This window comes from Elephas maximus, chromosome 12 (genome assembly GCF_024166365.1).
Source record: "Elephas maximus indicus isolate mEleMax1 chromosome 12, mEleMax1 primary haplotype, whole genome shotgun sequence".
Taxonomy (NCBI): Eukaryota; Metazoa; Chordata; class Mammalia; order Proboscidea; family Elephantidae; genus Elephas; species Elephas maximus.
In genome coordinates, this window is record NC_064830.1 from 91,153,882 (window position 1) to 91,222,039 (window position 68,158).

General features: G+C 41.9%; 2 protein-coding genes and 1 long non-coding RNA gene across 6 annotated transcripts; 2 read left to right on the forward strand and 1 right to left on the reverse strand.

Moving 5' to 3' along the window:
• Window positions 1-20,511: 20,511 nt before the first annotated feature.
• Window positions 20,512-32,143, reverse strand: LOC126087259 (uncharacterized). Of its 2 annotated transcripts, XR_007519696.1 has the most exons (7): window positions 31,994-32,143; window positions 31,437-31,474; window positions 27,989-28,121; window positions 26,237-26,403; window positions 23,979-24,061; window positions 23,097-23,293; window positions 20,512-21,414 (listed from the first exon to the last, which is right to left on the reverse strand). It is a non-coding gene; the product is annotated as an uncharacterized LOC126087259 (long non-coding RNA). The 2 variants fall into 2 exon arrangements; XR_007519695.1 differs by lacking the exons at window positions 20,512-21,414; window positions 23,097-23,293; window positions 23,979-24,061; window positions 26,237-26,403 and having other exon boundaries at window positions 26,426-28,121.
• Window positions 32,144-32,251: 108 nt separating this feature from the next.
• ZNF655 (zinc finger protein 655) lies at window positions 32,252-45,478 on the forward strand. Of its 3 annotated transcripts, none has more exons than XM_049904537.1 (5): window positions 32,252-32,524; window positions 33,299-33,461; window positions 34,680-34,765; window positions 35,144-35,270; window positions 36,294-45,478. In XM_049904537.1, exons 2-5 carry the CDS (start codon window positions 33,326-33,328, stop codon window positions 36,488-36,490), a joined length of 546 nt encoding a protein of 181 aa, XP_049760494.1. In that variant the 5' UTR covers window positions 32,252-32,524; window positions 33,299-33,325; the 3' UTR covers window positions 36,491-45,478. The 3 variants fall into 3 exon arrangements, with proteins under 3 accessions (XP_049760494.1, XP_049760496.1, XP_049760493.1); XM_049904539.1 differs by having other exon boundaries at window positions 32,253-32,524; window positions 33,324-33,461; XM_049904536.1 differs by having other exon boundaries at window positions 32,254-32,524; window positions 33,319-33,461.
• A 5,342-nt stretch (window positions 45,479-50,820) lies between these two features.
• Window positions 50,821-61,943, forward strand: LOC126087244 (zinc finger protein ZFP2-like). Its single transcript, XM_049904530.1, is given in 3 exon segments — window positions 50,821-51,641; window positions 60,568-61,092; window positions 61,095-61,943. Coding segments are annotated over 2 exon segments (753 nt in total). The 5' UTR covers window positions 50,821-51,641; window positions 60,568-60,782; the 3' UTR covers window positions 61,538-61,943.
• Window positions 61,944-68,158: the final 6,215 nt, after the last annotated feature.

Sequence of the window (68,158 nt, forward strand, 5' to 3'; positions counted from 1 at the left end):
TGTCTATTCGTGTGATGGCTCTTATTTCTCTAGGATACATTCCTAGGAGTGAGATTGCTAGTCTTACGGTATTTCTATTTCTAGCTTTTTAAGGAAGAGCCATATCATTTTCCAAAATGGTTGTACCATTTTGCATTCCCACCAGCATTGCACAAGAGTTCCAATCTCCCCACAGCCTCTCCAGCATTTTTTGTTTTTTTGGTTTGTGCTGTTATTGTCAGGGTGAGATCGTATCTCATTGTGGTTTTGATTTGTGTTTCTCTAGTGGCCAGTGATCTTGAGCATTTCCTTATACATCTGTTAGCAGCCTGAATGCTTTCTTTGGTGAAGTGTCTATTCATATGCTTTGCCCATTTTTTAAATTGGGTTATTTGTCTTTTTGTTGTTGAAGTGTTGGATTTTCTCATAGATTTTAGAGATTAGATCTTTGTTGGATATGCCATAGCCAAAAAATTTTCCCCAGTCTGTAGGTTCTCTTTTTACTCTTTTCGTAAAGTCCTTTTGAAGAGCTTAAGTCTTTAATTTTTAGAAGATCCCAGTTATCTAGCTATCTTCTGGTGTTTGTGTATTGTTACTTATCATTTGTATCCTATTTGTGCTGTATATTAGAGCCTGTAGTGTTGATCCTATTTTTTCTTCCATGATCTTTATAGTTTTCGGTTTTATATTTAGATTTTTGATTCATTTTAAATTAGTTTTTGTGTATGGTGTGAGCTATGGGTCATGGTTTTTGTTTTTTTTTTTTACAGATGGACATCCAGTTTTGCAAGCTTCATTTCTTAAAAAGATTGTTTTTTCTCCAATTTATAGAATTTGGTCCTTTGTCAAAGATCAGGTGACCATAGGTGGATGGATTTACATCTGATTTTTCAATTCTGTTCTGTTGGTCAATATGTCTGTTGTTGTACCAGTACCAGGCTTTTTTGACTACCATAGGTGTATAGTAATTTCTGAGGTCAGGTAATTGGTTCTTCTTCTTCAATAATGCTGTACTTATCAAGGCCTTTTTTCTTTCCATATAAAGTTAATGATTAGTTTTCCATCTTGTTAAAAGAATAATGTTGGTATTTAATCAGGATTACATTGTATTTGTAGATTGCTTTGGGTGAAGTTGACATTTTCACAGTGTTGAGCCTACCTATCCACGAGCATGGTATGTTTTTCCATTTATGTAGGTCTCTTTTGGTTTCTTGTAGTAGTGTTTTCTAGTTTTCTTTGTATAGGTCTTTTACATCCCTGGTTATATTTATTCCTAAGTATTTTTTTTTTAGGGGTATTATAAATGGTGGCACCCTGGTGGTGTAGTGGTTAAGAGTTATGGCTACTAACCAAAAAGTCAGCAGCTCTAATCCACCAGCTGCTCCTTGCAAAACCTGTGAGGCAGTTCTACTTTGTCCTATAGGGTTGCTATGAGTCAGAATCAACTTGATGGCAATGGGTTTAGTTTTGGTTTATTATAAATGGTATTGCTTTTCTGATTTCCTTTTGGTAGTTCTCTTTATTGGTGTATAGGGAATCCAACTGATTTTTGTATGTTAATCTTGTATCCTGCTACTCTGTTGAATCTGTTACTTCCAGTAGCTGTCTTGTGGAGTCTTTTGGGTTCTATATGTATAGTATCACATCATCTTTGAATAGGGATAGTTTTACTTTTTCCTTACCAATTTGGTAGTCCCTTATTTCTTTTTCCTGTCTTATTGCCTTAGCTAGGACTTCCAGCACAATGTTAAATAGGAGTGGCGATACAGGGCATCCTTGTCTTGTTTCTGTTCTCAGGGGGAATGTTTTCGGCCTCTCTCCACTGAGGATGATTTTGGCTGTTAGTTTTGTATAGATGATCTTTATTATGTCCAGGAATTTCCCTTCTATTACTATATTATTGAAAAATTTTATCAGTAATGGATGTTGGACTTTATTAAAAACCTTTTCTGTGACAATTGAGAGGTTTATGTTATTCTTTTGTTTTATTTATGTGGTTGATTACATTGATTGATTTTCTAATGTTGAACCATTCTTGCATGCCTGGTATGAATCTCACTTGACCGTGCTGTATTATTACTTTTTTTATATGATGCTGAATTCTATTGGCTAGAATTTTGTTGAGAATTTTTGCACCTATATTCATGAGAGTTATTGGTCTGTAATTTTCTTTTTTTGTGGTGCCTTTTTTTCCCCTGGTTTTGATATCATGGTTATACTGGCTTCATAGATTGAATTCTCTTTTGTATGTTCTGAAACAATTTCAGTAGTACTGATGTGAGCTCTTCTCTGAATGTTTGGTAGAATTCTCCAGTGAAGCCATCCGGGCCAGAAATTTTTATTACCTTTTCAGTCTCTTCTGTTACAGGTATGTTCAGATTTTCTACCTCGGTTTGTTAGTTTAGGTAGGTAGTTTCTAGAAATTTGTCCATTTCCGCTAGGTTTTCAAATTTGTTGGAGTACAGTTTTTCATAGTACTCTTTTATGAGCCTTTCTATTTCATTTGGGTCTCTGGTAATGTCCCCCATTTCATTTCTTATTTGGGTTATTTGCTTCCTCTCCTGGTTTTCTTTTGTCAGTTTGCTCAATGGTTTGTCAATTTTGTTGATCCTTTCAGAAAACCAACTTTTGGTTTTGTTGATTCTTTCTATTGTTTTTCTATTCTTTATTTCATTTATTTCTGCTCTGATCTTTATTATTTCCTTTCTTCTGGTGGCTGTGGGCTTATTTTGCTGTTCCTTTCCATTTATTCAAGTAGCAGGAGTAATGTTTGATTTTGTCCCTTTCTTCTTTTTTGATGTGAGCGTCTATTGATATAAAATGACCTCTGAGCACTGTCTTTGCTGTGTTCCAAAGGTTTATGATGTGTTTTCATTCTCATTGTTTCTACAATTTTTTTTTATTCCATCTTTGATTTCTTCTATTATGCAGTGGTTTTTAAGCAAAGTGTTGTTCAGTTTCCATGGTTTTTAATTTTTTTCCTTGCTTTTCCTGTTATTAATTTCTACTTTTACGATGCTGTGATCAGAGAAATTGCTTTGTATTATCTCAATGTTTTGGATTTTGTTGAGGGTTGCTTTGTGGCCTAAGAGGTGGTCTAATCTAATCCCTGTTTTAAGTCTTTTAGTTTTGTTTTATCCTTGAGAGTTCATTACCTGGGTTGGTATCTGGCTGCTGCTGTCCTGTGTCCTAGATTCAGGTTGTGGTCTGCTGTTGTTGGTTCTTTAAGTGAAGGATTCCTTTTAATAACTCTTCTAAGTTTGATTTGGTTTTTATATATTCCCTTTAATTTCTGTTACCTGGAAATTTCCTAAATTTGCCATCATACTTCAGTGAGAGTTTTGCAGGATACTTGGTTGGCAATTTTTCTCTCTCAAGGTTTTATATATGTAATCCCATTGTCTTCTTGCCTGCATGATTTCTGCTGGGTAATCAGAGCTTAGTCTTATTGTTTCCCCTTGTGTATGACTTTTCGTTTCTCTCAAGCTGTTCTCAGAATTCTTTTTCTTTGGTTTTGGCAAGTGTGATTACGATATGTCTTGGTGACTTTCTTTTGGGGCCTATCCCTACATGGGGTTTGTTGAGCTTCTTTGTTAGCTTTTCATCTTCCATGATATTAGGCAAGTTTTATGTCTGCAAATCTTCAATTATTCTGTGTTTTCCACCCCCCCCCCCCCCCCCCAGTTCTGGAACTCTGATCACACACAAATTTTTGCTCTTGATTGTATCCTATATATTTTTCAGATTTTCATTCTTTTCTCTGATTTCTCCTCAAAGCTGTATCCAAGGACTTGTCTTCAGTTCTGCTGATCCAATTTTGTTTAAATTTACTCCTAAAACCTTCTATTGAGTTGTCCATTTTTGGTTTATCTTTTGCCTTTCTAATTGCTGTTTTTGTATAATTAAAAAAAATTTTTTTTGACATTTTGTTCTTGTATTATTTTTCTGAATTCTTTCATTGCTTTGTGTTTTCTCTGAATTTGTATTTTCTATGATTTTGGTTATTTTTTCCTCAGTTTTGTCCCTGTTTTCCTTCATGTCTTTCCTAATGTCTTGGATAGCCCTGTTTATTAGACTTGAGTTCCCTATCGAGTAGTTCCAGTGCCTTTTCTTCTACTGAAAGGTCACCTGGTGTTTTATTTTGATTGCTGACTGGAGTCATCCTGTCCTTTTTTTTGTTTTTGTTATACGTTTTGATAGTCTGCTGTCTGAGACATTCAGCAACTACTTTCCTCATTTATTGATTATAGGTTTGTTTTGTCCTGCTTTTTGTTTTATTTGGTTATGTCTGGGCGTGCAGTTTGGGTGTCTTTTATTTCATGCTTATCTGTGGGCATGATAGTTCTCAACACCTTCCAGGTGAGCAGAGCCAGTTGCTAAGCTATGGGGCAGTAGGGCACATCTAGCAGTTGGGGGAGGTGCAAGAATGGGTCATTTCTGGCACGAACTGGGCAGGGCAGGTCTGGTCTGGCAGGCACGATAGGGAGGTCTGCTTCAGTCCTGCTTGGGAGCTTGGTGCCTGGCAGGACCGGGCCTGGGAGTGGGGAAGAGTGGGTTCTGGCATTCACACCTGTGGTGCTGGAGGCCCTACAGGCAGTGGGGCAGGGTTGCTTGGTGGCATGGGGTGGTTCCTGGGGGTCTGGAGATCTGCACCAGTGGGGCACTCAGCAGGATGGGGCTAGGGACTGGCACAGGGTGGTGCCCGGGTGTCCAGCGGTCCTGCCAGTGCCACTCCAGTGAGTGGCACTCAACAAGGCAGGGGCAGGGGGTGGTGTGGGGTGGGTTTCAGGGGTCCAGAGGTCCACAAAGTGCCGCTCAGCAGCATGGAGCTTGGCACACAGTGCAGAGAGGCAGGAGGGAAGCTAGAAGCTGTGATGTGCAAAGCTAAGTGGCAGAGAGGAAGAAGAGAGAGAAACAGAAGCAAAAATGGAATTAAAGAAAGGTGGTGCAGTGGGAATCATTGGGTGGGGACAGGGCAGACCCAGGGAGGCTGTGTGCTGGTGGCTCTCTAGCCAAGCTGTGTGGCCTGTTGAGAAGGGACAGGGGTGGCACACGGGGATAGGTGAATGGGAGAAAGGAAAGGGAGAGAGAAGAAACAAAAAACCAAACCAGAAAAATACATGGCCCTGAGGGAACCAGCCATTGGGGGGCAGGGTGGACCCAGGGTGGCATTGAGTTGGTGTCTCTCTGGTCAAGGGACTATGGCCCATTGGAAAGTGGTTGAGGCAGCATACAGGGCAGAAGGGTGGTGGGTGGGAAAGCCTGTATCTCTGGCTATTGGGTGCTCTGTTTCCTGTTGGGAACTCCGTGAACCTACCTTTCCATACTCCCTGTCCGGGGTCATTGGTGCCTGTGCTCCAGGATGGTGAATCCATGCTGCGTTAGCTGCAGAGGACCTCCACTCCATAGCTCTCCTCATTTTCTGTTCTCTGTCAGTTTCTTCTTCCATTCGGAGTTTGATCTGGTTCTTTATCCTTTCATTTGATGCTTAGGATTCCAGGACTCCACGTTTGTGTATCTATTTTAGTTAGTTTTTTGGGTCTTTGCTGCAGAGGGACAGCATGGTGCTTCTGCCATGTTCTTTTCTTTTATATTTTGATGAGTAGGTTTGTTAACTTTCTTTGTGGTTACCATGAAATTTACCTTTATCTTCCTAAAGCAGGAATTTATTTCTTGATATCGCCTTGACTTCTTCTCCATATGGAAATTCTAAACCTATACCCTTTATTCCCCCTTTATGTATTAAAGTGGTCATCAGTTACAGGTTGGCATCTCTAGTTCCTTGTTGCCTGTCTTTTAGCTTTGTTTTCAAGGGTCCTTTATCAGGGTTGATATCTGATATTGTCATGTGTTTTAATCTCAGGTTGTTGTCTGGCATGTTGTTAGTTTTGTGTCTGAAGGGCTCCCTGTAAAATTTCTTGTAAAGTTGGTCTGGTTTTTACAAATTCCCTTAATTTCTGTTTGTTTGAAAATGTCCTAATTTCATTACCATATTTGAGGGACAATCTTCCTGGATGTGTAATTCTTGGTTGGCAGTGTTTTTCTTTCAAGGTTTTATATGTATTATCCCATTGCCATCTTGCCTGCACAGTTTCTGCCGAGTAATCAGAACTTATGTTTATTGATGCCCCTTTGTAGGTGATCTTTCTTTTTCTCGAGCTGCCTTCAGGATTCTGTCTTTGGTTTTGTAAAGTTTGATTATGATATGTCTCAGTGTTCTTCTACTGGGATCTATCCTGTATGGGGTTCATTGTGCTTCTTGCATGGTTATCTTCTCATCTTTCATGATATTAGGGAAGTTTCCTCTCAGGATATCTTCAACAATTCTTTGTGCTTTTTGTTGACTGACTCCTCCCCTTCTGGGATTCTGATCATGTGTAAGTTATTCCTCTTGATGGTGTCTCACATAACTCTTAGGCTTTCTTCTTTTTTTAAGTGCTCCCCAAATAGATTAGTGTCAAGGGATTGGTCTTCTGATCCTGTCTTCCATTGTTTCAGTTCTACTCCTATGACTTTCCACTGAGTTGTCAATTTCTGCAATTTCATTGTTAAACTTCTGGATTCCTAGTTGCTGTTTCTGTATCCTTTCCAACTGCCTATCATTTTGTTGTTGTAGTTTTCCTGAATTCTTCTAGTGTTTTGTCTGTGCTCTCCTTTGTTTTGCCTGTGTTCTCCATAGTTTTTTCTGTTTTCCTTGATTCCTTTGAGGACCCTATACATAGCCTTTAGAATTTCTTATCAGGAAGCTCTATTACTTTTTCTTCCTCAGAGAGGATTTCTGTTATTATGGTCACCTGCTGGGGCCATCTTCTCCTGCTTCTTTAGGTGGTTTGCTGTTGTCTGTTGTCTCTGGCACATTAAGGGGTTATTGTATTTATTTTTATTTCTATAATTGTTTGCTTTGTCCTGTTGTTTTGTTTTGGTGATTCCTGGCAGGTGTGCCTGGAGTGGTGCTCTTGTAGCTAGACTGGCCATGCTTCAGCCCTCCCTGTCTTTGGGAAAGTGGAGTGGTGGGTAGGTATGGGAACTCAGGCCTTTGTTTACCAATCTTGTAAGGCAGCTGAGAGTGCATTGGTTGGGCTTTGGCCTCCATCTGTCTTTGGTGGCCCAGGAGTGGGGAATGAGGCCCTTTGTGCAGGCGGAGTGGCCGATGTGGTGGGTGTGGTGGGCAAATGGGGCCGTGCTTGTCACCTCTCTCTGGTTGGAGGGAGAGGTGTGGGCATTAGAGGAGGGTGGTGGGGGAGGGGACGCTCACACAGTCACTCTGCCACCTCCTCTTGGGCAGGGGGGGAGAGGAATGGCAGGTGGATGTTTGCTCAAGCTTGCTGCAAGTCTGTTGGTGGGAAGAGTGAGGAAGGTGCAGTGGGTGGGTATAAGCTCACTCACTCTTCTTCCACCCTGTGCTAGGCAGGGGGAGGGAGGAAAGGGCCACGTGGGCGATGCACACGTAATCGTAGCTCCTGCCCCTCGCTGGGTGGGTTTAGGGATGGAGTTGAGCCTGCTGGATGCACAGAGGTGCTTCCCTGCATCAAGTGAGGGGTGGAAGGGGCTGCTGGTGGATGCACACACAGTCACATATCCTCTACCCCTCACTGGGTGGGTTAAGGGATGGAGTCACGCCTGGCGAATGCATGCACAGTGGTGATGCCTTGTGTCAGGTGGGGGGAGGGAGGAAAGGGCTGCTGGGGGATGTGCACATTGTTGCATTTCCTCTGCCCCTCGCTGGGCCAGGTTAAGGGAGAGAGTTGCACCCGATAGATGTGAACACAGTGGAGGGAGGAGGGGGCTATGGCGGATGCACTCAGTCACGGCTCTTCCACCCCTCACTAGGCAGGTTAAGGAACAGAGTTGTGCCTGGTGGATGCATGCACAGAGGCGCCACCTCACACCAGATGGGGGGAAGGAGGTGGGGGTACTGGGTGAACTATCTCACTGTCCCACTGCTGCTGCCCTCCACTGGGCCTGTGGGTGGGGGGGGGTAAGTGGCAGGTGGGCACACACATGGGGGCTTGCCTAATGTCGGTCATCAGGTGGGCAAGGGGGAGAGTGGACAGGGTTGCGTGGGGTGGGGGGAAGAGGATAGGCTTGTGTTATGGTCAACTCGTCAGGCAAAGGGGTCAGGGTGTGGGACCCTCTGCCACCTCTGATCAGGATGGAATGTGTCCCTCTGGCCAGGACACCTTGTGTCCATTGCAGCCAGCAAGCAGGAGCTGTCCTCTCTTGAGTGTGAGGAGCAGTGCCGCCCAGGGATCAGTTGGGTGGGAGAGCTCCCACTGATACCCTATGAGTCCACCGTCTCCTGCGTGCACTGAACTGAGGTCAAGGACTGCCGCTCCTGAAAATCTCTGATTCTGGATCTGGCACCCTCCCTGTCTCTGCTTCTTTCCGTGTCCATAGAGGTTCTCTGTTCTTTTTGGGAAATTTGTCCAGTTGCCTTGCTGTTTTCTGCACCCAAGGTTGCTGCTGGCTTTATCCTAAGTTAGCCTTAGCAGGCCGGGACAGCTGGCTGAGCTCCTCCATTTGCTGCTTTCGTTATTCCTTCCAACTGGTGTTCAGTTCAGTCCTTAATTTGTTTTTTGATGCTCAGGGTTCCTGGATTATTATCTGCTTCTGTTTCCCTTGTGTTTTTGGTATTTGGTGCAGGGGGTCTTTACAGTGCATGTGACTAAGCCACCATCTTGGCTCCTCCTCCTCAGAAGTTTAACATTTTGGAGAGTGAGATATCAGATTTTAGATCTACACAAAGAGCACCATAAATGGTAAAGATGAAGGTAATAAAATATATTTTCGTATATGTATTGCATTAAAAGATAATTGAAGTCTAAACCAAAAACAGTAACAATGTATTGTGGGTTTATAGCATGTACAAATAAAATGTAATACGACAAAGGATGGGAAGGAGGATAAGTAAAAGGCTCTTACACTATATGTAAAGTGATATAATATTTTGAAATAGACTTGATAAGTTAAAGATACATATTGTAAAGCCTAGAACAACCATTGTAAAAAAAATATTTAACAGAGGTATAACTTAAAAGCCTTTAAGAAAAGGGTTATTTCAGTGCTGGGGCACGGAAAATACAAGGTGAGCCTGGAGCATCTTGTAGTGCCAGAGTAAGGAAGTACACTAAAATCAAAATGATGGGGAGTTGTCAAAGGAACACAGGAGTCAGTCTGAAATCTCATAAGGGTTTTTTCCTTTTTGTTTAAGGCACTTCTCAAGTGAACAATTTGTTTATTTCAAGTTTCCCCAAAGTGACCACTGCAATTTCAAAATATCCCTGGTGAAACTGTGCTAGAGAAATAAACATACTAGTTTTGTTATTGTGAGAAAACATGAAAACAGGTGTTTGCCCCAGGAAAAGCAGGGTTTTAGATTGTGAAGGCCCCACAAGAATTTCAACGGTTTGCCTGAACAAAATTGTATCCTGAAACAGCCAAATGCCAATCATCAACTGGGCCAGACAACTCTTGGTCCGGGCAGACAAATTTAAACAAAGCAACCTTCAGGGACACGAAGATAAGCTTCTTTTACTTTGACTGTTCCCCTTGTCTTGGTTACTAATTTGGATTCTCTTTCCAGCAGTTTCTCCTCACTATGAGACTGTAACCTCAGAAGTTGGCTGGTTAGTTTTGAAAGTTCCTGTAGCCCACACTGCTCCCAGACTTTATCACCAGGCCCTAATGCTCATCCTCTATTGAAGTGTGCAAACTCCTTCAGATTCAGCCGCCATTCTCAAATTGGCTTATTAAAATTTTGCAGAGCACCTGTTACTTTGCCATTCTCAGGTCTGTCAGACGTCTGATGCTTTCCTCCACTTCCTCTTGCACAATGGCTTAAGATCACATTATGGATTGTGTCCCTCCAAAATATGTGTTGGAATCCTAACCCCTATACCTGTGGAAGTAATCCTGTTTTGGAATACAGGTTCTCTTTGTTATGTTAATGAGTCCATACCAGTTTAGAGCGTGTCCTAAACCTAATCAGCTCTGGGTTATAAAATTAGACACGGAAAAAGAAACATGCAAGCACAAACCGGAAGACAGATGCCAAGTGAAGATCACCGATCACCAAGAAACACTGGGGATACAGAAGCTAAGAGACAAGGATCTTCCCCCAGAGCTGAGTTTTCTTCTATAGCGGGTGCTCTGAATTTGGATGGCTAGCCCTGCTGGGTGGAGCCCTAGTGGCATAGTGGTTAAGTGACTGGCTGATAATCAAAAAGTTAGCAATCTGAATCCACCAGCTGCTCCTTGGAGACCCTATGGGGCAGTTCTACTCAGTCCTAAGGGTCACTATGAGTTGGAATCAACTTGATGGTAACTTTTTTGTTTGTTTGTTTAGCCCTGGTGGTATAGTGGTTAAGCACTTGGATGTTAACCAAAAGTTCAGTGGTTCGAACCCACCAGCCACTCCATGGGCGAAAGGTGGGGCAGTCTGCTTCCGTAAAGATTTACAGCCTTAGAAACCCTGTGGTGCAGTTCTACTTTGTCCTATAGGGTCACTATGAGTCAGAATCAACTCAAAGGCAATGGGTTTTAAAGTGTGAAAGAAAACACATTTCTGTTCTTTAAAGCAACCCATTTGTGTATTTGTTACAGCAGCACTAGGAAACCAAGACACCATATTAGTTTCATAACTGTTGGTAGTTTGTCCTCACCATATTTTAGGGTTTGTGGGGATACCCTATCACCTAGTTTTGCTGTAGATATTGCCTCATGAGTTTCAGTTTTGCTATCCTAGGTGTTCTGTGTTTTTACAGGGAGGATTTGGGGAGAATAAAAAAATTATGCCACTATCATCAATATCTCTCGTGTCCTGTTTTTGGAGTGCAAGGGAAACCTTTGCATAGAAATACCAGGTAGACTACCCTTTTACACTTCATTGCCTAAATAAACCAGGGACAAGGAGGATGATGTTAAACCATGATTAGCATTAAGGCTCACCTAATGGAATCAGAACAAGGGAAGAGCACATATAGGCACGTAGAGGGTGAATAAGTGAACATAAACAGGGCTCTACTACAGAGGAAGAAGCAAGGCTGCAGCAGCAGAGAAAGGAACAGATCTGAGTATAAAACTAACAGTGTTAAAAGCATTATTTAAAAAAATTCTTGACAGTAACCCACAGGAAGAACTGTATTTTTACATCATAACCTGGTATACACATATGCACATACAGTCATCATGAAAACAAACTTCATGAAATACTTACTGTTACTATGTAGGAAAATAAAAACCTATTTAATTCCAAGACTTTATTAATATTTAAATACAACATATAAAAAAAATCCCTAAGAAAATACAAAGACAACATTTCATAAAGATTTTATCAATGTGATGGGTATGCTTGCCGGTTCATAAGTTCATTCCAGTCTGGAACACATGAAGATAATGCGACACGCATGTCTGGTGCACTATTGAGCCAATTTCTTTTCTTTGTTTTCAATCGTGTCAAGATTGAAAATCCTAGTTCACACAGATAAGTAGCTGTGAATGGTAATAATAGCAATATACTTTTTCTACTTAGTAATGGAAATTCTTTTTAATCTTAATCCAAAATGCCAACAAACAATGTCTTGTAATAGTTTTTCAGTGTGAACGACGAACTGAGCTGCGATAATTCGTTCTCTTCCTCAGGTACCAAGTTTAACTCAATTATTGATTCTAGGTTCTGAAAAGCAAATGGATCTTTAATCCAAAAATTTTTCTTTAATGATTCAAATTTCTCTTCTGGAAAGTAATGATTAAAGGTTTGAGACAAAGAAGTGAGATGCAGCAATATCTCTAACTATTTCTTTTAAGCAGTCTTTATTAATAATGTTTTCTTCAATGTGTTGCAACAATGTTGGGAACATATAATAGCTAGGGCGATCATTTTTAAGTCTTGTTTGCCACAATAATAATGTTTTCTGGAATCCTAGAATATGTTCGAGATATTGAAATATATCATTATTTTTCCCCGTAGTTTCAAACTTAATTAAGAATGCCAAAAATATCACTTAAATGTGTCAATTTTGTTACCCAAATATCATCTTCAAAAATATTTGCCAAATGAGATTGCTTTTCAATGAGAAAAATGTAAATCTCATTCTTGAGTTCATACACTCTGCTTAATACTTTTCCTCGAGACAACGAACGGACTTTTGTATGAAACAATAAATGGGTATTGTTAACTCCAACCTCTCAACAAAATATTTCAAGAAGTCGACTAGTCAATGAACTTCCTTTAATAAAATTAACAATTTTCACTGCACTTTTCAATACATTCATTAGACCTGGTGGGATCTCTCTGGATACCAAAGCTTCTCGATGATGAAAACAGTGATTCCAAAGTGCATTGTTATGTGTTGTTTCTAGTAATTTTTCTATAACTCTGCTATGTTTTCCAGTCATATTTGCTGTTCCATCACTTCAAATTTCTTTACAATTTTTCCAGTTTAATTTATACTGACCAATAACACACTTTTCTAATTCAGAAAATAAATCTAATCCAGTTACATGCGAATTTAAGCTTAAACAACACAACAAATCCTCTATAAAATCGTCTTGCCTTACATATCTGATGTAAACCAAAAGTGTTGGATAACCTGCAATATCAGTGCTCTCATCAAGTTGGACTGCAAAATCTATACCAGACAGCAACCGTGTAATAAGTATTGCTTCTAAATGTTTTGCAACAGTACAGATTCGACGAGATATTGTATTATCACTAAGAGGTATGGTTCTTATCAGCGGATTTATCATTAAAAATTGTACTACCATATCCATACATGCTGAAGAATAATTTTTTCTGCAGCTGTGTGGGCCATTTTCTCTTTTGCCACTTGATATGCAACTAAATATGATGATAATAAGGCTCTCTCATTCATAGTTGTAGAACGACTAAGAAATTGTGATGATAACTTTGCATTATTTTTTTCCCTTTGAAAACGGTCTTCCTCATCTTCATCTTCCTCCTCCACCTTCACTATCACTATGCCTTCCATCTCCTGGGTAGATTGAGGGGACAGGCCTGTAGTATCCCTTGATTCAGCAGTCATTATTCAGATTCAAGAAACTGGCTGATTTGATTCGAATAATGTCTGTTTTGCAGGCTGTCCTTTCTGTCCTAGAATATGTTTTATGAGGACAGTCTCTTATTCCTGCAGGGTGGAACAATTTAATAGCAATATTAGAAAGTAATGTTGTATTGCTGTGCTGCTAATACCTCATACAGTGCTCATGAAAACAATTCGTTAAAGCCAGTGGTGCGACATGGTAAATGAGGAATAACTGCCATTAATATTAGCTATGTGCCAGGCACATGTGGTGCATTACATAAACTGTTCATTTAGTATTCACAGAAACCTAAGGAGGTACACATGATTATTATTCCTATTTTACAGATGAAAAATAGAAGCTCAGAAGTATTAAGTACCTTGTTTAACAACATAGAGTTACTTAGTAGAAACCCATTGCCATCAAGTCAATTCTGATTCATAGCGACCCTATAGGGCAGAGCAGAACTGCCCCATAGGGTTTCCAATGAGCACCACGTGGATTTGAACAGCCAATCTTTTGGTTAGTGGCCAAACTCTAACCACTACGCCACCTGCGTTTCCAATGTAGTAGAGTTAGTACTTAAGCCCCAAAGCGAAGCCCAGGGTACTAATTATGTTGCTACACTGCCACTCAAACCAAAAAACCAACCTGTTGCCATCAAGTTGATTGCGACTCAAAGCAACCCTACAGGACAGAGTAGAACTGCCCCATAGGGTTACTCTGAAAAGTCATCTGGTCACTCTTAAAAAGTGGTCACCAAAGTAGGATGCACAAGATGACTCACAAGGGTACAGGGAAAAAATCAGAACTTGTATTTATACCTTAAAAATAAGAAATTAAGCTGTACTATAATTATCGCATAAACACTGGTACATCTCATGTTACATAGGCTACATAAGTTATCCGGGAGAAAGAAAAAGATTTCTACAACACATGGGCATTGACAATGGCACCGTCACTCATTTGTTTGCTCTTAGCATATATTTTACAGTTTATGTGAGCCTACTGGATTTATAGTATTATCTGGTTTTACTAAACTAACCCTCACAAATTAGATGTCTTAACTGATTCTTGCAAAGAAATTATGGCAAACTGTCAACGATGGATTGGATTTTAACAAGGACAGGGAGAAGGATGCTCCAAAGAGTTATTCCATTGACTTTTTCCACTACTGGAAGTTATCAATTCCTACGAATTTTTTTTCATCCTCATTCATTAATCTCTGAAAAGCATTATAGAGGCTATCTCTTGCATTCACTTTCCTTACATTTCCATTTTTTACACAGAATTTAGGCCCTCATTACCTCTAGCACAGATTACTGCAATGATTTTGTTTGCTTTGCCTAGCTCCAACCTCTTCATGTTTCAAATCAAACTACACCGAGGTCCGATCATACTACTGTTTCCTGTAAAAAATTAAGCATAACCCCCACCCCCATTCAAGGGTTTCCATAACATTACACCTTTTTGTCTTACCTCCTACTTCTTCACAGATCCTATACTTGAGCCAAGCTGGCTTCCTCACAGTTCCTCAACACATTCTGATTTCCCATCTTCGTCCCTTTGCCTGGAACAACCTTTTCCACCAACTCTCTCTCTAAATTCTACCCGTTCTTGACACCCATTAAACCTTTCCTGATACCTCTAACTTTTTGTTTTGTCCTCATCTTAAAAAATTTATTTTCTCTTTCTCAGCATTTGTGGTAGGTTATTATCCTCATCTTCCAACTGTTATAGTATCTGCTCATTTCCTTTCATTTTTAGTGATACATTTTCTGAAAATTCCATTCTGTGTCAGGTATTTTAAGATCAAAGGAAAGGAATCTTAGTTTTTGACATCTGGGTTAAAGTTTTAAAGGTGGGTGGGGGAAATAAAACATTCCTAGAAGCCTTCCCTCATAGTGACATATGAATCAAAATTAAGGTTCTCCAAGGAGGAAGTAAAACTGAAAGAGACAGGGCTGAGGTCAGGAGCACAGCCACTCCTCCCTGACTCATAAAGAGCCTCCTGGAGTGTTTTCGGACTCCTTCTGGGGAAGTGGCTGTAGAAAGACAACAATTCCAGCACCCAATCCTCTCTTGCCTTTAAACTCATTAGTTATCTCCAACACTGGTTAAGTATGTAATATTTTGATAGCTCTTACCCTGAAATTGGAAACCCTGGTGGTGTACTGGTTAAGAGCTACAGCTGCTAACCAAAACGTCAGCAGTTTAAATCCACCAGGTGCTCCTTGGAAACCATATGGGGCAGTTCTACTCTGTCCTATAGGGTCGCTATGAGTCGGAATCAACTCGATGGCAACGGGTTTGGTTTTGCTTTACCCTGAAGTTTGGAGCTCTGGTGGCGCAGTGGTCAAGCATTTGGCTGCTAACCAAAAGGTCAGCAGTTTGAATCTGCCAGCCACTCCTCGGAAAACCCTATGAGACAGTTCTACTCTGTCTATACTATACAGTCACTATGAGTTGGAATTGACTTGATGACAATGGGTTTGGTTTTTTCTTTTTAACCCTGAAATTTAATTTTTAACGCTTTCAGTTTTATCTCAACTAAACTGCTACTCAAAAGTAAAGATTGTCTTTTGCTTTCACCTCTTAACATATTTTCTTGCAACCAATCCAAAAACAAAAACCAAACCCATTGCTGTCCAGTTGATTCTGACTCGTAACGACCCTATGGGGCAGAGTAGAACTGCCCCATAGGGTTTCCAAGGAGCACGTGGTGGATTGAAACCGCCAACTTTTTGGTTAGCAGCCAAACTCCTATCCACTACGCCACCAGGTTTCCTTGCAACCAATAGACATTAAAAACTTTTTTTGTTTGAATAAGCATAATATCACTATTTTCTACCCATTTGTAGAAAGTTCAACAAATTCATTATAGACTTGGCATTTCAATACTTGAATGGGCATGTCATTTATAAAGAGATTTTACTATATTCAAGCTGTCAGATTTTTGTGTGATAAAGCAGTGAAAGCAGCACAGGTTTAAAATACAGAAATAAATTATGTGCCTGTGGTAAGTTACTTAATGTCTCCCATTATACAACCCTGTGTAACCAATCTATTTCTCCAGCAAACACTAAGCATTTATTGATTTGCTTACAATGCATTCTCTACCGTTCATGTATTAAATGCATAGACTCTGCCTAGCACTGGCCTGTATCATGTCTTCTTTGGTGCTCTGCCTTGTAACGGCCTCTCTCAGTGATGAAAATATCTTTCTGTGTCCTGGTGACACTGTGCAGGAAATGGAGGCTGGACATTCGGTTTTGCTGTAACAGAATTATTCAGTTAAGTTCACTCTTCCAATGAATTACAAAGTTGGAAGGGCCCTCTGAGGTTATCCAGTTAATTTACTTAGGAAAAATGTAAAACTTGGTGGCTCTGCATGTTTTGTCCATGATCATCCTGCTAATCAATGGCAGTTGTTGTTGTTAGGCACCTTCGAGTCGGTTCCGATTCATAGTGACCCTATGACAAAAGAACGAAACTCTGCCCGTCCTGCCAATTGTTGCTATGCTTGAGCGCACTGTTGCAGCCACTGTGTCCCCACTCAAATTTTGAGTGCCTTCCAACCTGATGGGCTCATCTTCCGGCACTATATCAGACAATGTTCCACTGCTACTCATAAGGTTTTCACTGGCTAATTCTTTTTAGAAGTAGATTGCCAGGTCCTTCTTCCTAGTCTGTCTTAGTCTGGAAGCTCAGCTGAAACCTGTCCGCCATGGGTGACCCTGCTGGTGGCACAGCTTCCAGCATCACAGCAACACACAAGCCCTCCACAGTTCGACAAATTGACGGACATGTGGGGGAATCAATGGCAGAGTACTGGTGACCTGTTTCCTAATGGCCCAACTCACTTTCCATTGCACCACCTACAAACTCCCTTCATTACTCATTCCTCCAAGTCAGGCACTGTAACCTCTCACAACTGAAAAATCCATGAATTTCTGAAATTAAATCGCTCACTTAAAAACCCTTCACAAATTCAAGAAGCTGAAAGGAAAAGGGTAGCGTAATCTTTTCCTACTGCATCCAAGTAATTTTTATTCTCTACGCTTCAAACACTCTTCATTCACCACTGTTTCGGGCAGGAGGGAGGATTTGAGATGATGTGAGGAGTTGATATGCAAACATTTGAGACATACCAAACGTGTCCGCTTTAAAAAAAATGATAAATAAAAAGACCGTTGAGCTTGGTATCCTCTAGGCTCTTTGCATTTTATACCTCCGGGTCCTGAGGAAGCCAAAAATAAGCTCTCATCAGAAAGAAAGCAAATAGCGACAACTAGGTGGCACAGAAATTAGACTAGCGTTGTTTGGTCCGCGACCCCTTGGACTCAAAACCGAGGATGGACGGGGGGCGGGGCAAGGAGGGGCACGCAGACAGCCCCTCTTGGGTCTCACAGACATCTCATCACAGTAACTCTGGTCTTTTATTGTGAGTTAGAATTTTGTTCTACCTTTTTCTCCAGCTCTGTCTGGCATCCTCTATGGTGATCCCTGTAAAAGTCAAATGCATCAATTCTTCAGTCTTCCTGACTTAGGAGATAATAGTGAGGCCATTATTCCCTACCCTTGAGCATAAAGAATGTCACCCAGCTGGAGCTGGAGTCACAAGTTCTCACAATGACACATCTACTAGGCCCTGAGGTATAAAGACAATAGCTAGGACAATCTTGGAAAATACCTTTTAGGGAAACTTTCACATAAACAAACCTCTTGAAATGCGTTTCCTCTCACCCTAGATCCTGGCATGTGTCACTAGGTAGACAGCACTTACTACAGTCGAGGCTGAAACAAAGTAGGAACGTGGACTCTCCATCATCCTGCTTGCGGGCGGTCGTGGAGAGGGGGATCGCGGAGCACAGTCGGACACCTCCACCTGTTCCCGCTCGCCCTCCCTGACCGGACCCGAGTCTCACCGTGAACCCCGGAGATATCTGGGCGCGCTGGGATAGAAAAGGGAGGTGAGCCTGAGCGTCGAAGGGCACCGGAGTCTCACCTACGACCTCCGACTGCCAGAACCGCGTCCCAAAAGCCGGAAGTGCGTCACACCCCGCCTTCTGGAACTGCGCTACGCCTGGGGGTCCTCTCTAGGAGCGCTGGAGGTCTTTGCTTCTCTGTTTCCGAATCCCTGAGTTTAACCTGTGGATTTAAGGAGTCTCTGGTTGCGCGCTGATTAATTAAAGCGTTTTGCTGCTAACGGAAAGGTTTGCGGTTTACGGTTCCAACCCACTAGCAGATCAGCCGGAAAAGGATGTTGCAGTCGGCTTCCGTAAAGATTTCAGCCTCAACAGTAATAAAAATAATCAAAACACAAAGACATTGAAACCTAAAGTTTATTAGCAGTCATTCTGTATGCATGCAGGGAGATCATTTTGTTTTTGAAAACAGTGGCTCAAAGTAGGCTAGTTAAAATTGTTAAAAAAAAAAAAAAAACCTTTGAATTTGCACAAAAAGATATTTGCTTGTTTCGTGATTTAATAAACAATTTGCAAATTGGAGGAGGGTGCGTGCATTTCCCTGCAATAAAAACGCTCCCAAGGATTGGAGATTTCACAGATTTATTTCCTTAATAAATACAAGTTCCCATACTGACGAAGTACTTAACTGAGTTAACATTAAACTGTAACTCCTGAAAATTTGGCACTTTACTCATTTGTAGCTATGAGACCTCTTGAAATTAAAATTAAGGAAGCAGTATTTTTCATTAAATCACGAGTTATGGGTTTGTTACTGGCTACCCTTTTCTAGCTGGAAGAGACAAATTTACAATGCTGCAGAGCAGTTTCTGGTGGAAAAAAGAAAGTCAATACATTTGCAAAGTGGATCAGGCTTTCTTCTCCCCAGTTAATTTTTGGGCTTGGGGTAAGAAAAAACCCTTAAAATCAAAGTAAGATGTCTGTTATTAACTTTTTTCTTTCACACCTGATGGAGACCTGCTGAGATACTTAAAAGTTTCTCCTATTTTTCTCATCGATGTGTTTAAAAAATATTCTGACAATGTTAATTTTATGGAGTTTATTTGGTTTCGAAAACATCTATGGATGGAAGCACTTCTCCCAGCAAAAAACACTTCCCTGAACGGGAGCAAGCTAAGTTTTTATAGCAAGCAAAGGGCAGACAGAAAGGAGAAAAAAAGAACAGAACACAGCATTTTTTCTGTCACTTCGAAGTTATTTTATGAAGGTATGCAAGTCAATTGAAATTTAAGCTTCTCAGAAGAAACAGAGGGTCTTGTGAATGTCAATTCAGAGAGTTTGAGTGCATGTTGTTGTTAGATGCTGTCTAGTTGGTTCCAGCTCATAGCGATCCTACTATGTGCAACAAAACCAAACAGTTCCCAGCCCTGCACCATACTCCCAGTTGTTACTATGTTTGAGTCCATTGTTGTGGCCACTGTGTCAATCCATCCCATTGAGGGTCTTCCTCTTTTTTGCTGACCCTCTGCCAAGCATATCCTCCTCCAGGGACTGATCCCTCCTGATAACATGTCCAAAGCACGTGAGACGAAGTCTCTTGATCCTCCCTTCTGAGGAGCATTCTGGTTGTATTTCCTCCAAGACAGATTTGTTCGTTCTTCACCAACGCCATAATTCAAATGCATCAATTTTTTTGAAATTTTACTTACTTTTTTTTAAATCGTGCTTTAGATGGTTTACAGAGCAAATCAGTTTCTCATTAAACAATAATACATATATTGTTTTGTGACATTGGTTATCAACTACACGATGTGTCAACCCTTCCCTTCTCGACCTTGGGTTCCCCATTACCAGCTTTCCTGTCCCTTCCTGCCTTCTTGTCCTTGCCCATTTAGTCTCATTTTGTTTTATGAGCCTGTCTAATCTTTGGCTGAAGGGTGAACCTCAATAGTGACTTCAGTACTGAGTTAAGAGTGTCCAGGGGCTATACTCTCAGGGTTTCTCCAGCCTCTTTCAGACCAGTAACTCTGGTCTTTTATTGTGAGTTAAATTTTGTTCTACCTTTTTCTCCAGCTCTGTCTGGCACCCTCTATGGTGATCCCTGTAAAAGTCAAATGCATCAATTCTTCAGTCTTCCTGACTTAGGAGATAATAGTGAGGCCATTATTCCCCACCCTTGAGCATAAAGAATGTCACCCAGCTGGAGCTGGAGTCACAAGTTCTCACAAGGACACATCTACTAGGCCCTGAGGTATAAAGACAATAGCTAGGACAATCTTGGAAAATATCTTTTAGGGAAACTTTCACATAAACAAATCATAGACAGAGCACAAAATATCCACATATTTTCCACTCTTATCTTTTTCTATTAGCATTTAGTGAATAGTAAGATTTGTTGGACCAATGAAGACCCTCCTGATTGTTGTTACTGAAACCTGTACCAATGATTGTTAAGAAAGATGATTCAAAATGTAAAATCATGGTGACTTAACAATCTGTGAAGGAGAGGGTTTCAATGGTTTTGCCCATTTGTAATGTTTAACATATACTCATGGTTCTGTAATGTTCCTTGGACTCAGGCAGACGTGGCTCTAGCAGCATGCTTGTCTGTTTCACACTTTTGCCTCTTTGAACACATGCCGAATAAAACGTTTCTTTTTGCTTTGCTAAACTTTGTGATGTTTTTACCCTAGAACACTCCTTATTTATTTGAATGCATAGCGTTAAAACAAAAATCTTATTAAGCCAGTAATAGAAATTGATTGAAGTTTATTTAATATGTGATTTGCAAACTGGGGTAACATTTCAACTGTTGTTAGGTGCTGTCAAGTCAATTCCCACACATAGTGACCCTAGGTACAACAGAATGAAACACTGTCTGGTCCTGCGCCATCCTCACAATCCTTACTATACTTGAGCCCATCGTTGCATCCACTGTGTCAATCCATCTCTTTTGATCATCTACTTTACCAAGCATGATGTCTTTCTCCAGGGTCTGGTCCCTCCTGATAATATGTCCAAAATACATGAGGTGAAGTCTCGCCATCCTCCCTTCTAAAGAACATTCTGGCTATACTTCTTCCATGACAGATTTGTTCATTCTTCTGGAAGTCCATGTTATATTCAATATTCTTCTCCAACATCATAATTCAAATGCATCAATTCTTTTTCATTGTCCATCTTTTGCATGCATGTGAGGCGATTGAAAACACCATGGCTTGAGTCAGGTGCACCTTAGGCCTCAAAATGACATCTTTGCTTTTTAATACTTTAAAGAAGTCTTTTGCAGCAGATTTGCCCAATGCAATGCTCATTCAGTTTCTTGATTGCCACCTCCATGGGTGTTGACTGTAGATCCAGGTAAAATGGAATCCATGACAACTTCAATATTTCAACTAGAAAGTCGAAAATTTTCCAAAGATGAGAGAACCTTGAAACACTATTACACCGTATCTTATTGGCATTGCTATGAAAAAAAGGGTCAGAACAGAACTGATAAATTTGTGGCCAAGAAGGATTTTTATACAGCATTGTCTTGAAGAATAATTAAAATAATTACCAATTTACCATATACACAGCTCCCAGACTAACCTTTGGAATCTGTTTCTTGAAACTCACTGAATTCTTCAAGAGAGCACAATGCCCAAGGGAAAGCAGTTTTACTAGTGTATCTAGACCAATGTTGACTCAAAGGTGACTTTTAGAAAGCAGTTTCTTCGAGGCTCAAGGTTCAAAAGGACACCTAACGGTAAATGGTCTGGGTGGTTACCCCAACTCCATGGACCCAGAAATCTGGATTCAGGAGAATTAAAATGGTTTCTCAATAGATTTAAGCTGTGTGTCGGCAGAAAAATTGTGAAATTGGAATAAAACAATTCATAGAATCAAATGAGAATGAAAACACATCATACCAAAACCTTTGGAACACTGAAAAGGCAGTGCTCTGAGGTCAATTTATAGCAATAGACACACACATGAAAAAGAAGTGACAAAATCAAAACGTTAGCCCCACAACTCAAATGGATAGAGAACAGCAAAAGAAGCCCAAAGCCACCAGCAGGAAGGAAATAATAAAGATCAGAGCAGAAATAAATGAAATAGAGTATAGAAAAACAATAGAAAGAATCAACAAAACCAAAAGTTGGTTCTTTGAAAGGATCAACAAAATCTACAAACCACTGGCCAAACTGACAAAAGAAAAACAGGAAAGGAAGCAAATAACCCAAATAAGAAATGAAATGGGGGACATTACAACAGACCTAACTGAAATAAAAAGGATCATAACAGGGTACAATGAAAAACAAATTTTTAACAAATTTGAAAACCTAGAGGAAATGGACAAATTTCTAGAAACACACTACCTACCTAAACTAACACAAACAGGTAGAAAATCTGATGAGACCCAGAACAAAAGATTGAAAAAAAAAAAACAAAAACTTCCAACAACAAAAAATATCCTGACCCAGAGGGCTTCACTGAAAAAGTCTACCAAAAGTTCAGAGAAGAGCTCACACCTGTACTATTCAAATTATTTCAGAACATAGAAAAGGAAGGGATATTTCCGAATTCATTCAATGAAGCCAGTATAAACAACCTGTCGACAGTGGGACACAGGAGTCCAGCCCAGTATGCGGGAGGAGAATTTGGAGGGAGATAAGAGAACCCGTGGCATTTCACTTTGTTCAAAACAAACAAAAGCGGGTTTCCCCAATACACCCTGTTCAGGTACCAACCAACCTAAATCATCCCAGATGTGGTAAACATCCTCTCATGGCCACAACTGAGAGGCATTGCAGTCTCTTATCAAGATGTGGGTGTCTGTGACAGTCTGAGTCCAAGAAAAGGTGATGTTGTGCCCTTTCCCCCCCGCCCCCGTTATACCCCAATTAGTTGTTGTTGTTGTTAGGTGCTGTCGAGTCGGTTCTGACTCATAGCGACTCTATGCACAACAGAACGAAACACTGCCTGGTCCTGAGCCATCCTCACCATTGCTGCTGTGCTTGAGCTCATTGTTGCAGCCACTGTGTCAATCCACCTCACTGCGGGTCTTCCTGTTTTCCACTGACCCTGTACTCTGCCAAGCATGATGTTCTTATCCAGGGACTGATCCCTCTTTACAACCCCAATTAGTTAAAGATGCTTTAATACCTCGTTAAATGTCTCTCACAGCAGCCCAATTGGTTCTGGTCAGAGGCTCCATGCTCTAAGGCATGCCTTCGGTGCTTGAGAAGGGGAGTTGTCCACAGACCCAGCAGCTGCTTTTGTTGTGGACTACAGCGAAGCTGTGAGCCCACTCTAGGAAGACTCTGGCAGCCCCGAAGGGAAGAAAGCAGAGTAGGCCATACCTACGGTCGGAAAGACAGGTGTTTAATAGGTGCCAAGAGGGGTAACCCTTTATTAGGATCATATTAATGGCATCCCCTTGGGTGGTGAGAACAGCAGCCGCTTTAGGCATTTTTCCTGGCTGAGTGTACCATACATGCTGCCCTGGGGAGGTCAGGAGGAGTTGTGAGTAAAGTCACCCATTTTGCTGTGTGCCAGGAAAGGAGACCCACTTTCCTCCCTCGTGATTTGGCCGTTGTTCTTTTCCATGTAAAGTATGACTGTCGGGGTTCTCCATGCAGGATGGTGGGTGGTTAATTCCTCTGCCTCCAGGCATGAAGTAACCAATCCACCCCAGTGGGGTAAATAACCCACAACAGATGCCAATAGATTGTTCCACCTCCCAGTGCCAGATACTGAGGTGTCCAGAGGACCATGCTTTTTTTTTTTTTCGGTAATAATCTTGGTGGATATGCTTCTAGAGCCTGTGATGTCACTGGTATCATTGTTGGAGGGTCACTCGGGGATACTAGTCTGGTATATGGGGCTAAAGCCCCATTGGGACATGAATTTATTAACCTCAAAGCCTCAGGTAACACCTTGGTCTACCCTGCCAGGCTAGCCTTAGCCCATAAGGGTTCGTATTTGTTGTTTTAGGACACCACTCTTCCCTTCCACAAGGCCTGTGGCCTGGTAATGCCATTGTACCTCGTTCTCAGCCCCTGCACTTTTGGGGGATTCACGGTCCATCCTCTCCACTGTAGATGGATGATTATGGCATCTAGACGCTCCTGTAACAGAGAAATATCTTCAGCCGTTAGCATGATGTCATCAGTGTAATGAAATCGACAGACAGTAGCAGGGAAGGAGTCAGATCCCTAGCAACCATACCATGACAAATAGTGGAAATATGTAGAATGCATTGGCCATGTCTAGCACAGCATGACACCTGCCCAGATCTCTACTAAAGGCTTCCAACAAGGAAGTTATGTTTGGCACGGCAGCATGTATAGAAGAAACTACCTTGTTAAGTTCTCTCTAGTCCATGGTCATACACCAGGACCTGGTTTCTTCACAGTCTGCACAGGGCTAACCGAAAGCACTGTGGGCTTCCTAGAGGATGCCTACCCTTTTTGATTCAAAAATGGTTTCACTGATATCTTTATGTCCTCCGGGCAAATTATATTGCCTGATGTCTACCAGTCTTTGTGGTGGGGGCAGGGTCACTGGTTCCCATGCCATGTTCCCCCTCAAGATTGCTTTTACCACCTTCATCTGCAGTCAGAATTCTCCCACAGATGTGGTCAAAGTCAGTGCCATGAGGACATCCACCCCTAGAATGTATTCCGGTGCTGGGCAGATATAAACTTGATACGGCTTAGGGGGAGTATGTCCTATTTGTAGGGTCCGGAGTACCTGATGTACACAGATGGACTGTCAGTTGCCAAGGGAGGCCCTCAGAACTGTTCAGGGTTCCCAAAGATAAAGGTGCACTACTCCCCTGTATCAGCCAGAGCCAGCACCTGCTGCTTGTTTGCTCTTGACCAATGTATTGTTACCTGTACATGGGGCCTCTATTCCCCCTGTAGGGCCCTGATCTGCAGGTGACCTCAGCCCCATCCCTAGTCCCTAGGGATTGATGGGGTCCACCCTGGGGCAAGGGCCACTTCCTCATGAGGGGCAGTGGGACTCAGAGGGCGGTATTGTTGCACTGGCTTTAGATTCTTCCAAAGGCTGACCAAAACCACATTCGGTTGTTTATCTTTTTCACTGCCATTCTGGCAGCCACTAAGTCTGCCCACATCTGCTTTCAGGTACTTTCAAGGGGCCCTTGGACGGTCGTCTTATAAGGTTTTTAGCTTTTTATTTATTTATTTATCTCTCTCTCTTCTCCCAGCTCACAGCCCCTTCTCTCTAGCCATCTCAGTTTCACCCAAGTTGGCTATTGTTTGTCCCACCTAGTAGACCATCTGGCCCACTAACGGACTAACTCTATCAGGAAGGTGGGGCTGTCTGTAGGACCTCTGCTTTCATTCCTGCAGTAAAGAGTTCATTGTCTGGTCCCCAGAACTGCTCGGCATAAATGGTGTGGCACATACCTAGCTCCCGTATTAGTTACTGTAACTCCTCTACAGAAGACCGCTTATCAGTTATATGGAGAAGATCCCCTTCATTTGGCCACGTGTTTCTACAACACGAGATGATCCAATCTGTGAGGGTGTGTGTGCCCTCCTTTGAGCTGTGTGTAAATGCTGCTGGGGAGGGGGGGTGAGTGACTATACTACTCACTTTTTCTGCCTCAGTTCTATTTAAATAAAGAGACACCGTCTCCCCTGATATCCCACATAGTAACCAAGCCGCAATAGTTTCCTTCCCTTTCTGATGCAATTTCCCACACAATTCATTCAACTCAGTGGGGGTATATTCCCATATCGTCCTGCACCTGGTGGGTGGGATTTCTTGTCTATAGTCAACGCACTTGCAAGTAGCTTTCATTTTATGGGTAATGAGTGGCTATGCCCGGAGTGTCCACTCTGTAAATCCAGGCTCCTCCTTGACTATCACGTCCACACCTGAGTCACTACTAGATTTGCTCTCCCAAGGACTCCAAATTTTTGTGTCCCAGTCATCTTTCATCAACACTGCCCTGATTTTGGCCTTTGGCATTTTCCTTCCCCCGTCTTCACAAACCTGCAGTCAAGAGTTTCCAGCTGTGGACACGGCTGCTCAACAGGTCGGTTGTAACCACACATGACTGCCACACATCCCTTTGCAATTTTAAGTCTTCCTGCAAAGCTCTCACATGTGTTTCAGCAGCTAGCTGGGCACTGGTAAGCAGCCAAATGGCCCAGAGCAGTGGCAACCCTACGGCTGCTTCCTAGCTTCTTTTCCACACTTACAAAGGCGTATGTCTTCCCACAACCGAGCTATGCTGCTTGGCATTTTTGGGGTGTTCCTATACTCACATGGCAGTCCACATTCATCAAGCATACGGGCCAGAACTCCCCACGTGAAGGTCGCTGGACAACCGGGGATTTCCCTCGCAGAGGCCTCACTCCCACATGCAATTCCCTTGGTCTCCTGGCTGGCCTGGACTTGTAACTTGCCTCCAAAAATGCAGGGCAATGGGAGACTGAAGAAAGAGGCAGACGACTTCAGGCTGGCAGCAAATGAGTTTATTAGGAATACTTACATACAAGGTGAGTACTGGGTGGCAGCAGAACCAAGCAGATCTCTGCGCCCTGCAGTGAGAGGGCAGAGGTTTTACAGTAGTGGTGAACAATATTGGCTATATGCCAGGGACTTACGTAAGGCTGCCTCAACAAGAATTATGAAAGAATGGCTTGGAAAATGGTGGAATGCATGAGGGCATTCCTGTTTGGCCTCTCAAAGCCTTTTTCCCATTCACAAGTCCTTAAATAAGACCTATCAGTAAATAAAACAAGATCTGGATTATGCATAGGAACATCTTTTAAGATCAGCCCTAGGGATTAACAGTTGTTCAGTCAGATCTAGGCAACCATGGTCAGGAGTTCCGCCATCTGGCAAAGGTAAGAGAGTTGCAGGATTGACTAATCTGCTGCAACAAGGATGAATGTACAGACGGCATAAAAGAAGAATTTAATAAGAAGTGAGTTGGATAACAGAGATGCTGAGTAAGAACAGAATTTAATAAGGATTCTACTGAAGGTAGGATGTTGTTAGGTGCCACGGACTCAGTTCTGACTCATAGTAACCCTATGTACAACAGGATGAGACATTTCCTAGTCCTGCACCATCCTCACCATTGTTTGAGCCTTTTTTTTTATTGTTGCAGCCACTGTATCAATCCATCTTGTTGAGGGTCTTCCTCTTTTTCACTGACTCTCTACTTTACTGAGCATGTTGTCTTTTCCAGGGGTGGTCCCCCCTGATAACATGTCCAAAGTATGTGAGATGAAGTCTTGCCATCCTCACTTCCAAAGAGCACTCTGGCTGTACTTTTTCCAGGACAGATTTGCTCATTCTTCTGGCAGTCCATGGTATATTCAATATTCTTCAGCAACACCCTAATTCAAAGGCATCGATTCTTTTTCATTCTTCCTTATTCATTGTCCAGCTTTCGCATGCATATGAGGTGACTGAAAATACCATGGTTGGATCAGGCACACCTTAGTCCTCAAAGTGACATCTCTGTTTTTTAACACTTTAAAGAGGTCTTTTGCAATGTATGTCTAAATTATTTCCCCTAACAATGTCAGCAGTATCTCCAAACAGTTTGGCAGTAGCTGCAACTGCTCTCAAGCAAGGTGGATAGTCTTTGGCTCCGGGATGTAATTGGAGATTATAATATCTAATAGGTCTCTGCTGATTTCCATGTGACTGAGTAAGGACTGCAAAGACATTTCCCTTTCTTTCATGAATAATGAAAAAGTTTTGTCATAGCTAGGTAGGCTCAAAGCCAGGGGCTTGATTAGAGTCATCTTAAGTTCATGGAAACATTCGATTTATTTGGGAATCCATCACAGAGGCTCCAGGCTCTCTGTTTTAAGCAAAACATAGAACAGTTGAACAATCAAGAAATGTCTGGAATCCAGTTGTAGCAGTAGCCACAAAGGCCTAAAAATCTCTAAGCTTTTTTTTTTTTGTATTCGCGAGGGATAGCTATAAATGTTTTTGACGTCTTTGCGGATCTAAGTGGATCCCCTGTGAAGTCAGAATGTGGCCGAAATATTTACCTTGGGTTTTAACAAATTGAAGTTTATCTTTAGAGGCTTCGTGCCCTCTAGCAGCCGAGCAATTAAGCAGATACATAGACTCTTCTACACCGTCTGAGGAATTCCTGGAACAACGTGGCAAATCATCAGCACACTGAATGAGAAAAAATTATTTGGAAACATTAGTTCCTGTAAATCAGCTTTTAAGACTTGGGAGAAATAGCTGGGAGATTCAGTAAAGCTATGAGGCATGATGGTCCAGGTATATTGGAGTCAGTCCCAACTGAAGGCAAATATTGACCATCGGGGGGACTGAGATACTAAAGAAAGCACTACATAGTTCCACTACAGTAAAGACCTTAGTCTCAGTAGGTATTTGAGACAATAAAAGATGAGAATTTGGAACCACTGGAAATCAGGGAATTACCAGATTGTTGGCCCTAAGATCTTGAACAAATCCCCAACTCTTTCCATTATGTTTCTTAACTGGAAGAATTGGTGTATTGTGAGCTAGTGTAAGGTATTATTACCTGTTGCTGTCGAGTTGATTCAGACTCACAGTGACCCTGTGAGACAGACTGGAACTGCCCCTTAGTTTCCAAGGAGTGCCTGGTGGATTTGAACTGCCAACCTTTTGGTTAGCAGCTGTAGCTCTTAAGCACTATGCTACCAGGGTTTCCATAACAGTATAATTAGCCCTTTATTAATGATTCCTTAACTACAGAGATTAACCCTTGAATTGCCTCGTCTTAAAGGGTATTGAGAAATCCTGGGAAGCAGTTTCTTGGGTCAATTTGAACTTTAATTGGTTGTGCACTACGTATTCTTCCCACATCTGTGGAGAAAGAAGCCCACAGGATAACAGTGGGTGCTCTTTCTATAAAGCAGGTGTCCTTATCCATTGTCAAAGCCTCTAAGTGACATAAGAGGTTTATTTGGGGTTTCTCTTAAAATTGGAGGGTTATTTTCCTTTTTTTAATCAAAAATAATAGAACAGTCTCATTTATTTAATAAATTTTATCCCAAAAGATTGACAGGTGCAATATCAACTAAGAGGAATAAGTGGCTTTCAGATAAGTGTCCTAAGGACACTGACACTGGCATAGATCGGGGTGTATGTTGCACAATATTAGATACCCCTACAACATCAACAGTTTTATTACTTCGAGGGAGAGGGCTGCTTATGGCTGAAAGTGTGACACCAGTGTCTATTAAATACGTGCAGTTTTCCTCATTTTTAAGGTGGTTTCACCTTTGTCATTTAAGACTAAGGCAGGATGCAGCCAAATAGGTCCCTCAGAAGCCCATCAATAGATGGATTTTGATTCAGCCTTCGCTGAGTTTTGCATCTTATTTGTCAATTTACACCAGCCGTTTTTCCAGTGTCCAGGTTTCTTGCAATAATGGCACACTCCAGAAGTGGGTGGCCTAGGATTATTGCCTCTAAAAAGAGTTTGCAGCTGTTGGAGCTAACAAGCCATGTGGTTTTATTTCTTAGATTTATCTGTTTGGAGAGTGTGGGCCATCTTTTCAGTGATATTAGTGAGTTCAATTACAGGAATAGTCTTTTAGTACAGTCAATGACATGTTACTAAGATTGCCAATTCTGGTTTGAGACCACTGATAAACATAGAGTAGAAAGCTATTCTGGCATTTGCAAGCTCTAGACCAGAGTGCTCAGAGAAAGCCTTGGTAGGCCCTTCTTTAAGATTATACCAGGTTTTTGTTTGCATTCCTGAATCATTCCCTACTCAATTTTACAGGTGAAATCCTTTGGAATTGCAGCTAGTAGTTTGTTTGTTTTTAGTAATACCCTTTGATTTATCATAATAGGCTGCTGAATTGACATGATTTTGGGGATCGATTGATTTATCAGCTTCTTTCCAACTGGTGAGACTAATCCAATTTTGTGCCTCTTGTGATTCAACTAGCATATGGATTAACTGATACAGATCAACCAGACCAGGCTGGTAAGCCTGAATTAAAATGCAGAATTCCTCTTTAAATTTTTGAGGGTTCTCAATGGGTTTTGGAAACTCGTTAGCTATTGTTCTTAATTCAGCTTTAGACTAGAGAGAAAAAAATAATTACAGAAGATTTGTTCTCTCACCCTTCAACTAGTTTGACCTTAAAGGGTATCTGAGATACCAGAGGTTTAGGGTCAAGAGGTAGATCATCATTTGCAAACGGCATTTCAGACAGATTAGGATCCTTTCCAGGATAGGAGGGAAAGTAGGGTACAAAGATAGAGGAAGCGCAGATGGGTCAGAAAGAGTGGACTCATGGACTACCTAGTGTGCTTCCTCCCTAAAAGGCATATGAATCTTGGCTAATTTGGGTACCCTGTCTTGTAAAAAAGTCAATTTAGAATCACTGACACTTTTTTAGAAACTTCTAGATACCAATCAAAATAAGCATACTAAACCTTTTGTTTAGTTATATGATTCTCTAATTTAGATCTCGGATATACCAATTTTCCCAAATCCAAAAGTGGCTACTGGTCAGACAAACTGTCTTTGGTCAGGGCATGGCAGAGTTCTAAATGCAAACATGATTGAGGCCCCTAAGTCTTGGACATGCGGCAGGAGATCCACTGGGAAAATCTGCAGGTTTAGATCTGGCAGAACCCATGATCATGCAAAAAGACAGATACAAACATCTACAGACACAAACCAAAATCTGAATAAAATGGAGCTGGGGTGCAATATAAAGAGCTGGATCTCCATAACTGGGTGGACTCACCAAATGGCCTCAAAGGCTCCTCACAGAGATGGAGAAACTAAAGGGCTTGGTGGGATCCTTCACCCACGTCCAATTAGGGCTTTGAGGCCATAGGCTGTTGCTTGGGTCCCACTTCTAACACCAAGTTATTGTTAAAAATGAAGCAGAGTTTTTGTAAAGTAAGAGATATATTCAGATTCAAAGATTTTTAAATTGGGAAACTCCAAAATGGCACTCAAAGAGGGAGCTTAAGTGCGTGTCTTTTATCAGAACTTTCTACAAGGTGGGGAAACAGTACCAGGGTACATTTGATTGGTTGACACTGTAAGACTCATTTATCAAGAATTTCTATTGGCTGGGGCAGTCAATCTTAGCCACGGTTTCCTACTACATTCCAGAGCTGGTTTCCTCTGTTTCCCCCAATGCTCAGAATGTCGTAGACAAAGTTATCTTGGTCAAAAGTGTGGTCACAGGCTATATACACTAAAAACCAGAAGCAGAGGCCTAGATCAAAACGGAATCTGATTCAGACCTGTGTCAGCCATTTCAGTTATAACAAGTGACTCAGTTTTACAGTGCTCTTTCACACTAAGGGCTTCTGTCCTAGCACTACTGCCTGCCTCTCTTCGTGCACTGACCCTTACACATACTTGTTTTCTGCATGGTCTAGTCCTTCCACCAAGGATCTCTGGTGGTGCAATGGTTAACCGCTAGGCTGTTAACTGAAAGGTTGAAGGTTGGAACTCACCCAGCGGCTCCATCGGAGAGAGAGCTGAAGATCAGCTTCTGTAAAGATTAAAACCTAGAAAACCCAATTGGAAGTCCTAATCTGTCACATGGGGTCCCTATGAGCTGAAAATCCACCCCAGGCACCTAACAACATTCCTTCCACCAGAAACGCTGCTCTCTTCTAGTCTGTCTCTCCTTTCCATTCCATGTTCAATGCCTCTTCTCCCCACATCTTCCCCCCAAAACAGTGGATTCCGAACTCCTTTCTTGTGGTCCTCCAATCACCAAGGCGCCTGCGATCCTCGCCTTAAATCAGTCCGTGTATTTTATACACTGTGCAGGAACCTATGCGCTAGTTCCCAACTTGCAGTCTCACGGTAACCGGGCCATTAGGTCTGTAATTCTTCCTCACTCCGGCTACGACCCTGCGGGGGGCTCTTGAGGGTAGGCGGGCGTCACAAAGTGCAAGCAGAGGGGCGGTTTCCCAACATTCGGGCCGTTGTGTTTACTGCTTCGCGGGGGTAAACAGGGAGGGAGGTGGGATAGGAAGGACAAGGAAAAGCCACGCTAGCGAACCTCGGGAGCCTGGGTCTAGTCAGAGGCCGTACTGAGAGGCCCAGGGAAAGAACTCAAGGGCCAGCGCAACCTCCGGCGATCCCTGCGCTCCAAGCAGGCTCACCCTGCCCTTTACCCGGGTTCCTCGCCAAGACCAGCCCTCATCCTCGGCTTGGCACTCCGTTGCCGGAAATACCAACGAGCAGCGCCCGCCTCCGGGCGGCCTAGAGCGGCCCCGGAAAGGCCGGGGAGGTTCCGTGGGCGGAGGTGTCTGCTTCGAGGCGTCCGCAGGGTCCGCCCCTCCACCTCTCCGCCCCTCTGTCGGTTCGCACAGGCGACTCTGCCGGAAGCCGTTCTTTGGGCCGCTGGTGGGGCGGTCGCTTCTTTCCGCTCACCGGGAGGAGGAGGCACCTGGCCCCGGATGACGGCGGTTCTCGTCCCTGGGGGCGATCGGAAGCTGAAGTGGGAGAGCCAGTTTGTCTTCAGTCCCGGTTCTCTCCGGCGCCCCGCGGACTGAGGGCCCTATCGTCAGGACCCGGTGACTGTCCTAATGTGAGCTGGAACTGTGTGACCCGACACGCCCGTTTGGTCGTTTTTGCCTAAAAGGGAAGTGGGAGGAAGGCAGCGCCGGGCGAGGCCTTCTGAGGAGCAGTTTAGGGGACTCTGCGAGGCCCCTTTCTGAAGGTTGTGGGAGGGGGACGGAACCCTGTCACGGCCTTGAATTTAAAGGGCAGCGGTAAAACCCGTTTGAATCGCAGCTCTTCCTTCTGTTGCTCTCGGGATTGTGGAGAAAGGCCTCTTTGCCTAGTCTGAGTTAGCGGAGGGTCTCCCAAAAGTATTTTATTATAGTTAAGCCCATTTAGTAATTGAAAGTGGCCTGACAGTGTTACCAAGTAAATACTTAGGAGGGCCTAGTTTTAAAAACTAATTTGCATATTTCTCTGGGTACAAACCTGAGCCCTGGATGTTTTTAAATTGCAAATATTTTAAAATTTCTACAGAAATCTGTTAATTCGTTCTGTTTTGATTTTTGAAAACATCACAAATTGTCAATGACTTGTACCAAACCCTTTGCCGTCAAGTTGAGCGACCCTAATATTAGTGGAGTTCAAATAATCCTGAATACTTGACACTTTGATTTGATTATTAAATATTTGAAATGGAATGATGTTCATTTGTCTTTCCGTTGTTTATTTGGGGTCATTAATAATTATCAACTGTTTTTTATTATCTATAGTGTGTAAGATACTTTGCTAAGTCCTGAGGGTGTGAAATGATAGGATATTTTAATTTACTATAATAATTTTTCCTAATCTTGTCCTGCAGTGATGGTCATTGTCTTTCAGAACAGGGATGGAGGAAATGTCAGTCCAGGAAGCAGCAGGATCACCAAGGGTCCAGTTTCAGTCTTTGGACACGCAGTCTGAGGGTCTGTCCCTAGAGCCTCAGTTCGTGCAGGAGACCGACATGGAACAGGGACCCACTGGGGGTAAGGCAGAGAAAGTGTTTACATCCAGGAGAATGGACGCATAGAGGGGCCCCTGGGCATGGTATGAGAGAGGCAGAGAACATAAGAAGATGGCCCCTAGAGGGAGGTCTGGAAGGGAGGAACAGATGTGACTCAATTCAGCCCCACTGTTAAGGATCTGGGCTTCTCTATTAAGGACAGCCCATCTTTCTTTAATAAACAAAGTGGTAGTTACTCTGCTCTGGCTGCTTTCCCAGACACAACCTTCACTTCATCCCAGTTATAAAATTCAGAACAATTTCTAAGATATGATCGCCTTATTGCACCTCACAGTCCTTGCTTGGCTCTCAGTGTTAAATTTTTCTCACTTCCTCATGAATTTAGGGCCCATCCTTCCCCCTTTTCCCTTTATGTAGATTGATATTCCTTGACATCCTTGTGTGCTTTACCACTTGCCATTCTGTTGCATTTGCAGTGTTTGTGACTAATCTAATTTTGGCCGGGAAAGCAACATGAAATATTTTTGTTGAGCACAAAGCATGTATATGTGTATATATATATATATATATAATATATATATATTAGGTTATAGTCACATTTTTATTATTATGTCAGTTGGTTCTCTCTTGTTCTTCTTTTGCTTTGTAAGAACTGCGCCTTAGATTATTTGTGGCCAACTCCAGAGCCTAAAATAACCTGAGTGTCAGCAACAAGTTGAATGACACAGTGTGTGAAGTGCTATGGGACATTGTCAGAGTGTGAAAAAGATGGTAGGGATGAACGTTCCTTGTTCTTGGGGACCTTACATACTAGTTGCAGAGACAGTGCCCGTTCACAAGAGAAAGGCTTAATGAAATTTACAGGAAAGGGTCAGTGGTCTGCTAAAAGCCGTGGTCCTGGAGGAGTCACTGCAGATCTTCACGCTTTGCTTTGCCGATCTGCAAAACAGGTATGGTGCTTTCCCCTCTGTTTGAGCAGTGTCATGTCAGGATAAAGTGAAACAGGAAATTTCATAATCAAGTCTTGTATAACAGGTAGGTACAAATGTGTAAGTAGGGCATGCAAGTGCTGAGAAGGAACAGAGTAGAGATACCTGATACTGATAAGTGTTTGCTGGTTTAACTAGAATGTTGATGTGAAGAAGGGTCCCACTGACTCTCCTTGGGCTGGAGAGGCCTCTTCTGTAAGGGAGCCCTGGGAAGGGCTACTCTCACTCTTGGCTCCTTTTTCCTTCCTCAGCTCCACCTGTTTCCCAGGTGCCTGCTCTTCCCCACGTGGGAAGCCCAGGAGACCAGGCAGCTGCACTCCTGACAGCCAGGTACCAGGTGAGCTGAGGACCCTCTGCTTTTCCTCAGGGACTATTGCTGCAGATTGAGTGTGACCTCTCACTCATTCCATTTGTAAACCTTGCCTGGAAGTTTTTTCAATAGCAGTTCCCAGTTTGGGAACTTATCCTCTTTAGAGACCTGGACCTGACACAAACCGCCTTCCTGTATCCCCAACAACACAAGCAATCACGATTCTTCCCCATATTGGTTCTTTGTCCATGGTGCTGTGATGGGTGCTTATTCCCTAAGTCTTAATCTGTTCTCTATCTTCCTCAACATAAATACACACCGGACACCCTCTCTGTCATCTTCATTCTCTTGCCATGGTGCTATAGTGGGTTTATTCCCCAGAGCAGCCAGGATGTGTTATTTCAGGAGTTTGTGACATTCGAGGATGTGGCTGTGTACCTTACTCGAGAGGAATGGGGATGCCTGGACCCTGTTCAGAGAGACCTCTACAGAGAAGTGATGTTAGAGAATTATGGGAACGTGGTCTCACTGGGTAAGGACTCTTCCTGCTTATTCAATTTACCTATTAAGATTTTCTTATTTTCTTGTTTTTGGGTAGGTGTGAGGCGTCTGAGAAAGTAGAGTGTGGCTGAAATTTCAGGCCACCAGGGCTCCTTCACGTCTTTGAACCTCCTAATTATCTTCAGGCCTTTCTGGGAGTGGGATAATTAAGGTTCCTTTGGGGGTTTCAAGAAGAGACATTCTACTCCTTATCCCCAGTTAATGTTTCCTACTTTGGGGAGCATCTGTTCCCTGTTAAAAAAAAAAAAAAGGGCAACTTGCTTGTGCTTTGCCAAAATTCTCACATTCCCTATCTTTTTTTTTTTTTTTTTTCTTTAATAGGAGAGACTATAAAAAAAAAATAGGCCCTCCAAATCCTCAGCCAGATACTTTCTTCCCTGGTGTCTCAGTGCCCCTGTATCTGAGAGTTTCCTAGGAGAATAAATGTGTTTTTTTGAAGATAAGCTAAAATTAATCTTCTCCAAATTCATCTTCAAGCAGGCAGAATTTGGCATACTTCATTTAAAGGTGTGACTCACTGTGAATGTATTTCAGTGAATCACCCAGACAGTATGATAATCTCAAGTGACCACACCCAAGGCAGCAGAAGTCTTAGACATTTACCCCATACTAAGATTCTTAAACTAGGCCACTCCTTTGTCATTTTTAATGGTGAGTAGGCAGCTGAGATTAGGTAACCTGTAGTTCTGTAGAGAAGCATTGGTGGGGGGTATTTGTGCCCCTTGTTGTGAGCATTTCTCCTTTTTCTGTCTTTTTTGCGTACACCTGTTTCTACTCTTTTCCTTTTATTTTTATATCCACACTTCCCTCCCCCCCCGCCCCCCCTCCCCCGCGCCTTTTTTTCTTTTCATTTTCTATGCTGGTAGCATCCAGGGCATTGCTTGGTCTTGATTATACTCAGGATTCAAGAGGTCTTCTTATCCTTGGGGAGGCAGCCTGTCCACTGGGAAAGTTTTTAGTGTGTTTTCCATTCCTGGCTCTTTGATCTTTATAGGCATACTTCTCCGTCTTCCCACCACACGGATACATAATGTGAATTCCTGCCCGGCCCTGAGTCATACCCAGGCAAGTGCTTTCTCTGGAGAAACACTTGCAGTCCTTTCAGCAGGAATCACCAAGAGATGGCTCAAGTATCGACTTCCCATCGATATTGCTCGTCCCTGCTCGGAAACTCCTTTTCCACGATTGTAAGATATTAAACTTGATTGATGGAATAGATGCTCCCCAGGATGCTACCGCTATGTAAAATTGCAGACCTTCATCGTTAAATATTTAATGTAAAGGGCTAAGGAAGCTTCTGTTGCAACCCAGTGCGTTTCAAACCCAGTTTATTCAGAAACCACGATTGGTGGTCATCTACTTGTGTTTTGAGAAACCACCAAGCTCACCTCCACCTCTTCAGTCATGATCTTTTCATGCGTTTTAGAATGTGGAACATAATGCTGTGTGTCTCTCCTTTTCTGGAGTATACGTGACCTGCCCTTTATATTGCCTAACTCGGCGCAACCCCTGGGCTTTTCTCATATTTAACATTCTAGTCTTCTCCTTCCTTTAAATTTCCATGGCTGTTTCCAAGGTCCAGCCTTCCTCCCCTTTATTCTTCCTGGTGCTTTACAGTGAAACATTTGTATTACTTTTTCTGATCAAGTTATTCCTTAGCTCTGTCCTTGATGGAGGGGAAATGGGAGGGTAAAAGAGTTCAGAATTATTTCTTTATTTCAAGGTATCAAATTGAATATATATTTAACTTTGTAAACTGTAAAATGATGTATAATTGTAAACTACTGTAAATTTTACCTAATTACAGAATTTCCAACAGTTAACCTGTCTACTTTTTGGAGTAAAGAAATTTCTTAGCAGTTTAATGCAGTCTTACAGTACAGCATGCTGTTAGACTGAACTTTATCCCATTTCCTCTGTCATCTGCACACACACAGCATGCATGCACACACACACATACACAAAAAATCCTCCTCCTCAGCTTGCTTTTGTGACCAAGCCAGCAGCATCTCTTATTTTTACAGTCCTGGGAAAATCATATTCATCTTTGTGCGTTCAGCAAATTCTACCTGAATTTAACTTTACACACTTATTAATTTCGCTTAATGTACGGTGTTGGAAAATAAGGATTTTAAAATTCAGTCCCTGAATCAGCAACCCCACTGTCCAGTTCACATCATTTTCCCTGTGGTGGTAGCTATGGATTGTATTTGTCACAGAACTCAGAACTTTAGTTCTTCCACTACATAATAGTAGATATACAGAGTATAAAAAATTGAATGAAATAGTAAAAAAGAAGGTAAAAAGTCACAATTTTCATTACCAGCTTTTAAAAGAAGCATGTTCTATTAATGATGAGCAAGTTACTGGCTCAAGGGTCATACTCGAAGGGAAGTTCCTGATTTTGTGCTGGGAAGGGGAACTGGGTGCGGATGTTGAGTTGCATACCCATTGCTGTCGAGTTGATTCTGACTAGTAGTGACCCTATAAGACACAGTAAAACTGCCCCAGAGGGTTTCCAAGACTGTAATCTTTACAGAAGCAGACTGCCACATCTTTCTCCCATGGAGCAGCTGGTAGGTTCGAACTGCAGACTTTTTGGTTAGCAGCTGAGCACTTAACCACTGTGTCATCAGTGCTTCTTGAGTTGTATAGGTTCCCTATTACTTGATGGCATTAGAAACATGGTTGTCAAAATTCTAGTTGATGATAAGTGGGTTGATAAATCAGTAATGTTTGGCACATATCCCTTGGTATTTGAAGTTGATGTCATGGAGGACAACAGTGATTTTGCACAAAGTATCTTTTACCTCTACAGCTATTTACTGTTTACAGAGAAACCAGTAAGTACTAGATACTGTACATGTCTCCCTTAGTCCTTGCCATAACCCTGGGAACAGGTATTATTCTTCCCATTTTATACATGAGGAAACTGAGGCTTAGAGAAGTTAAGTGATCTGCTCAGGATCAGAGCTAGGATTGGGACCTAGTTGTGACTCTGAAGCCCATGCTTTCCCCCCCCACCCGTCACCATTTTGTGCTTGTAAGACAATTAGTTGGCAAGTTTGGTGTTTTTATATTTTTATGGGTTGTCTGTACTCTGATGAGGAGTCCCTGGGTGGTGCAAAGGGTTAATGCTCAGCTGCTAACCAAAAGTTTGGCAGTTCAAGTCTACCCAGAGGCTCCTTGGAAGAAAGACCTGGCAATCTAAAAAAAAAATTTTTTTTTTTTTTTTTTTCTGAAAAATCAGCTTTGGAAAACCCTATGGAACACAGTTCTACTCTGACACACGTGAGGTTGCTATCAGTCAGTCAATAGCAACTGGTTGGTACTCTGATCCAAGAAAAATTCGAAATTGACATGATAAATTGGAGAGATAGGCACAAGATTGTACAGTTTAGGACTGAAAAGGACATGTATTCAAGAAGAAATAAAACAATCTAGGTGTAAATTCCAATATAATAGATATCTGTGAAACAAAGATATTCCTAAGGAGAGGTTTTACTTATTTATTAAGGACCAGGAAGAAAGGCATGAAGCATCTCGATGGATAAAAATCTTAGCACAACTCTGGTACAAGCAACAGACCAGATAATGGGCCTTAGTAAGAGGTAAATTTTAAATGTTATTTTTAAAGAACAAATTAAGTTCAAAATAAGTCTAATTAGAAAAGTGCCAATGTTTAACTCAAGTCATTTTAAATGGGAAAATTTTAAAGCAAGTGCATATTTTTAAAGGATAGAGTTTTTAGTTAAATTTAGGAAAAAGGGTGTATAGGCCAGTGGCAAGATACATGCCATTAATACTTTCTGAGACAGACAGTGTGATAGATTGGAAAGAAAGTAGACTGTAGAATCAGACCTGGTTCCACTTACCAGCTGTGATCCACTGGTATGTTGTTTAATCTGACACATATTTTTTCTCATCTATAAAACATGAAAAACCAGATCTAGCTTTCAGGGTTGTGCTGAGGATTAAATTAGATTATGTACATAAGTACCTGGCTCATGGTAGTTACTTAAATGTTTTGGAAAGGATTGCAAGTGACAGAGCTGTAAACCAGTTTTTTAATGTAGAAATTTCAGGAGAGAATCTAAATTGTTTCTTTACATAGGGATTTCCTGAAATTGAATATTGCTCAGACTATTGCCTAGAGGTTTGGATTTTTATTATCAAGTGATTTTCATTTCTCTGATATTAAATGCATCCCTTTTAATGAAAACTTCCATGATTTCAAATCTGTTGGATCCTGACTCTTCATGTATTGTTCTAAGCACTTTTTATCTTGCTTTTATTATTTTTACCTTTTACTCCATTGTCAATATGTTGGCCTTCTGCTCTTCTCTTTCTGTACAGTTTTTGGGGGAGGAATTGATTTCATTCACAACCGTTACTTTTTACTAGGAAAGTACTTAAAGGCCAAGTTCTGAAATAAGACTTTGAGTTGAGTCCTAGCGTCACCAGTTACTTTGACCTTGGGCAAGTTACTTCTCTGAATCTTAGTTTTTCCGTTTGTAAAATGGGTATAGTAATAGTTCCTATTTCATAAAGTTAAACTGAGTATTAACTGAATAAAACTGTTAAAATCTTGGCACGGTACTTGGCACCTACCAAGTGCTCAGTAAACCTTACCTTAGTATTCTGAGGGTATTGATGATACAGGCAACTTTATGTCTCTATCTCAAACCTGTTCTCTCTTCTAAATTGCAGGCTTATATTTCTAACTGTTTGCTAGGCATTTTCTGTCATACCTTGCTGCATTGCCTCTAACACAAATGTAAAATCTAACAACACTTCATCCCACATAAAGACAGTTTTTGTTGTGCGTACGTGTTTTAAGTGCAGATGGTACAGAGTAAATAACCAAAATTTGCTTCGATTCTCAAAACTTAGAAACAGTTTAGTAAGTATCTCAAAATGAAAAGTTGCAAAATATGCTCTCAGAATTTTTGAGCCCAATACTTGCTACTTCATGCCACACTAACTTTTTTTAATTAACTTGCAAAACCACTTTATTTGATGTGGAGAACTTTAGCTAAATTAGTGTCCAGAATGAGAATTGACTGTTAATGTTCAGCAGGAATTCAGAAACACAGTAAATGCTTTCTTTATATCGGTTCTTACTTCCTTGCTTATAAACTTTCACCGTGGGATCCAAATGGGGCAGCTATTGGTTGATCATATTTTCTCGGCATACTGCCCTTTATAAAAAATTGGGTTAAAAAAACAAACCAAACCCACTGCTGTAGAGTTGATTCCAACTCATAGCGACCCTATACGACAGAGTAGAACTGCCCCATAGGATTCCTAAGGAGCTGCTGGTAGATTTGAACTGCTGACCTTTTGGTTAGCAGCCAAGCTCTTAACCACTGTGCCACCAGGGCTCCAAAAAAACAAAAATGTTGGGTAGCCATTATATATTGACACTTGGGCGGCATGAAGTGGGCACTCAGCAAGTAGCTGTTAAGTACATGAATCAAAACAAGTACAAGATACATGGCCCTTACTATCAAAGGGTTTATATATCTATCTAGTGGGGATGATAATATCTGAAACTAATTTTTAAAAACTCTGTTATATGGTAATGGGGCCATATAAAAAGAGGAAATAACACATTTTGTAAGTATTCAGCAAATGAAAAGAAAGGCTTTAGGGAGATGAGGGGCTTGAGCTAGATCTTGTATGTATGTATGTTACTAGAAGATTTTTGGGCAAAACACATATAAAAACTACCCTTTGATACTATAATAGTTTTGCCTTCTCAGAATTAGGCTGCCTGTTGCTTTTGCTTTAAAAGAGATTTAGATCCTACCAGTCCACTATGCAAGGCATCTAAAGGCTATGTTATATGAAGATGTATTTTATTGCCGTTTCCTTCCTGTATTGTATTAGAGTTAGTTATGTATATCTATCACTGCAGTTCAGAGAGTAAGGCCCTTGAGGGGATGGACTGTATTTACTTGGGCTCTTTGTCCCCTGTATACTATATACTCTGCATATGGGAAAAGCTCCATAAGTATGTTTTGAATAAACAAGAGTGTAAGCTCGTAAAGGGTAGGGGATGTGTCATGTTATGTTTTCTCCTGTGCAGTGGAGCTAATTGTTCCTTGAGATTGATCCTTGGCGTATCTATTCAGTCTTCACTGTTTCTGTTGCTGTATTTTAGCTCACCATACAGCAGGTGCTTGGGTGTGCGCCTTTCTCCGGTCTAGTAAAGTCATATTTTGATGACCTTCGTTTTGATACTTGTTGACCAGATCTAATAGAAAGATTGATCTTTAGATAACAGATGAGGAGTGGTAATAATAACTTCTGTAAAGACAGGTAGACACCCATTCACAAATCTCTTGTCTCAGTAATGTTTAAATGACTACTTCTGCTCCCATGTCATCAATTTGCCCCTTAACACACCTCTTTGTAAATCACAAATATGAGACCTTTGTAGAGGATCATTGCCCTGCTTACTCTCCAGGCCTTCCTAATGTCTTCTGAGGGTTTACCTTCTCTCCATTAACCATTAGTTAAAAAAAAATGAGGCAAGTACAGCATCTGGAGAGAAATCGCCACATCCCATTTCCTTCTCTATGAGCAGGATTCCCATTTTTCAAGTCTGATGGGATCTCCCAGCTGGAACAAGATCTACAGGTCTTTGACCTGGAAACTAAGAATAGAGAGGTCTTAAGAGATGGCTGCTCAGGTAAGTAAGGCAAAATCAGATGGAATTAGTAGGGAAGTAAAAGTCCAACTGTTGAGACAAGTTGTAGCTTCTCTGACAATCAGAATGAAGAGCTCCTTCCTTTTCCCTTCAGTTTGACTGTTTATTTAGTCCATTCTTATCCATGGTTGTACGGGGTCCCTATTCAAGTTGCTTTTATATATATATATATATGTATATATATACATTTTTAAGTATTCCCCTATCATCTCCTTTGAATCACCTAATTGGTTATCTTTTTACCCTGCTGACCACGTCCTGTGTCTCGGCTGCACCGTGAGCCATTTGAATCCTACCTTACTGCTTCTGTTCATGCTCTTCATCTACTACTGAGATTTTGTGGCAGTTTTTCAGAGCAAATAAACTTACCCTGGTAGATACTAGATTATTTTGTTTTCTCCTTTCTAAGTTTTCTTATTCTAAGCACAGGGCACAGATTATATTTGTATTTTCTATTTATATATCAGATGGAGACACCAGTGAAGAGAACACATTGATTCCCAAGGAGAAAATTTCAGAAATACATTCACACAGGGTGAGAGTAGGACGATTCAACCAGGATATTGCTCAAGTTCTGGAGACCAGAGAAGTGTTCAAACCTGAGGAGAGGTTAGAAAGGCTTCAGGAAGTTTTTAAGGAAATTTCTACCCCTGGAGAGAGAGTTTAGGCAAATAGCAATCATCAGGAAAACCATCAGCATGAAAAGCGTGAATGTAACGAACCTGAGAGATGCTTCAGTCTGGACTTTAACCGTGATACAGTAGAGAGAGTTCTTAGAATACAGAATATGACAAGTATGACATGAGCCTCCGCCAAAATTCAGCTTCTATTAAACATGATCAAATAAACCTAACATAATTTTCCGCCAGAATTCAGCTTCTATTAAACATGATCAAATAAACCTAACACATAATTTTCAAAATAGTGAATCTAAGGAAAGCTTAATGGGTGTCTCCTATCTTAGTAAATGTGAGAACATTCCTACTACTGAGAAATCTTATAAATGTGATGCATGTGGGAGAATCTTTTATCAGAGCTCAGCCTTCCTAGACATAGGAGAATTCATACTAGAGAAAAAACCCTACAAATATAAAGGATATGAAAAATCTTTTAGTCAAAGGTCAAATCTTATTCTGTATAAAAGAAGACACCCTAGAGAAAAGCCCTATAAATGTGAAAAGTCTGATAAATCCTGTGAAGCAGCTGATAAACCCTGTAGTCAGAGCTCAGACATAATCCAGCATAAGAGAATTCATACCGGAGCAAAATCTTATAAATGTAGCAATTGTGAAAGAGCCTTCGGTCATAGTGTATACCGTACTTAGAGAATTCACAGTAGAGAGGCCTTGTAAGTATACTGTATGTGGCAGTGACTTCAGTCATAACTTCATACCTAATGGAACATCAGAGGGTCCACACTGGAGAGAAATGTTATGAGTCCAGTGACTGTGGGTTGACTTTTATTAAGCATTAAGGAATTTGTCTCAGAAAAAAGACCTATATATGTGAATGTGGGAAAGACTGCAGGTTGAATTCACATCTTAGCATCAAATAATTCATATGGGAGAGCAACCATATGAATGTAATGAATGTGGAAAATCCTTCAATCAAATCTCATGCTTTGTTCAGCATCACAGAATTCATAGAAAAGAGAAATCATGAATGGAATGCTTATAAGGGAAGTTTCAGTCATAGCTTTGATCATATCCTGAAACAAGAAGTCCTCGCCAGAGAAAGTCTTTGATTGTGATGCAAGTGGGAAGAACTTCAATCAGAGAGCTCACCCTGTTCAACGAAGGATTCATACCAAAGGAAAACCTTATGAAAGTAATGAACACGGGAAGGCATTTAGTCAAAGTTTAGGTCTCATTGAACATCTTGAGTTCACATGAGGGAGAAGTCATGTATGGAGTGAATGTAGTCTGCTCAGTCATTATTTAGCATCAGAGAATTTACACCAGAGAGAGCCTATGAATGTGACAAATACAGGAAAGCTTTTAGTCAGTGTTAAACTTTTCATTGACACTTGTAGCTCCATATCAGTGAGAAAACCTATGACTGTTGAATGTGGTAAATGCTTCGTGCTATTTTTTTTTTTACCTTAGTCACCTTAGTCATAATGGAATAAAATCCCATTACTGTAATGAGTGTAAAAAAAGCCTTCAGTTGAAGCAATTATGTACCTTGTTGATCAAATTCATGCTATACAGAAAGCCTGTAAATGTAATAAATATGCATATATGGTGGAGTGTGTAGAGATTAAGTCATAATTCAACTTTAATTCACCATCAAGGAATTTATACCCAGGAAAAGTTATTTGAGATGTTGCAAATCTTTCAGTTGAAGTTCAAGTCTTTTTCACCACCAGAATATCCACGTTGTTGTTACATGCTGTTGAGTCAGTTCTGACTAAAGCGACTCTGTGTACACCAGAATGAAACACTGCCTGGTCCTTTGCCATCCTCACATTCATTGCCATGTTTGAGTCCATCGTTGCAGCCACTGTGTCAGTCCATCTCATTGAGGTTCTTCCTCTTTTTTGTTGACACCTCTACTCTACCAAGCATGATGTCCTTCTCCAGGGATTGGTCCTTCCTGATGACGTGTCCAAAGTACGTGAGATGAGGCCTTGTATCCTCGCTTCTAAGGAGTATTCTGGCTGTGCTTCTTCCAAGACAGATGTGTTCATTCTTCTGACAGTCCATGGTATATTCAATATTTGTCACCAACACCATAATTCAAAGGCAATTCTTTGGTCTTCCTTATTCATTGTCCAGCTTCTGCATACATATGAGATGATTGAAAATACCATGGCTTGGGTCAGGCTCACCTTAGTCCTCAAAGTGACATCTTTGCTTTTTAACACTTTAAAGAGGTCTTTTGGAGCAGATTTGCCCCATGCAATACATTGTTTGATTTCCTGGCTGTTGCTTCCATGGGCATTGTTTGCAGATCCAAGTAAAATGAAATCCTTGACAACTTCAGGAATTTCTTTGTTTATCATGATGTTGCTTATTGGTCCAGTTGCGAGGGTTTTTGTTTTCTTAATACTGAGTTGTAATCCATACTGGAGGCTTTAGTATTTAGTCTTCATCAGAAGTGCCTCAAGTCCTCTTCACTTTCAGCAAGGAAGGTTGTGTCACCTGCATATAGCAGATTATTAATGAGTCTTCCTCCAATCCTGGTGCCACGTTTTTCATATACTCCAGCTTTTTGGATGATTTGTTCAGCATACAGGTGAGTAAGTATGGTGAGAGGATACAACCCTGGCGCGCACATTTTCTGATTTTAAACCACACAGTATCCCTTTGTTCTGTTTCAATGGCTGCTTCTTGGTGTTTGTACAGGTTCTACATGAGCACAATTAAGTGTTCTGGAATTCCCATTCTTTGCAATGTTAACGGTAATTTGTTATCCACACAGTCGATCCGTCTTTGCATAGTCAATAAAACACAATAAACGTCTTTGTGGTATTCTCTGTTTTCTGCCAAGATACATCTGACATCAACAAATGATTTCCACACCAGATGAGAATCTGATGTAATGCAAATGGAGAAATTTACTACCATATTTAAGGCTTTGCTCAACATTACAAAACTCATATTGGAGACAAAATTGTTGATGATTTTGATATGAAATCAGTAGTACATAGTCCCAGTCATATTCACTATAGAAGAATCCAACCTGAGGAAGACTGGTGGATGTAGTGTCGTTTCTCATGGCATTCTTTTACTTTAATATAATAGATGTTTTGAGTAAGTATATACACTTTAATTACGGGACTCATTTAAGATTTTTAACATGGGCTGTGAACATTTTTCCTGAAATTGGTTCTTAACTCTTTCCAACTTTCCTGACATATCACTGATGCACCAATGTTGAAACACATCAACCTCTGGAAAGGAGCTGATTTAGCTTTTTCTGCTGCTCTTAGCCCAGGTTCTCTCTAAAACAGACTCTTAGGCCTGCTTTCTTCTAAGAACTACATCTTGCTCCTTTCCAGCCACAATACATGAATTTGTGTTGATCTGTCTATTCAGCACCTTCAGACAATAGTTTCCCAGTTTTAAGCTTTTTTTACCAGCAGGTATGCTGTCCTTAATTGATGTTACTGTTCTGGTGCCTTCTTTGCTAAAGCAAAGCATCTTCTTCTAAAGTAACCGAGTTTCTGTATCCTGTCTATCCATGAACGTGAAGTATTTTGTCTCCCCTGCATTTGGGGCAAGAAGCAAAAACATTTTCAATCGATGCCTGAGTTCTTAGCTGCCTTGTCCGTGTCTGCATTCACAGCCCTCCAAAAGAGAGGATAAGGGCGTAAGGGAGACAACAAGACTCTTGGTGGCCCAGCTACATTCACGTATTGCCTATTTTGCATGCCTAAGTTTACAATTCTTTTATATGTTTCTGTTGAATCCTAGTAGAATGCTCAGGCATGCTTTCGATAGGGCAAAACGTAACTTGAAAAAATCAGTTTCCTAAGGGCGTGCAGCCTTCCAGCAAAGATGTAGCTTATGTAATATTTTAGAGACAATATTTCAAGAAGAAAGAAAAGTCTGTTCCTGGTAAAATTTTAATCATTAGGATTACTCTATTATCTGTTGGATTTCCCCCTGCCCCCTCATCTTTCCTCATCAATCCAGGACAGTATTTGAAGCCTGGGAGCTTTATAATTGCTTATTCATCATCACTTTTTTTTTGAACTAGAATCTAGGCCATATAAAGGAACATGGCTTTTTTGGTTGATAGAAGTAATCACGGATGGCTCCAGAATTGAGGGCCACTGAGTCCTGGTGGCACAATTTTTGAAGTGAACGACAGCTAACTGAGAGGTCAGTGGTTCGAAACCACCAGCAGCTCTGTGGGAGAAAGATGTGGCAGTCTGCTTCCGGAGAGATTTACGGCCTTGGAAACCCTATCTGGTCACTATGAGTCGAAATCGATTTGATGGCAGTGGGTTTTTGGGTCATACACCTAATAGAGTTTGTGATTCTTTAAAAAAAAAAAAAAAAAAGTGATTCTTTAGGTGATATTAAAGCATTTTCTTGTATTTTTCCATCAAACCTCATAATAGTTTGTGAATAAGACAAACGTTACTTAAAATTCTAGTTGTCAGCATAACAACTGAAGTCTCCATAGCTCTGATGCCATTAGAATACTCACAAGGAATCCTCAACAAATATATAAAAATGTACTGCTTAGTCTATAAGCCTTTTGTGGCAAACCTCTAAGTTCTGCCACTACGTCTTATCTTTTTGCCATCAGCAAGTATAGAATCACATCTGGGCAAGGTAAGACTCAATGAAATTGATGTAAATGAAAAATGTGTGTTTCTATCTATGGATGAACATGTACCCTTATAGAGGCCGGTAGTCACTTACGGTGACTTATTAGACAGGATTAAGCAATCTCTCAAGAGCAGAATATGTAAAAGTCACATGTATGCATTTGGTTTAGGAATGTGCTTTTGTACTTAAACTTGAATAAAGGTGCATTTGATATTCTGAGAATCTTTTTCAAACAAAATCCGAGGGCTTTAGCCAGAACATTTTGGAATCTTGAAATCACCATATTGCATGTGACGCAGTTCCTCCCTGAAAACTGCTTCACATCAAGAATGGATCACTTTTTGTACTGATACAAAACTTATTTCAGAAACGTCTAGAACAATGGCTGAATGTTTCGGATTTAAAGGGTTATTCAATTGGGGTATAGACAGTATGCAAACAAAATTAAATAGTTTAAGGTTTCAGTAGAACTAGCAGAATGTATTTTCTTAGTAAATAAAATTAAAATGCATTAAAAAAAATGAGAAACCAAAGTAATCCTTGAGGGCAAGGATCTTTCCTCTTTAAGCTGATGTTAAATTAGTTCAGTATAATATGAATTTATATCATTAGTAAATGCTTTTTGGTCTTGGAGAGGAGGAAAAGAAGAAATCTAATAGCTAAGGAGTATTTTATCTGCCAACCTACTTACACACACACGTATGTACATATTCAACTTAATTCTCATAACAACTGCAAGGGAGATATCTCCAGTTCACAGAGGAATTGAAATGTGGAGAAGTTAAAGAACTTGTTAGGGTCACACGGCAGGTTAATAGGTCAAATTTGGTTATGTCCGACTCTAAAACTTCCCATCATTATGATGTTGGTGTTAGACACGTAACCCAGAGAAGGGACATTTTCTCTGATAGCTCTTCATTCTCTATTGGATCTCCAGTGATTCAGTATTATCAGTTTGCTAACTGATTTTAAATGCAGAGTTCTTTGGGTTGCCAGGAAAGAGAGCAGCTAGAATATCCAGGTTTTCTTTTCTTTTTTTTTTTTTAGGGGCTTGTCAAACCCCATCCTTGAAACAGGCTTAAACAATTTTGCGAATAGTAGGCCATAGGACAAAGCTCCCAAGTTGATATTTCCTGCTAAGACATCCCCCTCTCTGGCACTAGATTTCCATTTCTCAAACTTAACTATTCCCAAGATGGGTTCTTAATTTCTTCCAGTAAGTAGAGCTTGCTGGGGGGCATGTGTCCTTACCAAGATTTACTATCAGCAGTTGTACTGCAGCAACTGAACAAAGCAGTAGGTAATAGAAAGAATCGAGTTTGTTTTCTAGGTTTTTGGGTTGAGCAAAAGGGTAGATAGGGGTAGACTGCAGAGATGAGGAACACTGGGGGAGGGGCAGGGAGAGTATTTTAGGAAAAGGAGATAGCTTGTCAAAAGGCCTACAAGCGAAAGTGTGGCACTTTCAAGGTAATGAATAGGTGAGCTCTCTGGAGAAATTCCTCACCCTAGGAAATAGTATATGGATAACTGAGGAGGTTTAAGAACAAAGTTCAAATGAAGTCTCTGGAGTATCATCTCAGTAAAGCACAGTGGAATTCCCACATCTAAAAATGTAACCTTGCCATTCATTCATTCAGTAATACAATTGCCAGGCACTATGATAAACAGTTCATTGCCTGTCCTACTGTGGTGGCTTAACGTGCTGTTGGAAGCTATGCCATTGACAAACACCATCAGGGTCACTCAAGATGGGTAGTTTTTAGCTGAGCTTCTAGACTAAGATCAGGAAGAAAGTCCTGGCCATCTATTTCAGAAAATTAGCCAATGAAAACCCTATGGATCACAACAGAATATTGTCTGATACAGTGCTGGAAGATGAGCCTCCTAGGTTGGAAGACACAGTGGCTGCAACAATGGGCTCAAGAATACCAACGATTGTGAAGATGGTGTAGGACCAGGGTGGTGTTTTGTTCTGTTGTACATGCGGTTGCTGTGACTTGGAGCCACTTTGATGGCCACTAAAAACTACATGATAATCGTGCTAGCCAGTAAATATAGTTAACCTTATCCAGTGAATTAAACTATCCGTTGATTAAAGACTGCTAAAACAGATGGGAGTAGTCAAAACAATGACCTTGGAGGTAGACATACCTATGTTTGACTTTGCTGTGTGACCCTGGAAATTTTACTTATCTCTCTAGTATTCTTGCCTATACAATGCAAACAATAATAGCATTATGGAAATTAAATGGGATAATTAATGTAAGAGGTACTGGACACACAGTACTCAAAAAGTTATTGATACAAATACATTATAACAACCAATAATAGAAGAGAGGTGGTTAGCATAAAACCTAAGAAAGAGGGAATTAATGAGCAAGCACTTAGTAGGGTAGAACTTGCACTGTCCAGGGAGGAATACCTTGGATTTAGCTAACTTAAATATGACTAGACACATAATCAGACATCTCAAACTGTGGTGGAAACTGCCTCTGGAGAGACGGACACTCAGCAAATCGTGACATCAATCTTATTTCTTTCTTCATTGGTATATGGCATCATATTTTATACTCCTTTCTAAATATGACTGTATGAAGGAAACAATATTCAGAATTGTATGACTGATGTCAAGCAGATAGTGCCCTGTACAATTCAACAAGAAAATACTCTTGGAACTTTTTTTTTTCCACTAACATTTCCCATTCGTTCTTCACTTTTAGAAAATGGTTAACCTCTTATATTTGTATTTCATTCATGTTTATAATTTTACAACGCGGGCAGAATTAGAAGCGTCTTTTTCTCAATTGCTTATATTACAAACCACACAGTCTCCCACCACTGTCCTTCATAGGTGGTAATAGATGCCTGGGCTCTGGTTTAAACAGGCCAGAGTTCAAATGCTGCCTCTGTTGCTTACCCACTGTAGCTTCTGGCATATAAAATAGTAAAAAGTACCAACACATAGGATTGTCATGAGGATTGATGAGATAATATCGGTTTAAATGCTCATCAACTGGTAGCTGTTATTTCCGAGTTTAGCAGGAAACTCCCCTTATGAACAACTGATGTCTAACTTTTCTTTTTCTGCTCTGCCTTCAACAAGTCAAATCTGCTTTTGGAAAACCCATCCCTCAGGTGCGGCAAGCTGTTTAGATCTCGACCTTTTCTCAAATAAGTTTTTCTTCATCTTTCAGCCCATTGGTACCAATAAGTTCCTTCCGTTACTGTATTTTCCCTCTGGCAAAGCTGGGAGGTGTTGAGTTGAAGGACAAAGAGAGGACAGGCTGGACTGGGGATGCATAAAGAGTTCTAGCAGAATCCGCATGCCTTGTGCTCATGAAGAATGGAAGTGGAGAAGAGCAGTAAGGTGGCACAGGAGTTCGCCAAGAGAGGGAGAAGCCAAAGGGGGAGCACGCTGGGCAGGGTAACAAGGAAACAACCAAATTACAGAAGAGTCTAGGTCCACTCAAGCCATTTCCATCTTTTTTCACTCCCTCCTTAAGGAAGGGCAAATGCGGAAGGAATCCCCCACCCCTCCGCGTCCGAAGCTAGTGGGAGAACCTTGACCCCGCTCCCTAGGGGTTCCTGGAGGAGCCGTGACCGAGCTTTGGCCTCCGAGGCGCCGAGACAGGACCCGGAAGTGTGTGCAGAGGCGCCTGAGTTTCTAATCGTCTCTCCTTGGAGACAGAAGTCGCTGACACGTTGCGGAGCGGGTTCGGAGAAGTGTCAGGGGCTCCGCGTCTCCCGCCCAGGGTAGGAGGGTCGAAGGGTCCCCGCAAGGCGGTCGGAAGCTCGGTCTGAGGCGAAGAGCTGGCTGAGGGAAGCGGCAGGGCCCCAGCGTCAGGGACGGCTGGCGGGGTTGGCGTTAGGCTGTAGGAGCCATGCTCGGTGTCCGGGCTGGTGTGCCCTTGCCTGGCTCCAGGGTAGGGTGGGTATCGTCATGTCCAGGTCTCAGGGGACAGTGGACAGCGCAGGTCCGTGAGCAGGGCCCGCCCGCCGGCGAGCGGAGGCCGCTTGTGGCATTTCCGCCGGTTTGGCGGTTTCCCAGGCTCAGCCACGACCGCAGCGAGCGGTCTCGGGTCTTTGCTTTTGCCCATCCTGACTGGAGAAAGAATAAAGCTTCGAATGAATGCCTTCTGGGTTGGAAGTCTCTCTTGGGGCAGCGTCTCCGTTGCCCTAAGTGACTGTCTATCCCTTGTGCCGTGTCCAGAAGAAATTTTAGAAAAGGTCTCAGTTTTGGAGTAGTAACGGAGACTCGACCCAGGCATGGAGAAGTTTCCTGAACAAATGTCTCTGCACTCCATGTGTCCATCCTCAGAGCAGGAGCCTCGAAAGACCAAGGGTGAGGAACTGATCTAGCTGGCTTCTCTTTGTCTAAACTCTGTCCTTTCAACAATGGTCTCAGACCAGATGGCAAGATCAACCTTCTACTTAGAATTATATCAGGTGCCAAGATTATTATTATTATTTTTAAACCTGAAGCTCTATCACATGTAAACGAATCCTATAAGGAATGTTCCCTCTTTGACATTGTGACGCAGCACTATTATAGCACTAAGTCATGAGGGTCTGTCATTCCAGCACCTGTTAATTTGCTTGGCCTTTGGAGAAGCTCAGTTCTGTGACTAAATAAATGAATGTACCCAACCTAGTATAACCCATGCCGCAAGAACCAGGAAAAGAGTGGACTCCTCCCCTCATCCTACACAAACTAATTGCCTCTCAATTCAACCCTGGCTTATGGTGACCCCATGTGTGTCAAGTAGAACTGTGTGCTCCATTGGGTTTTCCGTGGCTGATTTTTCAGAAATAAATCATTAGGCTTTTCTTCCCAGGCACCTCTGAGTGGACTCAAACCTTCAACTTTTTGGTTAGCAGCTGAACTCACTAACTGCACCACCCAGGGACTCCCACCTACCCAAGCTGTCTTTTATCATTAGGGAAAAGGCCTTTTCCACCCACAGTATAAACTCCAAGAGGGTGCTTTGCCTGTGGAATACAGTAGACAAGCCTTCTGATGGAAAATGAGGTTAAATTATTCATATCAATATGTTTATTTCAGTCTGCCATCCACCATTATCTCCTGTATGTCTGGCTATTAAAAAAAATGGAGTTGGATTATTTAATTGGAGGATAAAGGGTTCTTTAATCCACATCATGGAAAGCCTGGTGGCTTAGTGGTTAAAAATTCAGCTGCTAACCAAAAGTTGACAGTTTGAATCTACCAGGTGCTCCTTGGAAACTCTATGGGGCAGTTCTACTCTGTCCTATAGGGTCGTTATGGGTTGGAATCGACTCAATGGCCATTTTTTAAAATCCACACCGTGGGCTTTGAGATGGCATATGTTTGGGGGATTTTCTTTCATACTTTTAACCTTCCAATTATGTTTTCAGGCTAATTTTTAACTCAACAAATACTTATGAGCCTGTTAGATACTGAGACTAAGTTGAAAGAAAACCTAATGCCTACCCACCCACAAGCTTAGAGATGAGTTGCAATAGTTATCTCTAAGAGGCTGTGGGACAGTAAATAATGTTGAAGCTCTGAGAACGAGACCATTGTGGGTATTGGCCCAGGGAGCCTTAGAGGGTCATGAGTTTGGCCTTGAAAGAGTTTAGAGTAAGGAAGGACTCAGGATTTAGGTAAGAGCTGATAGGCTGTTATCAGAGGCTCCCTATAGCTAGTCTTCTAGGAGGCCAAGTGCCCTTATTAGCCTTCCTAAAATACTTGTTTATTTACATTAGTTCACAGTCTCTGCTGGATTCAGTCCATACACCATAACCTGGCATTCATGGTCCTCTGCGATGGGGCCTCAACCCAACTATACAGTCTTACCTCAGTGTTCTTGAGACAAATCCAAGACTGGTGAGTGTGCACAATGTGTGCTGAAGACACCATTGTGTCTTCGTGCCACTTTGTCACACACATTGCTGTCCCTTTGCTTTCAGCCCATCTGGACCCCACATATTCTAAGATCTATACTTAGAGACTCAGAACAAGGTTCTCTCCTCCATATAACTTCTGAAGCAGACTGTTGTGTCTGCGAGGAAGAAAACAAACAGATGCAAGAGACATTTACAGGAAAAACCTACAGGACTTGGTGGGTAATAGAGCAGTAGGCGAAGTTGGGTACAATCTCCTTTGTTCCCTTCACTATCGTATTTCTTAAAAATTTAATCTCTACTAGTTGCTGTTATCTTCCCAGCTGATACACTTCTCAACCCAGGATACTTTCTGTTCCATCAGAACTGGTTTTATTAAAGTTTCCAGTGGGTTAACTACCTAATCCACAGGACACAGATTTTCAGCCCTTATTTTTTTGACCCCTTAATATTTTTTGTCAGTATGATCACTCCTCCTTGCAACTCTTAATCCTTGATTTTGGAAGTACTGTTTTCTCCTGGACTACCTCTTGCTTTTTCAGGGCATTTTACCCACTCTCATTTTTCCCCTGGAAACTCTGGTGGCATAATGGTTAAGAGCTACGGCTGTTAACCAAAAGGTCGGCAGTTCAAATCCACCAAGTGCTCCTTGGAAACCCCATGGGGCAGTACTACTCCGTCTTATAGGGTCGCTATGAGTCAGACTCACTGTGAGGGTTTTTTTGTTTTTTGTTTATTTTTCCTGTGTCTTAAACATTGAATTGAGACTGTTCTCAGTCCTCTTTTCACTCTTGTGGGTGATCCTATCCCCTTGCATGACTTTAGTTACCAGTGCTGTTGATTCAGCTGACTCCTGAATACTAGGTGCACTACTGACTTATCCTTTTCTGCCCTCACCTACCAGTCTACCCTCCAGTGATTACCTTAGTTAATCTTTTGTTATTTTTTTTTTATGCTTTAAGTGAAAGCTTACAGCTCAAGTTAGTTTCTCATACAACAATTTAGACACACGTTGTTATGTGACCCTAGTTGTACTCCCTATGACAGCACACTCCTCCTTCCCACCCTGGACTTCCTGTGTCCATTCAACCAGCTCCTGTCCTTTCTGCCTTCTCACCTCGCCTCTGGAGAGGAGCTGCTCTTTTAGTCTCCTGTATCTACTTGAGCTAAGAAGCACACTCTTCACAAGTATCATTTTATGTCTTATAGTCGAGTCTAATCTTTGTCTGAAGAGTTGGCTTTGGGAATGGTTTTAGTTTTGGGCTAACAGAGAGTCCAAGAGCTATGTCTTCCGGGGTCCCTCCAGTCTGTCAGACCATTAAGCCTGGTCTTTTTACTAGAATTTGGGTTCTGCACCCTACTTTTCTACCTTGGTTAATCTTAGTAACAGGTTTTCCCAAGCTAGAAAATTTGGAATCATCTACTATTCTCCTTCCCTCCGTATACAGTGGGTTACTGTATCCTATCAACTTTTCTTCAGAACGGCTTGATTCTTTTGCCTGTCACTGCCATTTCCTCAGTTCAGTCCCTTATTATATTTTTCCTCAGTTGTTGACGCAAAGCCTATGCTATTGGTCTTTTCCCCAACTCTAGGCTGTCCTCCACATTGCTATCAGAATGAACTTCCTTGGAAACAAATTTAATCATATTACTCTCTGTCTGTCCCTGGGTGATACATACGGTTAACCCACTTAGCTGCTAACTGAAAGCTTGGTGGTTCAGTCCACCCAGAAGCACCTCAGAAAAAAGGCCTGACTATCTACTTCTGAAAAATAAGCCACTGGAAACCCTGTGGAACACATTTCTACTATGACACACATGAGGTCTCCATGAGTCAGAGTCAACTCAATGGCAACTGGTTTTATTCTCTCCCTGTAGGATAAAATCCAAAATCCTTGGTGTTATCTGGCTCTACTCTATTTTTTCTGCTGTACCTCCTGCTTCCTGCCAATACAGACCATACTTTTCAGTCACATTGAATTTTTTTTTCCCCCCTACTTCTTGAACACAGTATCTCCTTTTATGTCTCTGGGCCTTAGCATATGCTTTTATTTTTGCCTGGAATACCCTTTATCTTGTTGATTCTGATTGTAGTTCCAGACTCAGCTCAATGTTATTCTTTGGGGAAGTCCTCCTCAGCTTACCTAGGTAGAGGTTATCATTCCTAATTTTGTGTGTCAACGCACTTTGGTCAGATATATCTGTTATAATACCTTCACCAGTACCTGGCACATAAAAAAAAAAAAAAAAAAAAACCAAACCCATTGCCCTTGAGGCGATTCTGACTCATAGTGATCCTATAGGACAGAGTAGAATTGCCCCATAGGGTTTCCAAAGAGCAGCTGGTAGATTTGAACTGCCAACCTTTTGGTTAGCAGTCAAGCTCTTAACCACTGCACCACCAGGCCTCCATGGGTGATACATAAATGTTTGTTGATTGGTGACATCAAACAGGAAGTGTATTAGTTTCCTAGGGCTGCTGTAACAAAGTACCACAAACTGGGTGACTTAAAACAAAGAAATGTATTTCCTGATAGTTCTAGAGACTAGATATCTGAAACCATGTTGGTAGGACCATGCTCCCTCTGAAGGCTTTAGGGAAAAGTCCTTCCTTGCCTCTTCCTAGTTTCTGGTGGTTCCTAGCAATCTTTGACATTCCTTGGCTTGTAGATCCATCACTCCAGTCTCTACCTGTATCATCACAGGGCCTTCTTCCCTGTGTATCTCTGTCTGAATCTGCCTCTCCTTTCTCTTAAAAGACGCTAATCATTGAATTTAGGGCCCACTCTAATCCACTATGATCTAAACTAGTTAGATCTGTAAAGATCCTATTAACAAAGAATCACATCCTTAGGTTCTAGGTGAACATGAATTTTTGGGGAGTCACTACTCGACCCAGTGTATCCCCCTGCCCCAACCTTAATCAAGCACCTAAACACTGAGCACAAGTGAAGTAAGATTGTGGAAAATGAATGCCAGGTCAAAAAGGTTAGAATTTGTCAGATACTGGATATGTTAACTTTTCTTATATAAGAAGACAGCAAATGAGAACAATCTGACAGTGTTGCCTTATGTGGCATGGGGGGAGGGGGTTGGCAAAACATCTGGCACTTATAGGCCAATTAGGAATGCTTTAGCTGAGAAGTGATTAGGATCTGATGTAGGACATTAACAGAAAGAACAAAAAGGCAGGGAGAAAATCAAGGAGTATGTTGCAGATAGATGTAATACTTGCTTTCTGAATGGATGTGGGGTGGTGGAGGGAGTCACTGATGATTAATACCCTCCACAACACCCCCCCCACACACACACACTTTTTATTTTGAAAAATGTTAAGGCTACAGAAGAGTTGCAGGAATATTATAATGAATACTCATACACCAGAAGGAGTAGGTTTGGACCTGTCAGTCTCCAAAGACTGGTAGGAGAGCCAAGTGGAAATGTCTTTTCAGGTTCCTGGAGATGGTAGCTGATTTATAAATATTCCGCTTCTCAGAAGATGGTAATGCTATCCTCCCAGTTACTCAACGAAGAGAGAAACCTTTATTACTCTTATCCATATCCATCAGACATCAACATTTTTTTCAAAATCCAAATACTTCTTACCACCTACTCTGGCACTATTTGGTCCAAGTCACCATCACCTCTTATCTGGATTATTATAAGAGCCTCCTGACTAGTTTTCCTGCCTCTACTCTTGCCTTCCTACAGTCTCTACCCAACGTAGTTGCCAGAATGATCCTGTTAAGACGTCAGATCGTGTCAGCTCTATGGTCAAAACCCTCCAGTGGCTTCCCATCTCACTTAGTAGAAGCCATTCTCTTATAGTAGCCTACAGGGTCCTATGTTATCGGATCCCCTTCTTATGTCTGTGACCTAATTTCTTATTACTCTCCCCCTAGCTTATTCTGCTCCAGTCACACTTGCCTCCTTGCTATTCATTGAACACCCAGGCCTTTTCACTTGCTATTTCCTCTATGTGTAATGCTCTTTCCCAAGAAATCGATATGGCTTATGCCTTTATTTCCTTCAAGTTTTGCTTAAATGTCACTTTCTTAGTGAGTCATTCTTTGACTACGTGTAAAAATGGTGTGGGGGCAGTGTTTGACTCTCCTTTAAGTTCACAGGTGGAAGGAGAATCAAGATCAACAGCCCAAGGCTAATACCTATGAGGCAGAGGTCAGACATGCCTCCCTTTTCCACCATCTTTACCAATTCTAACACCAACCATCCCTCCCACAGCCCTCCCTATTCTCTGCTGGGTTTGCTAATTCATTCCAATGGCCACATAGAACTCACAGACAATACTTATGATTATGGGGTTTATTAAGGAAGTAACAGGTTATAATTCAGGTTGAGAAACACTTGGGATACAGTTCTTCCATCAGGACAGCCTCTTCCCAGCCCTGCTCGCAGGCAGGCCTCTCTCCCGGCCCTCATCTTCTGCCCTGGAAGTGTTATAAAGCTCTTTTAGCTCTGCCAGTGAATTCCTGGGGACATCCTACTCTGCCAGCAAGCCTCCTGCCCAAAGGCAATCAGCTTTCACGCTCTGTGGGCTGGGAAGCCCACCACGCTGTATCCTGCCGGTGTCTCCTTCTTTGGTAGTGGTAGGCTCCTCTCTTTCCCATCTTTGGGATGGTTCATTTCAAACCCAGTGGGATGGCAAAAAGTGACCAGTCCCCTTGGTGGGACACAATTACCCTATTTGCATAGTCCTACCCGATCACTTGGGTGGTAGTTATAAGACCATAATAAAAAAGGCTACACAAAAGTGATCCATTGTACTGCAGTATGGTATTTAAAGTTGTAATCAATCTTTCCACTTCCTCCCCCTGGTACTCTAATTCTCATTTCCTGCTTTTTTTTTCTCTATAGTACGTAATTTATGTAGTTTATTGTCCATCTTTCCCCACTAAAATGAAACATCTTAGAGAGCAGTATCTTTGTTTTGTTCATTGATGTGCCTTTGAGTCTGGAACTGTAAATGGCATGTTGTTGGTGCTAAGTAAAACATATTGAATGAATATGAATGGGTGAAGTACTATATGATTCATAAAGATGAGAAGTATTATAAGGGTTATGCATAGGATCATCTTCAGCTTTGTGGAAAAGGTGATACTTGAACGGGCTTAGGAGCCGTAGAATTTATAGTCAATATGTTAGGCAGGCTGTTAAATCTCCAGAAGTGGCCCAAGTAAAAGGCACATTGACTGGAATGTCTAAGCCTTAACATGTGTAGGAGATAATGAATAGAGTGGTTCAGCAAACAGTAACCAAAAACCAAACCAAACCCACTGCCGTCGAGTCGATTCCAGCTCATAGTGACCCTATAGGACAGAGTAGAACTGCCCCATAGACTTTCCAAGGAGCGCCTGGCGGATTTGAATTGCCAACCTCTTAGTTAGCAGCTGTAGCGCTTAACCACTACGCCACCAGCAGACAGGAGAAGAGGCTTTGTGTAGGGGAAAAGATTGGAACAAAGCTGGAAAGACAGGAAATGGTAGATAGAGAAAAAAATGCCTCATTTTAAGATATGCCTAAGCCAAGTACAGAAGGAAAACCTACTGCTTTGTGAAGTATTCTGAGTCCAAGTAGAAGCATTACCAGATTATAGGTTTTTTCACTTGTTGATGAGTTGGCGGAGACTTTGTTTATTATCTGTTCTGTGTAGTGTTTCATCTTATTTAATGCACCCAGTTTTAAGGACTTCTAAGTTTGGGTGTCCCAAGCCCTATGGGACTGATCCGGCGGATTTAGAAAACTCTAGAGGTGCTATGGCGAAACTTTGTCTTAACATACTTTGGACATGTTACCAGGACATGTCCTGCATATGTCACATACTTTGAACATGTTCTCCCTAGAGAAGGACATCATACTTGGTAAAGTAGAGGGTCAGTGAAAAAGAGGAAGACCCTCAACGAGATGGATTGACACAGTGGCTGCAACAATATGCACAAACGTAGCAGTGAGTGTGGCGATGGCGCAGGACTGGGAAGCATTTTGTTTTGTTTTACATAGGGTCACTGTTAGTCAGAACCAACTCAACAGCACCTAACAACACAAGAGAGTTGTGCTGTCCAAAAGGGTAGCCACCCTGTATTCAAATTAAATTGAAATACAACTGAAAATTTAGTTCCTTAGTCACAAGCCACATTTCAAGTGCCCAATAGCCACATGTGGCTATTGGCTACCATATTGGACAGCACAGATGTATAATCTTCCCTTCACTGCAGAAAGTTCTATTGGACTGTGCTGTTCTAGGGATCAGCCAATGATTTGTGTTTGTAGCCACAGTTTATTATAGTATCTTGATAGAAAGAATTGATTTGCCTAACTAATATTTAGACCTGATGCTTTTATCAGACTTTTTAGTCTCTGCTCTCCAGGAGCTTGAGGTCTCTGTCTGACATATAAGGTAAACACATGTGCAAGGGGATATAAAAACCAGTATCCAAACTGAATGTACAGAAGATGAGGGCATATTTTGGGGTGGTGAACATGCATAAATATGGTTCTGTGATAAGCTATCACAGGTAATTATGAAGTTCTTTAAAGGCAATGACCATTATCTAATAAAATCAGGGTTGTATACGTTTTTAACTTTCACTGCTGATGAAAATGCTGCATCAGATATTCCTCAGCACTCAGACCTCAACCAAAAAAACCAAACCTGTTGCCGTCAATTCCAACTCATCCTCTAACATTACTGCAAAACAACCTCTCTAGCTTCAGTAAGCCATGTTTAATAAGTAAAACTTAGAGGAGAAATGTATTAAAATAAATAAAGAGATGTTCTTCTATCATGTCTCTCTTGGATGCAGCCAGAGTGCTTTGTGTATGTTCTGTTAGAGTTGGAACAGATGTGGAAATATGTCTCTACCCCATGCTTCAAGTTTTAAACTCTTTCTCTTATTCTTCTCCTTCCCCATTATCAAATCCTCACAGCTTACACTGTTTCTAAAAGGTGCATGTAAGTATGAGAGTGTCTGTGTTCATGAGTAAGTGTGTGAGCATCTGTGTGTAAGGACAGATCTCTCAGCAGTAGTAATGAGGAAGGTGTCCGATTATGTCAAGGTTGTTTCCTGTTATCACAGAGGCAGTCCACGTGACCAGAGTACCATAAGGACAGAACCTCTAGGGTGAAGTTCTCCTCTTTCTGCTAATCCCAGTATATCTGTTTTTGTTACTTACTTAATATATAAATCCTAATTTTAGCCTATCCATCACTTTCTCCAAATCTGCTTGTCTTGTTTCCTTCTTTTCCCTATATCGCAAGGCCATTTTTCATACTTTTTGAATCAAATATTCCTTGAATACTTTGCTCATCTTTTTTCCACCTGGAGTTGTTATTGTTACATTTACCTTTTTTTTATATTTTCTGTCAGATGGTGAGACCTGGACTGAGGATCAATTGATTATAAAGGAGAAAGCTCTTGAAGTAGGGATACGACTACACGAAGGAGATGAATGTGAACAATGTGAACAAAACAAACACGAGGGAGTCCTTTAATGGAGAAGAACCTTATGAATATGAAAAAACTTCAGTAATATCTCAAACTTTATCCAACAGCCACAAATTCTTATTGAAGAGAAATCTTAAATGTGTAATATATGTGGAAAATTATTCAGGTGTAACTCATACCTTATTCAGCCTGAAAGAATTCATACACAAGGGAAACCTTATAAGTGTCATGAATGTGGGAAAGCCTTTGGCCATAGTTCAAACCTTACTCAGCATCAAAGAATACGTACCGAAGAGAAACCCTACGAATGTAGCAAGTTTGGGAAAACCTTCCAGCGAAGCTCACACCTTATTCAGCATCAGATAATTCATACAGGAGAGATGCCTTATATGTGTAATGAATGTGGAAAAGCTTTTGGTCGAAATTCAAGCCTTACTTGACATGAGAGATCCACACAAGGAAGAAGCCCTATGAGTGTAATGAATGTGGGAAAGCCTTTAGCCAGAGCTCTAATCTAATAGAACATCAACGAGTTCACACCAAAGAGAGACCATATGAATGTAACGACTGTGGGAAAACTTATAGTCATAACTCACACCTCATTGAACATCAGAGAGTCCATACAGAAGGAACTCCTTATGCTTGTAATGAGTGTGGGAAATCTTTCAGTAGAACATCACTCCTTATTGAACACCATAGGATTCACACTGGAGAGAGACCCTATGAATGTACTGAATGTGTGAAGACCTTTAGTTGGAACTCTCACCTTACTCAGCATAAGAAAATTCACAGTGGAGCAAAACCCTATGAATGTAAAGAATGTAGGAAAACATTCAAGTATAGCTCATACCTTATTGATCATTGGAGAATTCATACTACAGAGAAACCATGAGTGAAATAAATGTGGTAAAGCCTCTGGTTGGAGTTCAACTCTCATTAAGCATCAGAGAGTCCACACTGGGAAGAAACCTTATGAGTGTAGTGAGTTGGGAAGGCCTTCAGTCTTTGCTTGACTCTTATTAAGACACCTGAAAATCCACATGGTGGACAAACCTCACAGATGTGTTCAGTGCATGAAAACCATTTTATGGAATTTCCACCTTATTCAGCATCAGTAAGTTCAATTTGGAGGAATGATGAATATGGGGAAAGCCTTGTTTCAGAAAATCTTATGTATTCATGTATAATGCAACACTATAAAGATGACGAAAATGAAACCTAACCAGCACTAGTCTGATATCGAGAATCTACATCAGAGGGAGATTCTTTGATTTGCTTTCCAAATCTCCAAATTCATTCTCTGAAAATGGAATGAGTTAGGTCAGGGAGAAAGAATCAAGGAATCCTGGATTCAGACTTGTAGATCAGGAAAGCAGTAGAGTGACCTTTGAACCCAGTAGATCGCCTCATATTTCACCTGTACTGTTTGTTATAACTGTAGATGGAAGTGGCTATTGGGTCTCCTTAGACCAATATTTTGCTTCTCAATGTCCTGCAGACTACCGAATCTCCTTGTGTGTTATGATATACGTGCCTCAATAAATGAGCAAATTTTCTAAGCTAAATAATTTCTCAATGTGACACACTGTGAATGTAATGAATCCATTTACTGGAAATCAAAGTCTGTTGTTTGTCTTAACTCTCCTCTCTGTACTCATCCACCTTCCTTTCCCCACCATTCCTATAGGTCATTGTCAACGCTCAATAAGGGTCACATTTGCTGTAAGGACTGACCTGCTGTCTGGATGCCCTGGAGGTGGACTTAGACTCTGTGAGGTCAGGTGTGAGTTCTAAGCTAGTGTGCCCAATTGCTGTACTTGACACTCACTCAGAACTCTTTAGCTCTACACTCCCTAACACTCTCCCCCCAGCCCCTACCCTCAAATACACACACTACAGAAAAGGCCCTTCCTTTCTGTAAGGTCTGAGAAGCTTCAGGGACGAGGCAGCACTTGAAGAGTTGGACTTGAAGGCTGGGTGGGATTCTCATTGGCAGATTATAGTAGGGAAGGGCATTCGGGAACAAGGTAAGTGTACAAGGTCAAATGCCAGGCTCCAAGGGCAGAGGTGTCTGTGGAGGCCAGGAAAGGGGAGAAAAGAGTTCGTTTGGCAGTACCAATAGTACTGAAGTGGGGCCTCTGTTCTTTGGGCAAAAGTATTGCTTGTGGACAGATTAGTTCACCAAGCTGTAAGGACTCAGTCAGGTGAACCTGCATCATTGTAGACTCATTGTAGGGTGACCAACTCATCTCTTTTCTGGGACTTTCTTCGTTTTAGCACTGAAGGTCCTGTATCCTGGGAAACCCTCAGTCCCAGGCAAACCAGGAATGTTGGTCACCCAAACCCATAGTGTAACAGCTCCTCACCCCCTCCCCGCAACCCATGGCTCCTAGTTGTAACAAGATACAACAGCAGAAATTCTCAAGTCAGGTTGCGTATTGGAATCACCCAGGGAGCTTTGAAAATACTGATGCCCTTGTCCCAATCTCAGAGGGTAGATACAATTGATGCAGGGTATGGCCTGGATATTGAGATTTTATAAGTTCCTAGGGATTCTAATGTGCAACCAAGGTTGCGAGTCAATACAATAGAGGATATCAACTCTTCACAAGTGCTGGGAGAAGGACACAAAGAGGCCAAATAGGACCTGGTAGCTTAGCCATCCACTACTTGCCTGTCAGTTTGTCGTACTGTGGTTGCTTGTATGTTGCTGTGATGCTGGAAGCTATGCCACCAGAATTTCAAATACCAGCAGGGTCATCCATGGTGGACAGGTTTCACCGGAGCTTCTGTACTAAGACAGGCTAGAAAGAAGAACCTGATGGTCTACTTCTGAAAAAAATTAGCCAGTGAAAACCTTACAAATAGCAGAGCATTGACATAGTGCCAGAAGATGAACCCCTCAGGTTGGTAGGCACTCAAAATACGACTGAGGAAGAGCTGCCTCCTCAAAGTAGAGATGACCTTAATCATGTGGACGGAGTCAGCTTTTGGGACCTTCATCTGCTAAGGTGGCTTGACTCAAAATGAGAAGAAACAGCTGCAAACATCCATTAATAATCAGAACATGGAATGTATGAAGTATGAACCTAGGAAAACTGGAAGTCATCAAAAATGAAATGGAATGCATAAAGATCAATATCCTAGGCATTAGTGAGTTAAAATGCACTGGTATTGGCTATTTTGAATAGGACAATCACGGTCTACTATGCAGGGAATGACAAAGAGCATTCATCATCAAAGAGATCATTTCAAGATCTGTTCTGAAGTACAATGCTGTCAGTGATAGGATAATATCCACAGACCTACAAGGAAGACCAGTTAATACGACTATTATGCAAACTTATGTGCCAACCACTAAGGCCAAAGATGAGGAAACTGGAGATTTTCACCAACTTCTGCAGGCTAAAATTGATCAAAAGGCATTGATAATTACTGGTGATTGGAACAGGGAAGCTGGAAACAAAGAAGAAGGATCAGTAGCTGGAAAATATGGCCTTGGTGATAGAAATGACACCAGAGATCACATGATAGATTTCCGAAAGACCAACGACCTCTTCATTGCAAATACCTTTTTTCAACTACAAAAATAGTGATTATACACATGGACCTGGCCAGATGGAATACACAGGAATCAAATTGACTACATCTGCTGAAAGAGATGATAGAGAAGCTCAATATCATCAGTCAGAACAGGCCAGGGGCTGACTGTGGAACAGACCATCAATTGCTCATATGCAAGTTCAAGCTGAAGCTGAAGAAAATTAGAGCAAGTCCATGAGAACCAAAATACGACCTTGAGTATATTCCTCCTGAATTTAGAGACCACCTCAAGAATAGATTTGATGCATTGAATGCTAATGACTGAAGATGAGACGAGTTGTGGAATGACATCAAGGACATTATACATAAAGAAAACAAAAGGTCATTAAAAAGAAAGGAAAGCAAAGACCAAAATTATTGTCAGAAGAGACTCAGAAACTTGCTCTTGAATGTAGAGTAGCTAAAGAAAAAGGAAGAAATGATGAAGTAAAAGAGCTGAACAGAAGATTTCAAAGGGTGGCTCAAGAAGACGAAGTATTATAATGAAATGTGCAAAGACCTAGAGTTAGCAAACCAAAAGAATACACTTGGCATTTCTCAAGCTGAAAGAACTGAAGAAAAATTCAAACCTTGAGTTGCAATTTTGAAGGATATTACGAGGAAAATATTGAATGATGCAGGAAGCGTCAAAAGAAAATGGAAGGAATACACAGAGTCACTGGAAGTTGTTGGTGACTATTTCTCCTGCCACCTGGAGAATGAAAGTCTGGGGTGGGGGTAGGAGATCAATGCTGTCCACCACCCCCCGACTCAAATCCTCTCCAGCTATATCTCTGCCCAGCCCCAGCTAAGACAATAAAAGCCCCTTGTGTTCTGAACCTTGAGAACAAATGGCGTTCTGACTATACAAGGCCCTGTCACATGCCTTGTGTGACAGGTGATTCAATAAGTTAGTTGTCCATGGTCTCTCAGCCCTTTCTGTTGTCTATGAATATTACTCAGTGTTTTCCAGGGCTTTTGGGTGGTACAAAGGTGTTGACAAGGTAGAAACATGATCCTGGCCTTTTAAAGTTTTATGAGTCAGAAAGGCGTTGCCTTGGTGAGTATAGAATCAAAACAAGGGGACAGATGACTTCTCTAGCTCAAAGTATGGCTGCTCTTGCCACTAGAACCAGCCCCATCCCACCACCTCCAGTCCTTTCCTCCAAGGAGTGTCCACCTCTTTGAAGAGTTTAAAACCAGTCTGGGTTGGATACCATTGGTGCTGGTGAGAGGTGCAGACAGCCCTATTATGAGAAGGTGGAAATGGGGGAGATGAATGCCAGCGGGAGAGAGGCCTGAAGGTGATTATTAGAGTGTATGTGCCAGACACTGGGGGTGGGGAGGGGGACAATTTGGAGGGTTGGGAGGATAGGTGGGCAAGGATCTTGGGGAAGCAGGGGTGAACCACCAGGTCCTGAGGAGTCAGAAATTCAGGACTTCTTCCAGGCTCTAGAGCATAGCTGATGTCTGGAGCCCCTGCGAGATGCAGACTGTAAAGGCACTTGGCTGCCATTGGAAAGGCTGGTGGTTGATTGGTGCCCCCCGGCCCCGCCCGCCATGCTCAGAGGCTTTGGAAGAAAGGCCTTGAATCTAGGTCTGAAAAATCAGCCATTGAAAACACTATGGAAAGGAGTGTGCTGTCTCTTTAGGGGGAGAGCAACTAGGCAGATACAGCAACGTGTATATAAATTTTTGTATGAGAGACTGACGAGTTGTAAACTTTCACTTAAAACACAATAAAAATTAAAAAAAAAACAAACAACGCTATGGAGCACAGTTGTACTCTAACACACACGAGGTTGCCATGAGTCTGAATGACTCTGGGGCAGCTTTTTTTTTTTTTTTTTTTGGTATCTGCAAGAACAGTAGTGCCCTCTTCCCCAGGCATATCCTATGGGACCCTTTCAACAGTCCTACAGGAGGAGTTACTATTATTAACTATTATTTCCTTTTTACACCCTTCCGGTAATGGCAGAGCCGGAATTCGAATTCAGAGCCATTCACTCCAGATTACCCCAACCCCCATCCGGTTTCTCCCATCGGTTAGCGAGACCCGCACTGCAAACAAACACTTACCCCAGGTTACTCCTCCAAAAGACCAGGTGAGCGGCGGGGGCGGCCGGTGGGGAGGGGTGAGTCTCCTACCCTACTCACGCAGGGCCCGCAGCTGGGAGCCCAGGGGCCCGAGGGCTGAGTGGGCTCTGCGTGGAGACTAAAACGTCCCCTCTGCCTGGCTTCCGGGGCCAACGGAAGCTCCAGGACTGCGGAAGAACAAGAGGCCGGGGCAGCCCCTTGCCCCCAACCTAGGAATCCACTGGGCTACTCAGGACACCCAGACGACAGTGCAGGCTGAGGAGAGGGGGACAACAGGGGACGGGAGAAGCAGCCCTAAGGGGCTGTTGGGATGGACAGGCTGGTCTGGGGGCACATGGCCAGGTTAAGGCCCATCTTTGGGTTTGGAAAATGTCACTGTGGCTTTTGAGCCATGGAAAGGCGAAGTCCTGCCTAAAGAAGAAAGGAGCTGAGGTGGGTTGTCAGCAGGAAGGATCCTTTGACCATCAGTAGGTCAACTTGCCACAAATTACTAGCGGGAAAAGTGGGGAATCAGCGCCCCCACGGGCCAGACAGTTCCCTCCTGGGCATCTTCCCCATTCCAACCTAGGATGTACTTTATATTGCCCACCTGCTTCGTACCCCAGTAAAGGGGTGACGGGAATTGTCCTGGCGTGCAGGGATTGGGGAGGTGATGGTGCAGTAGCTCAGGCTGCTGAAGAATGGCTCAAGGAGACATTTGCAAAGAAGCCCGGGATTAAGAAGCCTCCATCCAACCAGGTGGTTCCCCAGTGCTGGTCCAGGCACCATGGAGTATACAGCTCTTCCACTCTCCAGTGTTATATGTGCTTTTTATAATTTAAAATGTGAGAGATACTAGATAGAAATTTTTTTTAATGCCCTTGACAGAATAAGAAGTTGGTAATCCTATGCCCCTCCCCCAATTCTCTCTCCCTTTATCACAATGAGCATGCACATACCTATTAGAAAAAATTCACTGGTTCCACTAAATTCTGCTGGCCACTGGTGGCTGGGGAGGCAGGATGCCCTGGGATGCAGGATTCTAGTTTCTGTACCAGCAATGTCTCTCCGTGGGATCTGGGACCAGTCATTCCCTCTCTCTGGATCTTCATTTCTTCATCAGTACAAAATGATGTATAAATATCTTTTTAGAATAAAATATCTATGATTGTATGAGTCTGGTCTATATATGTGTGAATCTTAAGTCACACACCCCTGAAGGCAGAGTCGTCCTGTACCACCCCTAAGGGCCGCTTCATGCAGGGCCTGGCTTAGTGCCTAAAGAGGGGAGGACAAGGTCCTCTTCACTGGTAAGTGTCCAGGCAAGTGGTGCTCTGTGATAGCCCCAGGCTGGGGAGAGGAAGAGCACTGTACTCTTGTGACTTGTTTATGTGTCTCTCTCCCCGCATTGTTACAAAGAGCTGGCAAGTACCTGTCTTTCCTGTATCCTTGGATCCCCACCATTGGCACAGGCCAGGCATGGAGTGCCCAGTAAGTGCACAGTTAATTTTTTTTTTATGGAAACAGATAATGGTTGGTGGCTTGGGAGGGCTGCATGAAGCAGAAGGGACCAAGCTGCAGTGTTAAAGAGCTAAGAGGAACAGAGAGGGTACTCCACAAGAAGGAACAAAGTCATCGAGGCTGGAGGTTGCTTGGACACAATTGCAGTGTCCAGGTGTGGAGGGACATGTGGCAATCATGGGAAGAGGAAGGATGGATGCTTGAGGAACTTTACAAAAGAAAAACTGAGAAGACAAGGGAGGCTGATGAAATGGAAATATGGAAGAAAAGGAGAAACCAGCATAAGCTCAAGGCTAGAGTTTAGGGGGTGAGAGAATGGCTGAAAAAAGGAAGA

Bases quoted from the DNA above. Each gene is read 5' to 3' on its own strand.
- ZNF655 (XM_049904537.1), top strand. From the start codon at position 33,326: ATGGAGGAAATGTCAGTCCAGGAAGCAGCAGGATCACCAAGGGTCCAG. The intron at 33,462-34,679 runs GTAAGGCAGAGA...TTCCTTCCTCAG, and splicing joins GGAACAGGGACCCACTGGGG to CTCCACCTGTTTCCCAGGTG. The intron at 34,766-35,143 runs GTGAGCTGAGGA...GTGTTATTTCAG, and splicing joins TCCTGACAGCCAGGTACCAG to GAGTTTGTGACATTCGAGGA.